The 72089-nt window shown below is 36.1% G+C and overlaps 5 protein-coding genes across 5 annotated transcripts in view; 4 read left to right on the forward strand and 1 right to left on the reverse strand.

The window, feature by feature from the left end:
- The first annotated feature begins 2230 nt into the window (after positions 1-2230).
- Positions 2231-9792, forward strand: LOC128216022 (uncharacterized). Its single transcript, XM_052922617.1, has 5 exons — positions 2231-4172; positions 6062-6363; positions 6752-6848; positions 8936-8945; positions 9669-9792. Exons 1-5 carry the CDS (start codon positions 2231-2233, stop codon positions 9790-9792), a joined length of 2475 nt encoding a protein of 824 aa, XP_052778577.1.
- A 13-nt stretch (positions 9793-9805) lies between these two features.
- Positions 9806-10301, forward strand: LOC128216023 (uncharacterized). Its single transcript, XM_052922618.1, has 2 exons — positions 9806-10238; positions 10288-10301. Exons 1-2 carry the CDS (start codon positions 9809-9811, stop codon positions 10299-10301), a joined length of 444 nt encoding a protein of 147 aa, XP_052778578.1. The 5' UTR covers positions 9806-9808.
- Positions 10209-14469, forward strand: LOC128216451 (phospholipase D1-like). Its single transcript, XM_052923020.1, has 6 exons — positions 10209-10845; positions 11059-11490; positions 11702-11820; positions 12236-12457; positions 13861-13952; positions 14307-14469. The coding sequence occupies exons 1-6, from the start codon at positions 10302-10304 to the stop codon at positions 14467-14469; spliced, it is 1572 nt and encodes a 523-aa protein (XP_052778980.1). The 5' UTR covers positions 10209-10301.
- A 2823-nt stretch (positions 14470-17292) lies between these two features.
- Positions 17293-23533, forward strand: LOC128216024 (uncharacterized). The gene is made up of 7 exons (XM_052922619.1): positions 17293-17391; positions 17612-18326; positions 18540-18971; positions 19183-19301; positions 21788-22009; positions 22924-23015; positions 23371-23533. Exons 1-7 carry the CDS (start codon positions 17293-17295, stop codon positions 23531-23533), a joined length of 1842 nt encoding a protein of 613 aa, XP_052778579.1.
- Positions 23534-54836: 31303 nt separating this feature from the next.
- Positions 54837-72089, reverse strand: part of LOC128217908 (cyclic nucleotide-gated channel rod photoreceptor subunit alpha-like) — a 20873-nt gene continuing 3620 nt past the window's right edge. The window contains exons 3-20 of the mRNA XM_052925363.1: positions 70718-70792; positions 70127-70204; positions 68509-68616; positions 67845-67995; positions 67479-67560; positions 67155-67319; positions 65294-65372; positions 64787-64905; positions 64426-64518; positions 64023-64119; positions 62515-62661; positions 62089-62198; positions 61565-61634; positions 60320-60375; positions 59699-59853; positions 59266-59324; positions 57888-57923; positions 54837-57534 (exon numbers count right to left, since the gene is read on the reverse strand). Of these exons, the coding sequence (XP_052781323.1) occupies positions 56893-57534; positions 57888-57923; positions 59266-59324; positions 59699-59853; positions 60320-60375; positions 61565-61634; positions 62089-62198; positions 62515-62661; positions 64023-64119; positions 64426-64518; positions 64787-64905; positions 65294-65372; positions 67155-67319; positions 67479-67560; positions 67845-67995; positions 68509-68616; positions 70127-70204; positions 70718-70792 (2322 nt within the window). The 3' untranslated portion in view covers positions 54837-56892. The remainder of the gene's footprint in view (positions 57535-57887; positions 57924-59265; positions 59325-59698; positions 59854-60319; positions 60376-61564; positions 61635-62088; positions 62199-62514; positions 62662-64022; positions 64120-64425; positions 64519-64786; positions 64906-65293; positions 65373-67154; positions 67320-67478; positions 67561-67844; positions 67996-68508; positions 68617-70126; positions 70205-70717; positions 70793-72089) is intronic.

Here is a 72089-nt window from a genome sequence, read left to right on the forward strand (position 1 = left end):
ACGTAGTGAACACGTCTTTAATTTTCGACTTGATGTATATTGAGCTTCAAGATGCCGCGCATCAGCTAGATAGGTCCAAAATGGCAATGCTATGTTGACAGAAGCTGATCGGAATATGTTTAATGAAACACTTGTGTAATTATACACACTTGTGTGATTAAACAATGATATTGGCTCATTACAAGGTAAATTATGTGAAACTTTTGTGTTTCTATTTTGCAATGCAGTGTTTAATATTGAAGTGTTACAGTTGAAGAAAATATTTTACTATGGTATGAATCAGATCAACATGGCATAAAGGGAACCAAATTATGCACTGGTCAGTCAATTGTAACCACGCCCCCCCCCCCCTCCAGATCTTGGGAATAGCGGGAACTTTGACTTTCAGTACAGCCAACACCGGCTAAACCACATGTCATGCGGGGACGAACAGTTGGTAAAATCCCCGCCAAGGTCCCTGCACCCCAAGGACCCTAGTTAAGGCCAATTACCCGCTATATTTCAAGCAGACAAAACCACTCATGCACCCGGCAATGCGGGGCCACCTGAAAAGCAAAAACACGAGCCATTTCACCGGCTACTCCAGGTGTATCCCCGGACCTGGGGTGGCCGTGGTTACAATTGACTGGTGCATTAATATCACAATTTTAAAGAAAATCTGAAATACCCTACCGTACTGTAATATATGTTTTATGCAGAAAGATGACAACTGTGACGCAGAATGCAAGTTGTTTAGAGTTATTATCATTATTTTTCTCATCAATATTTGCAACAATTATTAAAATCTAAAATGGCATGAAGCAAAACGCTGTTATTGTTTTTTGGATTTTCACTAAGTTTGTATTTCCGTGTTTTACTGCAACTTACTTTTAGAGGTTGGTGACCTTTCACCAGATATTTCAGTCATTAATTGTATTGCGTTAAATTCAGCCAATATGATCACAAGGTGATGATGTTATTCAATTAATTATTTTTAATTCTTCTTTTTAGCACTAACAGTCCATTATAAAACTCTAGTTTGATGCCTTAAATCCCATTTGACATCGGAAATTCCACGCACATGTGTTGATTCGTCCGCCATCTTGGATAAACCGGGTCATTTTGGGTCATACCATTAACACATCATATTTTGATGATTCTACAGTATGATATATATTTTAAAATATTTGATAGTTTAAAGTATTGAATAAATTCTGTTTAACAACAATGTACTTCAGTATTCAGTTCGAAACATTTTGTCATTTACGGATTTATTTTTCAAGTCAGCTGATCATTCGGAGCTCCTCCACCATTTTTTCGATACAGTAAAATGGCCGAGGAGGTCTGAATGCAATTTGATATTAAGGCAAAGAACTATTTCCACGTAGAGGTCGATATTGGCGAAATGATTTATCAATGTAAATATTTTATTTGAGTACCAATTGTCAATAAATTATACATGACGTACTTCTATCACTATTCGTCCAGATATTTTAGAAAAAAACACACTATGTAACAGCCAATTAAAATCAGCTGTGTATTCAAAACAATGATACAAACTATTAACTGCGCTGACTGTGGTGATTTGGCTGGTAGTTGAATCAGCTGATGTGCCTCCTTAGGACGGGCCCTGAGGGGCACCGTCCAAAAACTAATCTTGTTAAAGACATTGCATTAATACTTTATACAAAGGTACTCAACTATCCATCTTACTTGAATAATCATATTAGATAACTCTTGTATGCATATAATGAAAATAATGGCCTTTTTATATTTGAATTAGAAATTCTGATTACGGCTTTGCATGGCACCAAATTCCAGTCAATATATCAGCAACTACTGCATGTATAGTAATGAATCCTTAGACAGTTGTTTCCAAATATCGTACCTACTTAATTTTAGTTAGTTAACTCTAGTTTGCATACAATCTAAATTATTCTTCACCTTCTGGTTAAACATGCAAAAGTCGATAACTTGGCAACTACTTGATCCAACCTTACTTAACTTGAATCGACCATGCATCGGTTCTCAGAATAATTGCCTTTTGTAATACGAAGGAGTTCTGGTAAAAAATTGTGAAATAGCACGCCCTCTCTGTGACTGCTTTTGTTTTGTAATCTCTGCTACTGACTTGGCTACTCATGTAGCTGGCTTTAAATTGTGTTCATCAATGTCTATTATGTGTCTCCAACATTTTACTTGCGTTTCTTAAAATGATGGATTCTTTTTTTCTTGCAGACCCTTCAAAACTATGGCAGCCGCCACTCAAGCAAGCCTTCTTGACAAGAAAGCTGACTTCAATATTCTAGAGAAGTTGAAACATCTTAGAGATAATAAACGATTTTGTGATGTCGTTCTTGAAGTAAGAGGTGTAAAGTTTATGGCTCATAAGAATGTCCTAGCATCTTGGAGTCCTACATTTGCTTCCAAATTGTTCATTAAAGACAGAAACATTTGCAGGGACCACATCATGGTCTCTTATGACAATAGCGAAGTGTTCTCAGACTTGCTAGATTTCATGTACACTGGGTATGTAGCTCCAAGAGAAACAAACATTCCACAACTTCTTCATCTAGCTGTGAGTTTTCAGATTGAAACACTGAAGAATTACTGTGAAGAATTTCTACGCTGCAATCTCCACCTCGGAAACTTTGTAAGCACATACTTCTTGAGTCGAAAATTTAAGCTAGAGACGCTGGAAGAATACATTGTTGGATTTCTGCAGCTGAATCTCTCTGACACTGTCAAGCAGAGGGAGTTCCTTTCCATGAATGCAAAGAAGTTCAACACTTTCTTGTCAGAAGGATGGATGAAGAAAATCAAGCCGGAGATCAAACTCTCCTTGATAATAAGCTGGGTTGGTTCTGATATCATAGAAAGAGAAAAGTTTCTATTGATGTTGCTAGGGCACATTGACTGGTCTACTGTGGCCGATGATTTTCTTCTGGCGATCTATTGCACAGAGAATTTCTTCACATCTCACAAGTTCAGACTGTACTTAATGCTTCACACTTTGAACAGTGCTGGTATTGCACTTGGACCTCACACAGATGTCTTTCCAGGTTTGAGACGCTCATATTCGTGTTGCCTGAAAGATTTAGTTCATCCTAGTCAACTGAAGAATTACTCTGAAACATTTCACCCAGTTACCATAACTGCAAAAGAAAGGCCGGTCTTTAAAAATGCCTCAGTTAACACAACATTGCCTGCCATCCCGTGCCAACTTCTGGATGCTTCTGTAAATACTGATGTGAACAATTCTCACTTATTAGATTCAGAACAAACAGTGTATGAACCTATGAATAAAATGGTACAGGAAGAGGAACAAACTGTTAGAAAACTCACCGAGCCAAAGAATGATCAGTTTGAGACCTTCGAAGAGTTCATCGAGGCCGAGATCCCATTGAAAGAAATCAAATTGAATGTAACTCATCAAACAACTTTTATTAATACAAATGTTGAAACACCTGCAAAAAAGAAATCACCAGAGAAGAAAGTGAAACAAACTACTACTGATAAAAGTAAACTTCCAAACCTTGCTGAAACAAGTTGCACTATGGCCAAAGCAGTGACAGTGCACTCACCGATGCAGTTGAGAAGTTCGAGAAAGACTATTACACCTAAAAAACAGGTAATACTAATTGACGATTTTGAAAAATGTCAATCTCAAGATGCAAAGTACAAACCTTGTGCCCAGGTCTTTAAGCAAGCAGAATCCTATGATAGATATGAAGAGAAGGATATGCATGAACTTGCTAGTGACTTGGTTGTTAAAAGTATTAACATCGAAAGGAAAACAACACCAAGAAACAAAAGGAAACTAGTCAATGATTTAAAACAGGAGTCAAATAATGTTATATCATGTGAGTTTGATAATCGTGCTTGTATAACAGAGGTTCACGAAAGACCAGCGAAGCAGATGAAGACAGCCCATGAAACATCATTCGAGCTAAAATGCGATCTGTGTGTTTTTGAAACAAAAGAGGTTCGAACATACAATACACACATGAAGCAGCATTTTCCTGGTCCCATTTTCCACTGTGACTACCCACGATGCACCTACAGTTCCGAGGAGATACACACGATGTTGACTCACAGGATATCACACACAGATGACCGACTGTTAACGTGTGACTGTGGAATGCGGTTCAGGACAAACACCACATTGATAGCACACAAAAAGACACATCTTGGTAAGTTTTAGTTTTGCTTATTGGCAGAAGTAATTGTTCACTCAAAATATTAGCTCAATTAACTAATAAACATTTATGCTGATTCAAACTATAGTATTTATAAGTGCTTTTTTTCAAAAATAATGTTGATTAATATCCGTTATAACAAGGAAAACATATTTTTACGTGATATCAAATTATATGATTGATAATGACTTTAGGTTTAAGAAATTATTCTAGTTCATTTCTAACTTGACTATTTGAAGAATAAGGAGGCTTTACTACTTTACTACACAATGTCGGCGTCCGGTTAACGTTTAAGGGCAGGTTAGCGTTTTCGCGTATAACTATTATACCCATCATTCAAATCACTAAATATTTCAAACTGATGTTCAGGACCATCAGACGATGAAGTTACATAGGTCCATTTTATCCTAAAAACAAATTATGATTAACCTTCGCACCTAAGGTTAAAATTGTTTTAGGGCAAATTGGGTCAGGTTAAATTTATCGGCAAGTTGGGATTTTTACTAATAACTTCTATACCCTTCATTCAGTTGACATAATACTTCATACACTTATTGACAACCGTCTTACAAATAGGTAACACAACACAACATTTCATCCTTAATACAAATTATGGCCCCTGATTAATTTAATAGCAACTTAGGCTAAAGTTTTAGCGCAAGTTGGAATATGCATTTATTACTTTTTTACGATAATTTAATTGACTTTATACTTCACACAGTTGGCTACCGCCAACACACAATTAGTTTACATAACTTAATATTAACCCTAAATACAAATCATGGCCCTTGTTTGATTTTTTCTCATGTCTTTTTATTGCTTTTGACAAAAACATTTTTTATTTTTAGCCAAAGTGAAACCTGTTTTTGAGGATGACATATGCCATTTTTTGAGCGGGCCGGCATGATGGCGGCATTTAACTAGAGTATCAAATATTTTAATTCAGTTTGACATATGATGACCAAACTTGGTATATAGGTTGAGTGTATGGAGGCCATACATGGAATTGCATTTGGGGTTCCTAAGGTCAAGATCACTGTTACTAAAAATAAAATAAATGATTGGAACTGAATAACTTTAGTAAGGTTTGAAAATATGATTGCAACCAAACTTGAAATATTTATAGAAATCTTTCATTAGAATATGTTTCGGGCTCTGAGAGTCATTATCAAGGTCATGGTAACTGTATCTAAAAATAGAAATACAGTTAGTACTGAATAACTTATGTTAGGGTAGAATATTGCGACTAAACTTAGTATATAGGAATTGTTTATGGAGACCTTTCATGGGATTGCGTCTGAGGCCCTTAGATTCATGGTCAAGGTCACTGTTTCTTTAAATAGATAACCATTTGGTACTGAATAAATTTAGTTGACATATTGTAGCCGAACTAGGTATGTAGGAAGAGTTTATGGAAGATTTCCATGGGATTGTTTTTGGGTAAACTTAAGGTTATAAAATGGCCAAATTGCCACTGTTAGAAAGAAGGTAAAACAGGAATCTCATTACAAAGACTGAAGTTCTTCTTTCAATCATTGAAAACCTGGTTTTATCCCATTGCTTCTTTACTTTTGACAGGCTCATATAACATCATAATTGTACTTATTTCAATGACAAAGCGGCATTTAGTCGAGAGCACTTTCCTACGACAGCTCTTGTTTGTTATATATTCCTATTTTTGGGATAATCTCGTCAAACCTTTTAACACAATCTTACTAGAAAATGTGTTCAAAAGAAAAATAATAACCTTAGAACATTTTGACAACCACGGTAATCGCTTCAAAAATGTGATCTCTAAAATGTAGTTTAGAAAATTTTCAATAAACATTTTTCATTTATTTTTTACTCTTAACACAAAAAATGCACTGTTTTGATGTTTACAGGTATCCAGATCGCATGTGTGGAACCTTTAAACTCGACAGCCAGACCAGAAAAACATACAGGTAGCAGCCAGCCCCTAGTGAGCCACCACCGCCATCCAATAACATTTGTGCCTCAAATGGCAAAACCAACGGCGGTGGTGGTGCCAAGAAAACGGTCCTTACCTCCGGATGTTTTACCACCCCGGAGGCGAAGAAGGACCGTTCCGGGGCTGGCTGCCCCATCCAGGGATATGTCCCCCTGGACACTGATGAGAAAAACTACCAGAAGCTTTTTCCCAAAAAGGCCTTTGAGACCCCAATATGTAAGTAAATCGTTGTTCAAATTTTATGTAATGTTTTTTTTGTTGATAGTATGTAACTTTACAAGTTTATGCGACTGCCTCACAACAAGCCGTTTAGTTTTGCAGTCCCATTGCCATTGATTTTGAGTAACTATTAATCTTCTGCTAACGCCTCGGTCCAAATACACCTTCGGGGGCTGTCACTAGCAGGTACTTATGATGTCATATGACCCTTAGATGTGTGAAATATTTCTTAAATGTGACATTATTTGATGTTGACAAAAAATGGTCAAATGGTTAAATAACACTTGGTTACAGTACCATATGTTTTAGACAATGTTCAACTTACTTCCATGATGATTTTTTCTTAACATTACCATGGTAATACAAGATATTTCATGTTTTTAAGGATGGCCTGCCAATATTCCAGCTGGTTGAGGACAGCGTAGACATCCCTGTCATCCCAGTGGAACCGATTGCTATGCGGACAAGAAGCGCCACCAAAAGTAAGGTGTTACTGATTTTTTAAACTAGGTTTTAGAATAAAGTACATCGTTTTTCAGTTGGATGGCTTTGTCAAACTCACCTATGGTAATAACTAGCATTAATAGAAGCATTCTAACCAAACTTGTTAGTTATGAAGAGTGTATTAGGAGACATTTCATGTGATTGCATTTTAGGCCTTAGGATCAAGGTTAAGTTCTTTGTTACTAATTTAGAAATCCGGCTGGTACTGGGTGACTTAAGTTAGGGTTTGACATATTGTGACAAATCTTGGCACTTATGAAGATTGGGATTGCGTATGGGGCCCCCTATGATCAAGCTCACTGATACTTAAAGCAGCGCGTAGCATTTGTTCAGTTTGATAGACTTTGTATGTAAGAGTATATGCAGATCTTTCACGTGATAATAGACGCGCTTGGGACCCCTTGTTTTAAGGTCAAGGTCACTGTAACTGAAAAAGAGAAATGGCTGAAACTGAATATCATGATGTGGGGTTACATATTATGACCAATCTTTTATAAAGAGCTTATGCCGAGACCTTTCATTGAATTGTATTTGTGACCCCTTGAGTTCAAGTTCACTGAAACTTGAATAAGATAAACATTGAAGCTGAATAAATTTTTAGTTTGTGTTGAGATACTGTGAAAAACATTATGTATAGGACTTTATATAATATAAAGTTCCATGGGATTACATTTTGGGCCCCTTGGGTTAAAGTCACGGCACTGATACTAAATATAGAAACACAATTGATACCCAATACTTAAAATTGAGACAATTGTCACCAAACATGGTATATGGGAAAAGTTTAGGGAGATCTTTCCTGGGATCAGCTTATATGTTATTCTCACAACAATGACAACGGATCCACTCATAAGCATGTCCGTTTTTAAAAGCAAAGTAAGTTGAGTTACTTTTATAGCCTACATGCATCGTTTGTTTCATCAGCCTCGTTTATCGCATCATCGACATCATATCTGGCTTTAATAATTAAGTTTAAACGTTATTTATTTTACGAGTGAGAGCTATGACAGCTTATACTAAGTCACTCTCGTTGGCACGATGTTACGCGAGAGTGTGGTCTTGTGATGTGGGGGAATCGGGAGTACCCGGAGAAAACCCACTTGTCCGGCTTGGTGACAACTAACCAAACTCACATGCGCCAAGGCCGGGAATTGAACCCAGGTGAAAAGCGAGTGCGCTAACACTGCGCTTACCAGACAACCAGCTTTAATAATTGTCGTGTTATGTCCCTATTTAATATAATAAAACAGAAAGCATTGACAAGAGTATTAGACCATTTGAAATATGAAATAAAACATTTCATTAGAAAATAATGCATGTCTTAATTTTCCTCTCTTGAGCATGGGATCCCACTGTATAAACAGTTCCCATATTAGTTCACTTTGGAAACTGTTAGGCCAGAGTTTTTTATGCCCCCTTTTGAAAAAAGTGGGGTATATTGTTTTGCACATGTCGGTCGGTCGGTCGGTCGGTCGGTCTGTCTGTCTGTCGGTCGGTCGGAATACCAAATGGTTTCCGATCAATAACTTGAGAACGCTTTGACCGAGGGACCTCATACTTGGTATGTGTATTGGTCATCACCAGCAGATGAACCCTATTGATTTTGAGGTCAGTGGGTCAAAGGTCAAGGTCAGTGTGACCTTTACATGAAAAACGGTTTCCGATCAATAACTTGAGAACGCTTTGACCCAGGAACCTCATACTTGGTAGGTGTATTGGTCATGACCAGCAGATGAACCCTATTGATTTTGAGGTCAGTGGGTCAAAGGTCAAGGTCAGTGTGACCTTAACATGAAAAACGGTTTCCGATCAATAACTTGAGAACGCTTTGACCCAGGGACCTCATACTAGGTAGGCTTATTGGTCATGACCAGCAGATGAACCCTATTGATTTTGAGGTCAGTGGGTCAAAGGTCAAGGTCAGTGTGACTGTAAGCTGAAAAAAGGTTTTCTGATTGTCCATATTTTTTATTTTTCATTTTATGGGAGCGCCGTGCCTTAATATTGCAAAACCAAAAAAAGAAGATTCAAATTCCTAACTTTATTTTTATTATGGCCATTATAGGAGTGAGCTGGTCGGTCGGTCGGTCGGTCGGTCGGTCAGTCGGTCAGTTTTCATGGTTTTCCGGACGATAACTCATGAAAGGCTAGACATATTTGAAACATTTTTGGTACACAGGTGTAACATCAGAAGATACAGGTCAAGATCGATATTGGGGCTGGTGGGGCCAAGGTCAAGGTCACTGTTACTAAAAATAGAAAAACGGTTTCCGGACGATAACTCATGAAAGGCTTGACAGATTTGAAAAAATTTTGGTACACAGGTGTAACATCAGAAGATACAGGTCAAGTTCGATATTGGGGCTGGTGGGGCCAAGGTCACTGTTACTAAAAATAGAAAAACGGTTTCCGGAAGATAACTCATGAAAGGCTTGTTGTTTTTTAAATTGTCAACTTTCGATCATGACCCTTGTATCAATTTTATTGGGATAATGCCTCAAGTCTTACATTGCAATATTTTGGAAATAATCAAGTCAATTTTCTTCTTCGTGTAAAACTTCTTGCTAGATAAATCTCTTTGCCTGAACTATTATGATTACCGGTAATTTACGCTGGTCAATGGAGAAGAAACGATGAGTGTTGCCATCTGATTGCAGTGCAGGAAATGTGTTTTATTTTTAAATAATTATAAAACATGAAGGTAGTCATAAATTACCTTAGACAAATAAAAAATGTTAATATACATATGTTCTGAAAAGATAATCAACTAGAATATTCATGATATTGTCTCTTTCCAGGATGACAGAGCTTTACTCCATTGCCAAAACCAACCCCAGCAGATATTGGATTTCCACAGAATGGATCGGCCCCCAGACACAGGAAGATCAGGCCTCTCCCCCGCCAACCATCCACAATAGCTGAGTCTCCGGAATCAAACATGGCCGACAGTGGTATATATGATGAAGCAGGGAACCAGGTTAAGGAACGTATTGGTGATAGTTTCCAGTCAAATAACAATTCCCAAGAGGAAAAAGCTGTTGGAAATACAAAGAGATTAAGTAATGGTCAAGCAGGAAAGTGTGCAAGTGCAGAAGATTTAAGTGTGACAAAAAATGTTCCATATTCTAGCAATCGTTACTCTTCTTGCTCTGAAAGGGAGTATGGCTCTGCTGATGTGTTGACAGATAATGACAGTCTGGAGACTGTGGACAAGATTGGATATCACAACATTGTGGCTGAGGTCACTGTGCACAGTCATGGGGCTCAGGATACAGGAGAGGTAGCCGACCATAGTCCTGTTGATCAGGACATAAGAGAGGGAGCCGGCCACAGTCAAGACACAGGGAATACACCTCACTCACAAGTGTGTTATGTGATTAATTCGGATGGTGATGATGAAATATCTGAAAACAATAGTCTTCCATTTATAGATGATGGGTGCTGTCAATGTAGAATGTGGTGTGATAAAGCTTGAAAAAGAACACAGTGATGATATGAAATCAGTTGATGTAGATGAAATACAGATCAGTGAAGATATGCCTGATAGCTTCAGGGAACATTCTACTGACTTGGAGAAGATTGAAGAACAAATCATTTCTTGTGATAATGTTAATAATGATAAAGTCTCTAGTCATACAAATGGTATTCAAAAGAGAAAAGCAGAAGTCTGTAACCAGGAAGAAGTAAAAGCTGTTCATGTTGATGAAGTCAGTGCTGAAATGCCATCAGATCTTCAAGCCTCTTTTACCGATCAGAATAAGAACCAGACGAAGGCTTCGGTTCGCTTCCGTGAAGACGGTACAGGGGAGATAGAGGAGGAGCATAATTTAGCTCCTGTCACAGCTGGGAAACTTCATGCAACCCCCAGTAGAAAGGATGCTGCCTCCCGCAGGAAAACCTGGGCCTCCCGGAAACTCAGAAAAACATTCAAACTGAAGGATAAGAATGAGGATGAGGACCAGCCTGATGGGAAAGGTGGGTTTCTATTATATTTCAATTCAACATCAGCAAGTATTGTCCTGCTATGCACTAAAACTGCCCAACCATCCTTCTTTTACAGCGGAACAAAGCTGATATAAGTCATTCAGTATTTGGTGTATGACATGATTAATAGCATATTTTGGAATAAGGTTATAGCAAGCATGTAGATCTATTTTACATTTTTCTACCATGCATCCTTGTTCACAGACAAGAGTGAGAAGTCTGACTTGGATGATGAGAGTTCAGGACACAAGTTCCGTAACAAGTGGCGTATGGTTCTCAACAACAAGAAGCTGGAGCACGGAGGCAAGCGCCCGGAGGACGAGGAGCCCATCCCGCCTGAAAGCCCTTATGAGCGGGGTGTGCAGTCTCCACATCAGTCTCTGTCAGCCAGGATTGTGAGCAAAATATCATTTCGTGCATCAAGGCAGGACAGTGATGATGACTTCCAGCATTTCCTGTATCCATGGAAACGACTGTTTCGCCATGATGATTCAGCAGTGATGGTAAAGTCAGTGATGAAAACCTCAGTGGCTGATGACTACGAGGGCCTTGAAGGCTTGTCAAAGTTGTGGATTGGGAAAGACTACATAAACTTCATCCACAAAGATCCTGTTGATGTCCATAATCCTTTTGAAGGTTTGTATTGTTTATTTATTTTTTCTTCAATTAGTCTGTGAAATAGCTCATTCCTTGCTTCTTTCATTTTATTAATGTGCTGGAAATATCTGTGTATCTCTGGCTTGTAATCCATCACCTTGTTTCCTGTTTTTTTCCTTAAGAGTTTTAAATAACATGAAAACTCTAGTTCAGTTTCTTGATATATAGAAGATGAATGTGTGTATTTCAGATTTCATTGAGCGTGACAAGACACCTCGTATGCCATGGCACGATGTTGGGGGCGTGGTGTACGGCAAGGCTGCCCGAGATATTGCGAGACATTTTATCCTCCGTTGGAACTTCTGCAAGGTGAATATGTAATAAGATGTAACATTTCATTAACAGGAAAACTCGTAATAATAGATTTATTCTTGCTTTTGCCTAAAAAGCCAATGTAATAGTGCATGAAGAAAATAATTTCACCTTAGTGCAATAACTCAATATTTGCTTCTATTTCTATATGCAGTTATTCAGTTATTGCACTTAGGGGACACAATATACATAATTGATAAATAATATTACTTAAAGTTAACTAGGTCGAATATGATTTTGCTATGTGTACAATGTAGCTTAATAATATGATATTGACATGACTTGAAACATTTATAAAAGCAGTAAATACAAAAGCAAGAGTAAGTTGGAAAAACCAGTAAATAAGAGATACAAAAAGAGAAATATCAAGTTTTAACCATGGTTAAAGCAATGGTTTCATGTATGGTTTCAGACTGAGAATTTCAAGTCGAATAAAGAGTTCCCAATCTTGATGCCCAAGACATATGCCAAGTGTGAGGTGTCCCCGGCCATCAAGGATATCACCTACAGCTGTACCACCCAAATTCTTCGTAGCGTTTGTGGCTGGTCGGCGGGCATAAACCGAACTGAGCAGTCCATACACCAAGCATACCTGGACTGCATCAAGCGGGCAAAACACTACATTTACATCGAGGTTAGACAAAAAACAATACATTTAGATCAAGGTGCAGTGGTTAATATTTTTTTCAATTTTGTAATTATTGATGAAAGTAGGAACAAGTGTGAGGTCATGGCCATGTAAACTGGTTAAAGCCCCCAGTAGACCCGTGTTCCACTGGACTCATGTGTCTCTGACTGTTCTGAGGCAGTTATCTTCTCGTTTTTTGTGTCGCCTTAAAAGACGACATATAGGGGTTACTTTTGTTGGCGTCGGCGGCGGCGGCGTCCGCGTCCCATTTTCGCTTGTCCGGGGTATATCTCCTAAACTATTAGTGGTATCAACTTGAAACTTCATATGTACATAGACCTAATTGAGGGCAAGTGCAGTGCACAAGAACTGTTACTCTTGCTTCCATATTTTTAGAGTTTTGCCCTTTGTTATTTTTCATGCTTAAAGTTTTGTCCGGGGCATATCTTGTAGAATATAAGAGTTATCAACTTGAAACTTCATATGTAGATAGATCTCATGGAGGGCAAGTGCAGTGTTTAATAACAGTAACTCTTGCTTTCATAGTTTTAAAATTATTGCCCTTTGTTAATTTTCATGCTTAAAGTTTTGTCCGGGGCATATCTTGAAGAATATAAGAGGTATCAACTTGAAACTTCATAGCTAGACAGATCTCATTGAGGGCAAGTGCAGTGCACAATAACAGTAACTCTTGCTTTCTTAGTTTTAAAGTTATTGCCCTTTGTTAATTTTCATGCTTAAAGTTTTGTCCGGGGCATACCTTGAAGAATATAAGAGATATCAACTTGAAACTTCATAGCTAGATAGATCTCATTGAGGGCAAGTGCAGTGCACAAGAACCGTTACTCTTGCTGCCATATTTTTAGAGTTATTGCCCTTTAATAATTTTCTTGCTTAGGTTTTGTCCGTGGCATATCTCGTAAACTATAGGAGGTTTCAACCTGAAACTTATTCCTTCGGTATATCGGATTGAGGGTTCAAATGCCACCTACACTTGAAAGTTAAATGGCAACATCATTGTCTATAAATGAATAAAATGCCAATCTAACAGCTATAATGTCGACAGTAAATAATTCGTCAGGCGACACACCTTAGACTCGCGGAGTTCTAGTTTTTATGAGTGTATGTAGTGTTTATATCATGTAGTGTTTATATCCTTGTGTATCTAGTTCATTGTTGTTTGAGCCCTTGCCTTTTTCCTCTAAACAGGGTTTATTTTCGAATTTTCGACTACTGGGCTAGTTCCTGTAGTTTTCATTGTATTATTGTCATTTCAAAGTCTTTTTTTATTATACCCCTGAGTATAATTATTTTTAGAACATCTTTTTTGAGCTTTTAATACTAAACCATTACAACTGCTCTTATTATTCTTCTTCAGGTTCAGTAATCCTGTTATACGTGTATTTCAGAACCAGTTTTTCATCAGCCAGATAGGGGACCACTCAATGGTCCAGAACGAGATCAGTGAGGCACTCCTAGAAAGAATAGTTCGCGCCCACAAGTATGCTCTCTTGGTCTTCACTATGTTTTTGTTATGAATCTGTGTGGCTGTGAAAAATAAGGCTCTCGGTGTTGTTATCATGTTGAAACAAAATTTTAATTAAATTAAAATAAGGAAAATGTATGAGTGTGTTCATTGGACTCTACATTTTTCTAATTTGCCAAATTACTAAATGAAATTGAGGACTTTCTGAGAAGAAGAAAAGGTATTATTTGGGCCCTGGCTAATGAAAATGCAAAAATGACTCAAGTTTGCAAAAATGTAGTATAGCCTTTAATGATGTTTGGTGTTTTCCGAAATGCCAGCACCTTTAAAATCTGCAGTGTAACTGTGGCTGTTTGTTTATCCTCCCAGGCTGCAGGAGACGTTCCGTGTGTATGTGGTGCTCCCTCTGCTGCAGGCGTTCGAGGGTGAGATAGGAGCAACGGGTGGTTACTCTATCCAGGCTGTCCTACACTGGAACTACATGTCAATCTCCAAGGGTGATAACTCACTCTGGCAGCAGCTTGTAAAATGAGGTGAAATAATTTTTACCTCACATTATAGAACGAATAATTATACCCCCGACAAACAAAGTTTGAAGGGGGTATATTGGAGTCACCCGGTCGGTCGGTCTGTCGGTATGTCGGTAGGTCCGTTGCAATTTACCTTGTCCGGAGCATAACTTAAAAACTGCTGGATGGAATTGGATTAAACTTCATACAATGATAAAGCATAATGAGAGGAAGTGCAGTGTACAATAACCATAACTCTATTCTTGCTTATTACTGAGTTATTGCCCTTATTTACTTTTTTTGTCCGGAGTATAACTTGAAAAGTACTGGATGGAATTCATTGAAACTTCATACAATAGTAAAGCACAATGAGAGGAGGTGCAGTGTTCAAGAACCATAACTCTACTTTAGCTTATTACTGAGTTATTGCCCTTTATTTGTTTTTTTTGCTGTCAATTTCTTTTCCAGACATTAACTTGCAAACAACTAGATGGAATTTATTAAAACTTCATAAAATGGTAAAGCACAATGAGAGGAAGTGCAGTGCACAAGAACCATAACTCTATTTCAGCTTATTACAGAGTAACTGTCCTTTGTTACTTTTTTCTTGTCCGGAGCATAACTTGAAAACTATGGGATGGATTTTAATAAAACTTCATACAGTGATAGATCATAATAAGAGGGAGTGCAGTGTACAGGAACCGCAATTCTATTTCAACTAATTACAGAGTTACTGCCCTTTGTTACTTTTTTCTTGTCCGGAGCATAACTTGACAACTATTGGATGGAATTTAATATAACTTCATACAGTGATTGATCATAATGAGAGGGAGTGCAGTGTACAGGAACCGCAATTCTATTTCAGCTAATTACAGAGTTACTGCCCTTTTTTACTTTTTCTTGTCTGCAGCATAACTTGAAAACTATTGGATGGAATTTAATAAAACTTCATACAGTGATAGATCATAATGAGAGGGAGTGCAGTGTACAGGAACAGCAATTCATATCTGGCTTTAATAATTAAGTTTAAACGTTATTTATTTTACAACGAGTGAGAGCTATGACAGCTTATACTAAGTCACTCTCATTGGCACGATGTTAGGCGAGAGTGTGGTCTTGTGATGTGGGGGAATCAGGAGTACCCGGAAAAAACCCACTTGTCCGGCTTGGTGACAACTAACCAAACTCACATGCGCCAAGGCCGGGAATTGAACCCAGGTGAAAAGCGAGTGCGCTAACCACTGCGCTTACCAGACAACCAGCTTTAATAATTGTCGTGTTATGTCCCTATTTAATATAATAAAACAGAAAGCATTGACAAGAGTATTAGACCATTTGAAATATGAAATAAAACATTTCATTAGAAAATAATGCATGTCTTAATTTTCCTCTATTGAGCATGGGATCCCACTGTATAAACAGTTCCCATATTAGTTCACTTTGGAAACTGTTAGGCCAGAGTTTTTATGCCCCCACAAAGTGGCGGCATATAGGGTTGCCCTTGTCCGTACGTACGTACGTACATACGTACGTACGTCCCGAAGATTGTTTCCGATCTAATTCTTGAAAACCGTTTGTCCAATCCTCACCAAACTTTAAACACATGTTTGTGACCATCATATCTTGATCAAGTTCGATAGTCATGGAAATCGCTTTAGTCATTTAGGAGTTACGGCCCTTTTTTGCCAAAAATTCCCGAAGATTGTTTCCGATCTAATTCTTGAAAACCGTTTGTCCAATCCTCACCAAACTTTAAACACATGTTTGTGACCATAATATCTTGATCAAGTTCGATAGTCATGGAAATCGCTTTAGTCATTTAGGAGTTACGGCCCTTTTTTGCCAAAAATACTTCAAAAATATATGTTTCCAATCTAATTCTTGTTTTATTTTTCGTTTTATGGGAGCGCCGTACCTTAATATTGCAAAACCAAAAAAAGAAGATTCAAATTCCTAACTTTATTTTTATTATGGCCATTATAGGAGTGAGCTGGTCGGTCGGTCGGTCGGTCAGTTTTCATGGTTTTCCGGACGATAACTCATGAAAGGCTAGACAGATTTGAAACATTTTTGGTACACAGGTGTAACATCAGAAGATACAGGTCAAGTTCGATATTGGGGCTGGTGGGGCCAAGGTCAAGGTCACTGTTACTAAAAATAGAAAAACGGTTTCCGGACGATAACTCATGAAAGGCTTGACAGATTTGAAAATTTTTTGGTACACAGTTGTAACATCAGAAGATACAGGTCAAGTTCGATATTGGGGCTGGTGGGGCCAAGGTAAAGGTCACTGTTACTAAAAATTGAAAAACGGTTTCCGGACGATAACTCATGAAAGGCTTGTTGTTTTTTAAATTGTCAACTTTCGATCATGACCCTTGTATCAATTTTATTGGGATAGTGCCTCAAGTCTTACATGGCAATATTTTGGAAATAATCAAGTCAATTTTCTTCTTCGTGTAAAACTACTTGCTAGATAAATCTCTTTGCCTGAACTATTATGATTACCGGTAATTTACGCTGGTCAATGGAGAAGAAACGATGAGTGTTGCCATCTGATTGCAGTGCAGGAAATGTGTTTTATTTTTAAATAATTATAAAACATGAAGGTAGTCATAAATTACCTTAGACAAATAAAAAATGTTAATATACATATGTTCTGAAAAGATAATCAACTAGAATATTCACGACATTGTCTCTTTTCAGGATGACAGAGCTTTACTCCATTGCCAAAACCAACCCCAGCAGATATTGGATTTCCACAGAATGGATCGGCCCCCAGACACAGGAAGATCAGGCCTCTCCCCCGCCAACCATCCACAATAGCTGAGTCTCCGGAATCAAACATGGCCGACAGTGGTATATATGATGAAGCAGGGAACCAGGTTAAGGAAAGTATTGGTGATAGTTTCCAGTCAAATAACAATTCCCAAGAGGAAAAAGCTGTTGGAAATACAAAGAGATTAAGTAATGGTCAAGCAGGAAAGTGTGCAAGCGCAGAAGATTTAAGTGTGACAAAAAATGTTCCATATTCTAGCAATCGTTACTCTTCTTGCTCTGAAAGGGAGTAATTGGCTCTGCTGATGTGTTGACAGATAATGACAGTCTGGAGACTGTGGACAAGATTGGGTATCACAACATTGTGGCTGAGGTCACTGTGCACAGTCATGGGGCTCAGGATACAGGAGAGGTAGCCGACATAGTCATGTTGATCAGGACATAAGAGAGGGAGCCGGCCACAGTCAAGATACAGGGAATACACCTCACTCACAAGTGTGTAATGTGATTAATTCGGATGGTGATGATGAAATATCTGAAAACAATAGTCTTCCATTTATAGATGATGGTGCTGTCAATGTAGAATGTGGTGTGATAAAGCTTGAAAAAGAACACAGTGATGATATGAAGTCAGTTGATGTAGATGAAATACAGATCAGTGAAGATATGCCTGATAGCTTCAGGGAACATTCTACTGACTGGGAGAAGATTGAAGAACAAATCATTTCTTGTGATAATGTTAATAATGATAAAGTCTCTAGTCATACAAATGGTATTCAAAAGAGAAAAGCAGAAGTCTGTAACCAGGAAGAAGTAAAAGCTGTTCATGTTGATGAAGTCAGTGCTGAAATGCCATCAGATCTTCAAGCCTCTTTTACCGATCAGAATAAGAACCAGACGAAGGCTTCGGTTCGCTTCCGTGAAGACGGTACAGGGGAGATAGAGGAGGAGCATATAGCTCCTGTCACAGCTGGGAAACTTCATGCAACCCCCAGTAGAAAGGATGCTGCCTCCCGCAGGAAAACCTGGGCCTCCCGGAAACTCAGAAAAATATTCAAACTGAAGGATAAGAATGAGGATGAGGACCAGCCTGATGGGAAAGGTGGGTTTCTATTATATTTCAATTCAACATCAGCAAGTATTGTCCTGCTATGCACTAAAACTGCCCAACCATCCTTCTCTTACAGCGGAACAAAGCTGATATAAGTCATTCAGTATTTGGTGTATGACATGATTAATAGCATATTTTGGAATAAGGTTATAGCAAGCATGTAGATCTATTTTACATTTTTCTACCATGCATCCTTGTTCACAGACAAGAGTGAGAAGTCTGACTCGGATGATGAGAGTTCAGGACACAAGTTCCGTAACAAGTGGCCTATGGTTCTCAACAACAAGAAGCTGGAGCATGGAGGCAAGCGCCCGGAGGACGAGGAGCCCATCCCGCCTGAAAGCCCTTATGAGCGGGGTGTGCAGTCCCCACATCAGTCTCTGTCAGCCAGGATTGTGAGCAAAATATCATTTCGTGCATCACGGCAGGACAGTGATGATGACTTCCAGCATTTCCTGTATCCATGGAAACGACTGTTTCGCCGTGATGATTCAGCAGTGATGGTAAAGTCAGTGATGAAAACCTCAGTGGCTGATGACTACGAGGGTCTTGAAGGCTCGTCAAAGTTGTGGATTGGGAAAGACTACATAAACTTCATCCACAAAGATCCTGTTGATGTCCATAATCCTTTTGAAGGTTTGTATTGTTTATTTATTTTTTCTTCAATTAGTCTGTGAAATAGCTCATTGCTTGCTTCTTTCATTTAATTAATGTGCTGGAAATATCTGTGTATCTCTGGCTTGTAATCCATCACCTTGTTTCCTGTTTTTTTCCTTAAGAGTTTTAAATAACATGAAAACTCTAGTTCAGTTTCTTGATATATAGAAGATGAATGTGTGTATTTCAGATTTCATTGAGCGTGACAAGACACCTCGTATGCCATGGCACGATGTTGGGGGCGTGGTGTACGGCAAGGTTGCCCGAGATATTGCGAGACATTTTATCCTCCGTTGGAACTTCTGCAAGGTGAATATGTAATAAGATGTAACATTTCATTAACAGGAAAACTCGTAATAATAGATTTATTCTTGCTTTTGCCTAAAAAGCCAATCTAAATAGTGCATGAAGAAAATAATTTCACCTTAGGCCAAAAAAAAAAAATGTCTAGTTTCTGGTCACATGCCTCAAAAAAAACAGGGTCGGTAGGTAGGTGTAATATAAATATGGATGGAAGAAACCGTAATACTGGGTATTTAAACATCACAGAGACAAAATATCATTTTATTAGATTCAGTGATTTATGCAATGCATAAAACTATGTCTGTGATAACCTTTAGCTGTATATTTTTTTTATGTTTAATATGAAAATTTTGAGTCAGATATTTTTATCTAAATATTTTTTTTCACAGGTTTTATAAAAAATGATGTCTTTGTTCTGATCATATTTACACACACACACACACACACACACACACACACACACGCACGCACACATACGCACACACACGCACACACACACACACACACATATATATGAAAATAATAATAAAATGACATGTGTTTATATGAATAAATCTATAAACATTTTCACCTGTTCATTATTCATTCAAGACTTCCCCATGTCCCAACCCCATAGACCAATTTATCAAGGTATATATATATATATATGCATTCATAGCCAATACAGTGAAAACTTAGATCTGTAACATACTATGTTAAGCAAACGGATTTGACCCTGATCAGACAGCTCATTGAGATGTCTTATCAGGGTCTACTCTGTGTGCAAAGGCATGCCAAAGGGTTTCTGAGGTAAAGGGTAAACATCACAGAGACAAAATATCAATTTATTAGATTCAGTGATTTATGCAATGCATAAAACTATGTCTGTGATAACCTTTTTGTTGTATATTTTTTATGCTATGAAAATTTTGAGTCGAATATTTAACTGAATATTTGTTTCACAGGTTTTTATAAAAAATGATGTCTGTGTTCTGATCATATTTATACACACACATATATATGAAAACAATAATAAAATTACATGTGTTTATATGAATAAATCTATCATCTGGTGTTGCAGTTACACATTGCAGTTTCAGTGATTTGACAGGATAGAACCCCTTTAGGTCACCAATTGTTAGTTCTGGATCAATCTCGAATAATTCAGAATCTGGCCGTACATCGGTCTGTAAAAAAATAAATATATGCAGAGCTTCACATAAATCTTTTATATTTATCCAGCAAACCCTATCTTCTATGTGAGCAGGACTAGTATTGCCTCAAAAAGCTGGGTGTTACAAGATAGGATTTGATGGATACACAAAGAAAATATTTATCATGAAAACACAAAATATGTTTTATATCTGGAGCTCTTTTTATCTAAATGACCACAGTTCCTACTTTATTTATTAAAAGCAAACTGATCAAATAACCCAGATAAGAGATCGCCCCTTCATTCTTCTATCTGCTTTAATTATAGTATCGGGCACCTAACTAAGTGTAATGTCAATGGTTCTTCATACAGAAAATTAATTTTAATCCTTTAAAACATTAAAAACGAGGTCCAAAAATGAAACGTTTTAATATGACGTTCGGTATTTGAGAGAGACGAAGTATTTAAATCCATTCACTCAGCATAATGATTCACGCTTCGTCGGCATTATTTTGCCTTAATTCGTCCAATTCAAATAAACCTTGTATATATGTGTATAGATAGTGTTTTGAATTACGAAAATGTCGGTGCCAAAACTGTCATTCTCGGTCGAGGCATTATTTGTTTTACGATGACCCTTTTACGATATCTAAACAACCATACAACTTACCGAACATTTAGCTTCAAGTCGGACATTTTCTCGCTCGCCATGTAAATCGATGAAAAGACTTTTTATTGTTGTTTGCGAATGGGCAACTTTAATGACACTACAACCGTCGAAGTGCAAACATTTGTCTATTTTTCTGGCTATCAAATGCGTAACAGACGTCGTTTGCGCAGGGCCAGCCATCTTCGACACGGCCGTATAAAAAACACGTCACGAATATAATATTACTGTCGGATAGCGCGGTTTACTCTTCGGCGCCGGGACCGGGAATCCCGGCTCACTTTACGCTAATTATAAAAAACGGTCTTTACGCTATAAAAAAAAAACGGTCGGGGGGTAAAAAGTAGGGTCGGTCGGGTGACCAGAAACAAGACATTTTTTTTTATTTGGCCTTTAGTGCAAGAACTCAATATTTTCTTCTATTTCTATATGCAGTTATTCAGTTATTGCACTTAGGGGACACAATATACATAATTGATAAATAATATTACTTAAAGTTAACTAGGTCGAATATGATTTTGCTATGTGTGTAATGTAGCTTAATAATATGATATTGACATGACTTGAAACATTTATAAAAGCAGTAAATACAAAAGCAAGAGTAAGTTGGAAAAACCAGTAAATAAGAGATACAAAAAGAGAAATATCAAGTTTTAACCATGGTTAAAGCAATGGTTTCATGTATGGTTTCAGACTGAGAATTTCAAGTCGAATAAAGAGTTCCCAATCTTGATGCCCAAGACATATGCCAAGTGTGAGGTGTCCCCGGCCATCAAGGATATCACCTACAGCTGTACCACCCAAATTCTTCGTAGCGTTTGTGGCTGGTCGACGGGCATAAACCGAACTGAGCAGTCCATACACCAAGCATACCTGGACTGCATCAAGCGGGCAAAACACTACATTTACATCGAGGTTAGACAAAAAACAATACATTTAGATCAAGGTGCAGTGGTTAATATTTTTTTTCAATTTTGTAATTATTGATGAAAGTAGGAACAAGTGTGAAGTCATGGCCATGTAAACTGGCTAAACCCCCCAGTAGTCTTGTGTTCCACTGGACTCATGTGTCTCTGACTGTTCTGAGGCGGTTATCTTCTCGTTTTTTTTTTATGAGTGTATGGTCTGACTGTGGTGTTTGTATTTGTGTATGTAGTGTTTATACCGTGTCCGGGCTGTAACTTTCCCTTGTATGGACAGATTTTAAAATCACTTGCTACATGTGTTCCACATACGAAGACGACGTGTCTTGTGCAAGACCCATGTCCCTTCCTCTAAGGTGAAAGATACAGTGTTTATTCACAAGGGAATTCTGAATATAAGGACATAACAGTGTAGGTTGTCAAGTATGGGTGGTTTTTTTTTTATGTTCAGAGGCAATTTAAAATAACTTGCCATATGTATTTGACACGTAAAGGCAAGATCAACTTTTCATGTACTGACCTTGTTCATTGGTCAATGTCACATTCGGGGGCATTCGTCACATACTGTGACAGCTCTTGTTTTTTATGAGTGTATGGTCTGACTGTGGTGTTTGTATTTGTGTATGTAGTGTTTATACCATGTAGTGTTTATATCCTTGTGTATCTAGTTCATTGTTGTTTGAGCCCTTGCCTTTTTCCTCTAAACAGGGTTTATTTTCGAATTTTCGACTACTGGGCTAGTTCCTGTAGTTTTCATTGTATTATTGTCATTTCAAAGTCTTTTTTTATTATACCCCTGAGTATGTATTTTTAGAACATCCTTTTTGAGCTTTTAATACTAAACCATTACAACTGCTCTTATTATTCTTCTTCAGGTTCAGTAATCCTGTTATACGTGTATTTCAGAACCAGTTTTTCATCAGCCAGATAGGGGACCACTCGATGGTCGGGAACGAGATCAGTGAGGCACTCCTAGAAAGAATAGTTCGCGCCCACAAGTATGCTCTCTTGGTCTTCACTATGTTTTTGTTATGAATCTGTGTGGCTGTGAAAAATAAGGCGCTCGGTGTTGTTATCATGTTGAAACAAAATTTTAATTAAATTAAAATAAGGAAAATGTATGAGTGTTCATCGGACTGTACATTTTTCTAATTTGCCAAATTACTAAATGAAATTGAGGACTCTCTGAGAAGAAGAAAAGGTATTATTTGGGCCCTGCTGGCTAATGAAAATGCAAAAATGACTCAAGTTTGCAAAAATGTAGTATAGCCTTTAATGATGTTTGGTGTTTTCCGAAATGCCAGCACCTTTAAAATCTGCAGTGTAACTGTAGCTGTTTGTTTATCCTCCCAGGCTGCAGGAGACGTTCTGTGCGTATGTGGTGCTCCCTCTGCTGCAGGCGTTCAAGGGTGAGATAGGAGCAACGGGTGGTTACTTTATCCAGGCTGTCCTACACTGGAACTACATGTCAATCTCCAAGGGTGATAACTCACTTTGGCAGCAGCTCGCAAAATGAGGTGAAATAACTTTTACCTCACATTATAGAACGAATAATTATACCCCGACAAACAAAGTTTGAAGGGGGTATATTGGAGTCACCCTGTGGTCGGTCGGTCAGTCGGTTTGTCAGTCGGTCCTTTGCAATTTACCTGATCCGGAGCATAACTTAAAAACTACTTGATGGAATTGGATTAAACTTCATACAATGATAAAGCATATTGAGAGGAAGTGCAGTGTACAATAACCATAACTCTATTCTTGCTTATTACTGAGTTATACAGGAACCGCAATTCTATTTCAACTAATAACAGAGTTACTGCCCTTTGTTACTTTTTTCTTGTCACTTCAGACAGTGATTGATCATAATACGAGGGAGTTCAATGTACAGGAACCGCAATTCTATTTCAGCTAATTACAGAGTTACTGCCCTTTTTAGCTCACCTGTCACATAGTGACAAGGTGAGCTTTTGTGATCACAATTTGTCCGGCATCCGTCGTCCGTCCGTCCATCCGTCGTCCGTCCGTAAACTTTTACTTTAAACGACATCTCCTCATAAACCGCTTAGCCAATTTCATCCAAACTTCACAGGAATGTTCCTTGGGTGGTCCCCTTTGAAAATTGTTCAAAGAATTGAATTCCATGCAGAACTCTGGTTGCCATGGCAATGGAAAGGAAAAACTTTAAAAATCTTCTTCTCCCAAACCACAAGGCTTAGGCGGTTGATATATGGTAGGTAGGATCACCAAATGGTCCTCTACCAAGATTGTTCAAATTATTGCCCTTGGGTCAAAATTGGCCCCGCCCCGGGGGGTCATGGGTTTTTCTATATGTTTATTGTGAAAACTTAAAAAATCTTCTCCTCTGAACTTACTTGGCCTAGAGCTTAGGTATTTGTCATGATTCATCGTCTAGTGAACCTCTACAAAGTTTGTTCAAATTATGGCCCTGGGGTCAAAATTGGCCCCGCCCCGGGGGGTCATGGGTACGCTCTATATGTTTATAGTTAAAACTTCAAAAATCTTCTCCTCTGAACTTACTTGGACTAGAGCTTAGATATTTGGCATGATTCATCGTCTAGTGGACCTTTACAAAGATTGTTCAAATTATGGCCTTGGGGTCAAAATTGGCCCCACCCCGGGGGGTTAGGGTATTCTCTATATGTTTATATTGAAAACTTCAAAAATCTTCTCCTTTGAACTTACTTGGACTAGAGCTTAGATATTTGGCATGATTCATCGTCAAGTGGACCTCTACAAAGATTGTTCAAATTATGGCCTTGGGGTCAAAATTGGCCCCGCCCCGGGGGGTCATGGGTATACTTGATATGTTTATAGTTAAAACTTCAAAAATCTTCTCCTCTTAACTTACTTGGACTAGAGCTTAGATATTTGGCATGATTCATCGTCTAGTGGACCTCTACAAAGATTGTTTAAATTATGGCCCTGTGGTCAAAATTGGCCCCACCCCTGGGTGGTCATGGGTTTTCTCTATATGTTTATATTAAAAAAAATCAAAAATCTCCTCTGAACTTACATTGCTTAGAGCTTAGATATTTGGCTTGATTCATCGTCTAGTGGACCTCTACAAAGATTGTTCAAATTATGGCCTTGGGGTCAAAATTGGCACCGCCCAGGGGGGTTAGGGTATTCTCTATATGTTTATAGTTAAAACTTCAAAAATCTTCTCCTCTGAACTTACTTGGACTAGAGCTTAGATATTTGGGATGATTCATCGTCTAGTGGACCTCTACAAAGATTGTTCAAATTATGGCCTTGGGGTCAAAATTGGCCCCACCCCCTTTGGGGGTCATGGGTTTTCTCTATATGTTTATAGTGAAAACTTCAAAAATCATCTCCTCTGAACTTACCTGGCTTAGAGCTTAGATATATGGCATGATTAATCGTCTAGTGGACCTCTACAAAGTGTGTTCAAATTATGGCCCTGGGGTCAAAATTGGCCCCGCCCCGGGGGGTCATGGGTTTTTTCTATATGTTTATAGTGAAAACTTAAAAAATCTTCTCCTCTGAACTTACTTGGCCTAGAGCTTAGATATTTGTCATGATTCATCGTCTAGTGGACCTCTACAAAGATTGTTCAAATTATGGCCCTGGGGTCAAAATTGGCCCCGCCCCGGGGGGTCATGGGTATGCTCTATATGTTTATAGTTAAAACTTAAAAAATCTTCTCCTCTGAACTTGCTTGGACTAGAGCTTAGATATTTGGCATGATTCATCGTCTAGTGGACCTCTACAAAGATTGTTCAAATTATGGCCTTGGGGTCAAAATTGGCCCCACCCCCTTTGGGGGTCATGGGTTTTCTCTATATGTTTATAGTGAAAACTTCAAAAATCATCTCCTCTGAACTTACGTGGCTTAGAGCTTAGATATTTGGCATGATTCATCGTCTAGTGGACCTCTACAAAGTGTGTTCAAATTATGGCCCTGGGGTCAAAATTGGCCACACCCCGGGGCTGATGGGTTTTCTCTATATGTGTTATAGTGAAAACTTAAAAAATCTTCTCCGAACTCACAAAGACAAGTAACGTCTTAATTTAAACGGGATAACATATTTAGTACACATACCAATTTTCAATATGGGCCACATACAACAATTAATAACAAATATACATATATAGATACACACGTAAAATCAAGTAGTGACAAGAGCTTAGATATTTGGCATGATATATCTAGTTGACTTGTACCAATATTGTTCAATCTTTGGCCCTGGGGTCAAAAAATGGCCCCACCCGGGCTGTCATGGGTTTCCTTATATATGTATATGATGAAAACTTATAAAATCTTCTTCTCCGAAACCAAAAGGCGAAGGCCTTAGATATTTGGTATGAAGCATTGTTTATCGGACCACTATTAAGATTGTTCAAACTTTAGCCCTGGGGTCAAAATTGGCCACGCCCCGTGTTCATAGGCTTAGGTTTTCAATATTTTTATATAGTCTTGTATAATAAAACTTTAAAAATCCTCTTCTCCAAAATATAAGACCTAGAGCTTTCATATTTGGTATATAGTGTTACCTAGTGGACCTACACCAAAGGTATTCAAATTATTGTCCCGGGGTCAAATTGGCCTTGCTCAGGGGTCATTTGTTTTTACATTGTCTTGTCACTTAAACATCTTTTCCTCTGAAAGTAAAGGCCAGAATGACTCCATACTTGATATGTAGCATCCTTACATGGTCCTCTCTCAACTTTGTTCAAATGGTTTTGTTTGGCCCCTTTTAGGGGTCACCATAGCAAAAAATAGAAAAACCTTTAAACAACTTGATCTTATTAACTGCTTGATGGATCTTCAAGTCTGAAGCATCCTAGCATGGGCCTCTGTCAGGTCTTTTCAAATAATTTTGTTTGGCCCCTTTTAAGGGCCACCAGAGCTAAAATTAGTAAAAAAAACTTAACATTTTCTTCCCATGAACCCCTTGATAGATCTTCAGCAAATTTGGTTTGAAGTGTCCTTGCATGGACCTCTCTTAAATTTGTTCACATAATTTTGTTTGGCCCGGTTGCCATGGCAACCTAAAGGAAAATGTCAACAATTGGTTATAATCATCTTCTCCTAAACCGCTTTGACAATTTTGATGAAACCTCATAGGAATGATCCTTGGTTGGTGCTTTTTCAAAATTGTTCAAAGAAATTAATACCATGTAGAACTCTGGTTGACATGGCAACCTAAAGGAAAAGTGTCAACAATTGGTTACAATCATCTTCTTCTCCTAAACCGCTTGGACAATTTTGATGAAACTTCATAGGAATGATCCTTGGTTGGTGCTTTTTCAAAATTGTTCAAAAAAATTAATTCCATGCAGAACTCTGGTTGCCATGCCAACCTGAAGGAAAATATAGGCTGTCGTGTCCGCGCTGTGACTTACTCTTATATGGACAGATTTTAAAATGACTTGCCATATGTTTTCGACATACCAAGACAACGTGTCGTGTGCAAGACCCATGTCCCTACCTCTAAGGTGAAAGATACACTAAGTGTTTATTCACAAAGGAATGCTGAATATGAGGACATAAAGAGTGTTGGCTGTCATTTAGTATGATTGTTTTTTTTCCATGCTCAGAGGCAATTTAATATAACTTGCAATATGTATTTGACACATAAAGGCAAGATCAACTTTTTATGTACTTGTTCATAGATCAATGTCACATTGGGGGGCATTTGTCACATACTTTGACAGCTCTTGTTCAATATTCTTTGAGAAACAAGCTATATTAATAACAAAGGTTAAGCTCTTTTACTCAGGTGAGCGATTTAGGGCCATCATGGCCCTCTTGTTTACTTTTTCTTGTCCGCAGCATAACTTGAAAACTATTGGATGGAATTTAATAAAACTTCATACAGTGATAGATCATAATGAGAGGGAGTGCAGTGTACAGGAACAGCAATTCTATTTCAGCTAATTGCAGAGTTACTGCCCTTTGTTACTTTTTCTTGTCCGGAGCATAACTTGAAAAGTATTGGATGGAATTTAATAAAACTTCATACAGTGATAGATCACAATGAGAGGGAGTGCAGTGTACAGGAACCGCAATTCTATTTCAGCTAATTACAGAGTTACTGCCCTTTGTTACTTTTTCTTGTCCGGAGCATTACTTGAAAACTATTGGATGGAATTTAATAAAACTTCATACACTGGTGCATTATTGTGGCTACTTGAAAATGACATCTTTGTTTGACTTTATTGTTACTGCCCTTTGTTACTTTTTCTTGTCTGGAGCATTACTTGAAAACTATTGGATGGGAATTTAATAAAACTTCATACACTGGTGCATTATTCTGGCTACTTGAAAATGACATCTTTGTTTGACTTTATTGTACAAATCTATTATACAACAGGCAGTATGGAGTACAAAGCAAGTGTGCAAAACTTCAAAACATACATTCTATAAATGTTTCCGAAAAAAAGAAAAAAATACGAAAAATTCATCTTATTTTTATTTTGTTTTCTCGGCGCTCATTTTTCGACATCTTTTTCTTTATTTTATTCCCTCCTCCTGGCGTTTATTTTTGAAAAAATTCCCGTAAAACGAAAAACAAACAAACTGGCCTTATTCATGAAAAAGAAAAAAACCCAGATTAGATACAAATGTCTGGCATGTTAACTACTAACTATATAAGCTCACAAGCGCCCTAGTTTCCCGGGGAATCAAACCAAATTTCTTCACAGAATAACTGTGACCTTGCTGTAAAGCCATGTGCTTAAGCCACTTAGATGAAAATGAAATGATCACCATTATTATGCCCCCTTTTGAAAAAAGTGGGGTATATTGTTTTGCACATGTCGGTCGGTCTGTCTGTCTGTCTGTCTGTCTGTCTGTCGGTCGGTCGGAATACCAAATGGTTTCCGATCAATAACTTGAGAACGCTTTGACCGAGGGACCTCATACTTGGTATGTGTATTGGTCATCACCAGCAGATGAACCCTATTGATTTTGAGGTCAGTGGGTCAAAGGTCAAGGTCAGTGTGACCTTTACATGAAAAACGGTTTCCGATCAATAACTTGAGAACGCTTTGACCCAGGAACCTCATACTTGGTATGTGTATTGGTCATCACCAGCAGATGAACCCTATTGATTTTGAGGTCAGTGGGTCAAAGGTCAAGGTCAGTGTGACCTTTACATGAAAAACGGTTTCCGATCAATAACTTGAGAACGCTTTGACCCAGGAACCTCATACTTGGTAGGTGTATTGGTCATGACCAGCAGATGAACCCTATTGATTTTGAGGTCAGGGGGTCAAAGGTCAAGGTCAGTGTGACCTTAACATGAAAAACGGTTTCACCAAATGGTTTCCGATCAATAACTTGAGAACGCTTTGACCGAGGGACCTCATACTTGGTATGTGTATTGGTCATCACCAGCAGATGAACCCTATTGATTTTGAGGTCAGTGGGTCAAAGGTCAAGGTCAGTGTGACCTTTACATGAAAAACGGTTTCCGATCAATAACTTGAGAACGCTTTGACCCAGGAACCTCATACTTGGTATGTGTATTGGTCATCACCAGCAGATGAACCCTATTGATTTTGAGGTCAGTGGGTCAAAGGTCAAGGTCAGTGTGACCTTTACATGAAAAACGGTTTCCGATCAATAACTTGAGAACGCTTTGACCCAGGAACCTCATACTTGGTAGGTGTATTGGTCATGACCAGCAGATGAACCCTATTGATTTTGAGGTCAGTGGGTCAAAGGTCAAGGTCAGTGTGACCTTAACATGAAAAACGGTTTCCGATCAATAACTTGAGAACGCTTTGACCCAGGGACCTCATACTAGGTAGGCTTATTGGTCATGACCAGCAGATGAACCCTATTGATTTTGAGGTCAGTGGGTCAAAGGTCAAGGTCAGTGTGACTGTAAGCTGAAAAAAGGTTTTCTGATTGTCCATATTTTATTTTCTTATATAGTAGACAGTAGAAATTTATATGTCACTAAATGCATGAGTTGAAGTATCAGTTTTCAGTGAACATCTAGTTTAATTATGCCCCCCTTCGAAGCAGAGGGGTTATATAATTGCTTTGCACATGTCGGTCGGTCTGTTGGAAGACCAAAGCTTGTCCGAGTGATAACTCAACAATTCCCGGACCTATGGTCATCAAACTTGACATGAAGATTAGGTATGACCAGTAGATGACCTGCCTCATATGCATCCAATGACAAATCAGCTGTCATTTCAGTCCATGCATATTTCATTCAATTGTCCAAATATTTCTGGCAACTTGGCGCTCAGGGGGCATAATGTTTGACAAACATCTCTTGTTTAATTGGGTTTTAAGTGTCATTGTATAAGGTTGAATTGTTTATCTCTTCCAGGAACTTTGCCATTTCAACGTCCCTCCATCCATCCATCCGTGTAAAAGGACCCACGTTCCTACCTCTATACTGCATCGATCACTCCTGGGCTGCTTACGTCAACGATTAGTGGGGACAGCATGTTTGTAGTTTAAGATAGACTTTCCTGAATGTATGCATAATTATGTGTAATTGCATTATGAATTTAAATGATAAACCTACAGTGCCAATGCCAAAAAAGTTGAGTAATCTTGAGTCAGATCTTATTTTAAATAGTTAAGTACATATTTTCAGCATTACAATTTTGACGTCTTGTCTATACATTTTCAGCATTACAATTTTGACGTCTTGTCTATACCAGTAAATATATCCACTTATTTCATTTGAAATCACAGAATGACCAATCAAAATTATTTTGGCATTCCTTTTACCATCGATTTATCCTGTTTTGAACCAAATCATATGTTTTGGTCAGATGTTGTTCAAACTTGGTTTGAATGTCCCCCTTCGTAAAATCCTCATACAAGAGGCCATATGTCTTGTCCTATATCAATGAAACTTAATCAGAATAATTTCTTTCATAACACATATCATGCCTATGAATGTTGGTCACATGGGATCAAAAACTTTGTCACAAGGTGAAATTATAGGAAATCCTTGAAATACACAAGAGACTGATTGTATTCGGTCCAATATTTATGAAAGTTTTTTCAGAATGTTTTCTTTCATCAATTTTATTATTAATTTGAAACTCTGTCAGGTGTTTTTTTTTAAAACTATGTCACTATTTCAAAAACTTTTCTTAAAACAAACAATCCAGAGGTTATATTTTTGGAGCTTAGAAAAAAAGTCATATTACATGTTTACGTATATAGGAATATTATCGGGTCAAGGTTTTCCATTTCATGAACTTTTCCTTATTAGGTGGGAGGATATCAATTCCACTTGCTTGTTTAGTTATCTATATGAATTAAGGTGTTAACCTGCAGACATGTGAACCTTTTCATGTGTTTTTTTTCAACATAAACATAGCACATTTTCAATTGATATACAAATTAATTGAACAAATAAAGGGAGTTTTTTCCATATTAGTTCTGTTTAGATAATTGAAATATATTCGAAATTAGGGTCATTTTTTTGTTTGTTAAAATTTGCATTTTTTAATTGTAATTGTTACAGTTTGGCTTCTCATTTCTGTCCTTTTCAAAAGTCTGTCACTTTCTTCATATCATGAGTCTGATTAATTTAACAACCAAACATGTTTTCAAAAAGGCGCCATTTGTTTACACTGTTGACATTGTTAAATTCGCCAGGCAAGTGAAGTGAAAAAAGTAAGAAACTTTTTGAATGGCTCAAATGTCAAAAATATATTAGGGGGATATTTTATTAAACTTTCATTTTGGGAAACAATGGCAATTATGATTAATATGTAAACGCCATTGATGGAATTGTATAGTTAAAATTACATTGAACTAAAAATAGTAATGGAAAACTATTTCATAAAACATAATTTTACGTTATTTGATGACTTGAGACCTTTTTAACTTTTATTAACATAACGATGGGCACATATGCAATTGTATGTGAATTTCAAATCTTAAATATAAAGCTTTGGGTCGATAACCATTTTCATTTATCTTTAGCTATGCTAATCAGAGCAACAGTGATAGTAAAAATAGTTATGAAACTAACTAAGTAGACACTTAACTGCCATTGTAGCGCAGAAATACTCTGGAATATTCTTAACAATAAACGTTCGACAATTTGGAATATTTTAATTTCACCAATTGGCTCTTTGATAAATAGATCAATATTTTTTTTTGAAAAATAATTTGTACGCCCCGGAATGGAGGCATACAGGAGTCGCACTGTCTGCCCTTAAACCTATCCCTTACTAATGTTTCTCAACTTAACTTTTTCTTTTTTGAATTTTGATTCTTTCTCAAAGTTACATGGATACAAATAGCCTGTATTGCAGATTTTGAAAGGCCAGTTACAGTAACAGGGCCGCTTTAGGTTGTGTGTGCAGTAGTAAAGCTTGTAATTGTCTACAGCCGGTCATGTTTGCTTTAGTTAAGTTCTATGAAAACAGATGCTCTGTGTGTACAAAATAGGCTCTATGTATGCAGAAGTCTTGAATGTAAAGTTAAACGTATGTCTGCAGAGGCCATGTGTATAATCATTAAGCTTTATGCCTGCAAAGACCATGTGTATAATCATTAAGCTCTATGTCTGCAGAGGCCATGTGTAAAATCATTAAGCTCTATGTCTGCAGAGGCCATGTGTATAATCATTAAGCTCTATGTCTGCAGAGGCCATGTGTATTATCATTAAGCTCTATGTCTGCAGAGGCCATGTGTTTAATCATTAAGCTCTATGTCTGCAGAGGCCATGTGTATATTCATTAAGCTCTATGTCTGCAGAGGCCATGTGTATAATCATTAAGCTCTATGCCTGCAGAGGCCATGTGTATAATCATTAAGCTCTATGCCAGCAGAGGCCATGTGTATAATCATTAAGCTCTAGGTCTGCAGAGGCCATGTGTATATTCATTAAGCTCTATGTCTGCAGAGGCCATGTGTATAATCATTAAGCTCTATGCCTGCAGAGGCCATGTGTATATTCATTAAGCTCTATGCCTGCAGAGGCCATGTGTATTATCATTATGCTCTATGTCTGCAGAGGCCATGTTTATAATCATTAAGCTCTATGCCTTCAGAGGCCATGTGTATTATCATTCTGCTCTATGTCTGCAGAGGCCATGTGTATAATCATTCTGCTCTATGTCTGCAGAGGCCATGTGTATAATCATTAAGCTCTATGTCTGCAGAGGCTCTATGTAAGTAATAGTTTAGCTCTATGTCTGCAGAGGCTCTATGTTAGTAATAGTTTAGCTCTATGTCTGCAGTGGGCTATGTGTGTACTAGGAAAGTTTTTGCCTGAAGAGGCATTGTGTATTAGCATTTTATTTAAAGAGTTCTTTGGTTGCAGAGGCTCTGTGTGTAATATTTAAGCTCTGTCTGCAGAGGTCATGTGTGAAATAGTTAAGTACTATGTCTGCAGAGGTCATTTGTGTAATATTTAAGCTCTATGTCTGCAGAGGTCATGTGTGTAATAGTAAAGCTATTTGTCTGCAGATGCCATATGTGTAAAAGTTAAGTTATATGTCTGCAGAGGTCATGTGTGTAATAGTCAAGCTATTTGACTGCAGAGGTCATGTGTGTAATAGTCAAGCTATTTGACTGCAGAGGTCATGTGTGTAACAGTCAAGCTCATGCGTGCAGAGGTCAGAAGCTCTGTTTACATAAAGATTAACCGTTACAGCCCTGCAACGGTCCGTGGATCTCTTGAAATTCATGACAAATATATAACTAAAGAACACTATATAAAATAATAACATGTATACTGTAACCAACTTGACCATTCCTATAAATATTCAATCTTTCACAAACTGGCTAGATATTGATGTTTGTAGCTTTCTGCGTCATTTTTCTCTTCGAATATGGCATTCAATTTTTCGAAGGACTATATGGTGGTGTCTGTCTTATGGGTCCAATTATCATTTTGAAGCAATATAGTGAGACCCCCACGTCCAATGTCCTACTTTTGAGGCCCATATAGTGATTTTTGTGTTTGAGGTCTTTTCATGTACCTCATGAGGTTAAATGTTACGTTGTCGTTTTTGTCCTTCTCAAGTACTACACACTGTTATACTGGAAATGGTTCAAATGTTTCTTAGGCAGCGTCTACAAGGGCCATAAATAGTCCTAATAAAGTCATAATACTATATTATTATTTTATATTCTTTTTCTTTAACAACAATAGTGGGGCCCATATAGTGGGGCCCATATAGTATAACCCTTATGATATATAAAGTCCCTATTAAGTTAATAATAATAATAATAATAATGATAATAATAATAATAATAATAATATAATAATAATAATAATAAAGATAATCATGTCATACAAATCATTATTTATAGTTGATTTTCATCACATTATTTGTGTAGATTCAGTTCATTGTCCAAACATGTGACATTTAGGTTTCACAAATCTCTGTCCTCAAAAGAAGAGCATAATGACAATAAATAAGCATAATACATTTTCATATACATCGACATATACATGGACGGTAATTGGCATTATCTGTTGGGTGTAAAATAGGAAGAATTTAGACTTTCCTGAAAGTGATGATTAGCTCTTTCCATCCCTTCCTCATCAGCAGACGTATGGGAGAACTCATGAAAATGAGGATTAGCTCCTCCCATCCCTTCCTCATCAGCAGACGTATGGGAGAACTTCCTCATGAAAATGAGGATTAGCTCCACCCATCCCTTCCTCATCAGCAGACGTATGGGAGAACTTCCTCATGAAAGTGAGTATTAGCTCCACCCATCCCTTCCTCATCAGCGGACGTATGAGAGGAAATTCCTCATGAAAGTGAGGATTTTGCTCCTCCCATCCCTTCCTTGTCAGTAGACGTATGGGAGAACTTCCTCATGAAAATGAGGATTAGCTCCTCCCATCCCTTCCTCATAAGCAGATGGATGGGAGAACATCCTCATGAAAGTGAGTATTAGCTCCTCCCATCCCCTCATCATCAGCAGATGTATTGGAGAACTTCCTCATGAAAATGAGGAATAGCTCCTCCCATCCCCTCATCATCAGCAGACGTATTGGAGAACTTCTTCATGAAAATGAGGAATAGCTCTTCCCATCCCCTCATCATCAGCAGACGTATAGGCTGCAACGGTCCGTAGATCAATTGAAATACACATTCATACACAAATATACCTTTATGTAGCTAAAAGGGAAATAAATAAAACAACTTATACCATAACATACACGGGCAAACTCGAACATTTCCCATACAACATTCCTAGACTGGCTGGATATTGATGAATTTACCTTTTTTGGTAATTGTTTCTTTGAATGTGGCATGGCCCAAGAAGGTTCTTTATTCCTGAGTCCCATATCGTGGTGTTCGTGTTCCGGTTCCAATAACTATCTTGCAGCTGAGTTAAGTAAGACCTCTTTGTAAAATGTCTTACTTCTGATATCCATTTAGTGTTTTTGGCTGATAGTGTCGGGTTCATTTATTGCATATTTAATTTCCCCTTTTAGATTCATTGCTTCCTTCCGGCTGATCGGTAACTGGTGATAACCATATATAAAAAATATTAATTTTGTAAACAAAATACAAGAAAAGATTACGTTGCAATAGAACCGTGAGAACATTTCTGTTAGACCTCTTACTATCTATTAAAAAACATACGATGTTTGTGTGACTAAGCCGCAATATATAACAACACATTAATAACATACATACAAAGGCCAGCTAAACCATTTACTACAGAATATACCACAGACCTGCCGGATATGGATTTCTTTACTTTTCTAGGTCATTCTTTCTTTGATTATGGCATTAGGCACTCGGAGCTCCTCTTTTTTTAATGTTTATCTTACGGGTCCAAAAAACACTTGCGGCAGTTATGTGAAACCCCTATGTATTATGTCCTACGTCTGAGGCTCATATAGGATTGTAATCCCCTTTAATAAATTATTAGACAAAATGTTGTTAAGTTGTCGTTTTAAGCAGTTTTAAGTTTGAGCAGGCAGCCATAGTAATACTATATTAAGCCCATATATTATATAATAGTAATAATAATAATAATAATATAATTAATATCAATACTATTACTAATACTAATACTAATACTCAAATAACAATAATAATTAACAATAACAATAACAGTAACAAAAACAATAACAATAACAATAATAATAATAATAATAATAAAAACAATAATAATACTAATATTCGGTTCTGGTCAAAACCATGTGACATTTTAGTTTCTTTATTCACACGAATCGTTGTCATCAAAATGTGAGCGTTATAACTAGAAATAAAGAGAATACATGTTCATCCCTCCTTCATAATCAGCTGTCATATAGGTAGCAACGGTCAGTGGATCTGTTGAAATACAAAACATTTATGTAGCTATAAAAAGGGCAATAAATAAAACAAACTTATAACATATTTACAAGGGCCAACTTGGCCATTTCCTGTACAACCTTCCTAGACTGGCAGAATATTGATGACCTTTTTTGGTCATTTTCCATTCGAATGTGGCAATGCCCACAGATGTTCTTCTTTCCTAAACACTCGCCGCTGTTAAATGAGACCCCTTCTTCGCTGGCTCATATAGTGATGTTTTGGTCCCGAGTCCAAATCATTTGTATTCCCCTTTTAACCATTAATTAGACTTACTGTTGACTATTTAAGGAACAGTGACCTTGACCCTTAGAGTCACAAACGCAATCCCATAAAATATCTCAATAACTCTTCATACACACCAAATTTCGTCAAAATATGGCAACCCAAACTCAAATTATTCAGTACCAACCAGTTTTCTTTTTCTTTTAACAGTAACCTTAACATTGACCCTAGGGTTTTAAAATGCAATCAAATGAAAGGTCTTCATAAATACAAAGTTTGGTCAAAATGCTAATTCTAACTAAAGTTAAGAGTTTGCTGAGTTTGAAGAGGCCAACTCACCTGAAAACAATTTACTTTATTCTAAGAACCAGGTTTCACTTTGTGAAAACCTGGTAAATAATCTATAACAACCAGTACTCTTGGTGCAATTCTTGTTCGCCAGCTTTTTGTTCCGCAGGGAGTGGATCCTCTGCTGATGCCACAATGACATCGGGCTCATCCATAGGTGAGTTTGACGAGGCCATCCCAACTGAAAAACGATGCACTATATTCTTCAACCTAGGTTAAAAAATTAGTAACATCTTACTGTTGGTGGCGCTGCTCGTTCGCCTGGAAATTGGTTCAGGGATGTCAGGGACCTCATCTGGCATTAGCTTAAATACTGGCAGTCCATCATTAAAAACATGAAATATCTTGTATTACCATGGTAATGTTAATGAAATAAAAATCATGATGGAAGTAAGTTGAACATTGTCTAAAACATACGGTACTGTAACCAAGTGTTATTTAACCATTTGACCATTTTTTGTCAACATCAAATAATGTCACATTTAAGAAATATTTCACACATCTAAGGGTCATATGACATCATAAGTACCTGCAAGTGACAGCCCCCGAAGGTGTATTTGGACCGAGGCGTTAGCAAAAGATTAATAGTTACTCAAAATCAATGGCAATGGGACTGCAAAACTAAACGGCTTGTTGTGAGGCAGTCGCATAAACTTGTAAGTTACATACTATCAATCAAAAAAACATTACATAAAATTTGAACAACGATTTACTTACATATTGCGGTCTCAAAGGCCTTTTCGGGAAAAAGCTTCGAGTGGTTTGGCGCATTAATGTCCAGGGGGACATATCCCTGGATGGGGCAGCCAGCCCCGGAACGGTCCTTCTTCGCCTCCGGGGTGGTAAAACATCCGGAGATAAGGACCGTTTTCTTGGTAGTCCATCCTTAAAAAACATGAAATATCTTGTATTACCATGGTAATGTTAAGAAAATAAAAATTATGATAGAAGTAAGTGGAATATTGTCTAAAATACACGGTATTAAAAACAAAGTGTTATTGAACCTGATTTGGTTATTGTATTGTTTGTAAAAATTTCAGAACAACAAAATTATTTTCACATAATATATAATAATTCCATCTGTTGAATGAAAACAAAGAAATACTAAATTGTGCATCCTGCTAACAATACTGATGGTGGTTTTAAATTTAAGTTTTAATTCTAAAGATGATGCTCTTTTCTAACAGTTTGATCAAGTTCATGCTAATTTTTTATAGCTGATTTAAGACAGTAAAAGGCTGATATAGAATCACATTTGAGTCTGTTTTTTTGAGTCTGTTTTTTTATGAAATCCTTTACAAGGGCCATTTTTAAGAAGCCATGGGAAAACATTCCTTGATGGTTTTGTATTCTCAACACCTCAGAGGAATTTAGGCTTACACCGAAAAAAGAATTTACATTAATATTACAAAGATATACATATAGGTATTTTAGTTTTCCATATGGTTCACACCAGTGACATTTTAGTTACCTCGTACATAAGTAACCCGTTTCTCTAGGTTCTTGGAGAGCAATGACCAGATATTTGTGGAAAACATTTTCATATTTTGCAAACATGCACGGTAATTGGTATAAAAAATATTAGAAATATTGAACTTCCTCATAACAGTAAGCTCCTTCTTCTTCACCTCCATCGTCAGCAGGCGCATGCTCTATGTCTTCAGGGTTCATGTGATATAGTCTATTTATTTGTCTCCAGAGGTCCCTGCTTGTAACGGTACAGTTAATGTCTACGTCTCCATGACCTCTTTCTTCAGAATCCGTATGCTTTATGTCTTCAGGGGCCGTGTATTATAGTCAATTTGTTTGTCTCCAGGGGTTCCTTTTTGTACAGTTAATATCTATGGCTGCAGAGATCCTCCACGACCTCCTTCTTCAGCATCCGTATGCTTGATGTCTTTAAGGGCCCTGTGTTATAGTCTCTATTTGTCTGCTGGTGTCCCTGCGTGTATCTCTACGTATGCAGAGCTCCTCTCACCTTCTTCATCAGCAGACGTATGGGCTGGAACGGTCTGTGGACCTGATGAAATACCTAACATGTATGTAACTAAAGGGCAATACTTAAAAACAAACTAATAACATACATGTAACAGCCCACTTGACCATAAGCTAAACATATTTCACAGACTGACTGGATAATGAGTTTTCATTTTTAGGTCATTTTCTCTTTGATTTTGTCAGAGCCCACGCAGATCCCCAATTTCTTAGGCCCAAATTATTGAAGTGTTTGTTTATAGGTCCTACAACACTTTTCGCAGTTAAGTGAAACCCTATGTATAATATCATACTTTGAAGGCTCACATAGCCTTTAGTCCATTTCATTTCTGCCAGATTGAATTCCTCTAAAAACATTTATTAGTCATAAGATGTTAAGTTGTGGTTTTTGTCCTTCTCAAGTAACATTCACTGTATAATGGTAATAATATAAACGTTCCTAAGTTTTAAGGTCCTACAACATTGTCATAATCATGTACTCTTGTATATTAACAATAACAATAACAATAACAATAAGATTTAGTTCTGGATATCATGCTCTAAACATGTGACACTTTAGTTTCACATGAATTTTTGTCATAAAAAGGTGAGCGTTATGACCAGAAATAAGAGAGTACATGTTCATTCCTCCTTCATAATCAGCTGTCATATAGGGTGCAACAGTCAGTGGATCTGTTGAAATACAAGACATTCATGTAGCTAAACTGCAATAAATAAAACAAACGTATAACATATTTACAAGGGCCAACTTGGCCATTTCCCGTACAACCTTCCTAGACTGGCAGGATATTGATGACCTTTTTCCGTTCGAATGTGGCAATGCCCACGGATGGTCTTCTTTCCTAAACACTCGCCACAGTTAAGTGAGACCCCTACTTTCGTTCCGCAAGGAGTGGATCCTCTGCTGATGCCACAATGGCATGGGGCTCATCCATAGGTGAGTTTGACGAAGCCCATCCAACTGAAAAATGATGTACTTTATTCTAAATCCTAGGTTAAAAATTCAACTGTTGGTGGCGCTTCTTGTCCGCATAGCAATTGGTTCCACTGGGATGACGGCTAGGCTGTCCTCTACCAGCTCAAATATTGGCAGTCCATCCTTAAAAACATAAAATATCTTGTATTACCATGGTAACATTTAAGAAAATAAAAATCATTATGGAAGTAAGTGGAATATTGTCTAAAATACACGATATTAAAAACAGGCCTAACCTTTTTAGGTCTATCTTTTCGAATGTGGCAAGGCTTACCAAGGTTCTCAAATTCTTAGGCCCATATGGTATTGTTGTATCTTCCGATTCACACAATAATCGTGCAGTAGTAAAGTGCAACATCTATATATAATATCCTACTTCTGAGGTTCATATGGTGTTGTTTATCTTACGGGTACAAAACGTTTTGTTGCAGCAGTTATACGTGCAACCCCTATATTAATTGTCTTACTTCTGAGGCACATAAGGTTTATTCATTTTACTGGTACAAAACATATAAAGCAACATTTAAGTATGACCGCTGTGAATAATTTCCTAATTTTCTGAGGCCCGTATTGTGATGTTAATCTTAAAATTCCAAAACGTAACTAGCAGATAATTTGAGGCCCATGTGGTGGTGTTATCTTCGGGTTCAACAATGATCTTGCAGCGGATATTTGTAACCTCGGAAAAATGTCCTACTTTCCGAAGCCCAATAATTTTGTTTTGTTGTGGTATTTATCTTACAAGTCCAATAATTGTCTTGCAGCAGTTTGACCTCTTCGTATAAGTGATATCTCTAGGAAAACTGTCCTATTTTTGAGGCCCATGCGGTGTTGTTTATCTTACGGGTCTTAACATGATCTTGTTCAGTTGTTGTTTATGTTCTTCTAAAGTAACACACACTTACTTCTCTATAGTATAAAATGTTTAGTGAGCAGCAGCTGTAGGGGCAAGACACATTTTATAGAACAGAACAGAACAGATTTTATTTCAACTTATGCATAAAGCATCTCGTTACAGTATTCGTACAAAGAAAAGACAAATGTCATAATATGTGATCAACGTGCATTTTATATCAAGCCCTTATAATAATAATAATAATAATAATAATAATAATAATAAAAATAATAATAGAATAGTGATAATAATATAGCAATTATGATAATTTGCTATAATAAGACGAATATACATTGTAGTAATATAAATGTTTCTATTATAACAAATAAAAAATAATAATGTGACACAAATCTGTATTTATAGTCGACTATCATAATTACATGGGTATTTCAGTTCCCCATATGGTTCACATCACTGACTTTTTAGTTTCCTTATACATAAGTTACCTATTTCTCTCAGTTCTTGGAGAGCAATGACCAGATATTGGTGGAAAACATTTTCATATTTTGCATACATGCACGGTAATTGGCATTATCAGTTGGGTATGAAATAGAAATATTGAACTTCCTCATGAGAGTGAGGATAATCTCCTTCTTCACCTCCATCATCATCAGCCGAATGCTCCATGTCTTCAGGGTTCATGTGTTATAGTCCATTTATTTGTCTCCAGGGGTCCCTGCTGGTAACAGTTAATGTCTACGTCTGCAGAGATCCTCCATGACCTCCTTCAGCAGCCGCATGGTCTCTGTCTTCCGGGGGACTGTGTTATAGTCCATTTATTTGTCTCCAGGGGTCCCTGCTGGTAACAGTTAATGTCTACGTCGGCAGAGATCCTCCACGACCTCCTTCTTCAGCATCCGTATGCTTTATGTGTTCATGGGCCCTGTGTTATAGTCCATCTATTTGTCTGCTGGTGTCCCTGCGTGTATCTCTATGTATGCAGAGCTCCTCTCACACCTCCTTCTTCATCAGCAGACGTATGGGCTGGAACGGTCTTTGGATCTGTTGAAATACCTAACATGTATGTAACTAAAGGGCAATACATAAAAACAAACTAATAACATACATTTAACAGCCCACTTGACCATAAGCTAAACATATTTCACAGACTGGCTGGGTATTGAGTTTCATTTCTAGGTCATTTTCTCTTTGATTTCGTCATAGCCCACGGAGGTCCCCAATATCTTAGTCCCAAATAATTGAAGTGTTTTTTATAGGTCCTACAAAACACTTTTCGCAGTTTAGTGAAACCCTACGTATAATGTCGTACTTTGGAGGCTCACATTAGCCGGAGTCCATTTCATTTCTGAGAGATTGAATTCCTCTTTAAACATGTATTAATCAAAATGATGTTAAGTTGTGTTTTTTTGTCCTTCTCAAGTAATATTCACTTTATAATGGTATTGATATAAATGTTCCTATAGAAGCAGTTTTAAGGGCATACAACATTGTCCTAATAGTGCCATAATCATATACTCTTGTTTGGAGTTATTTCCCTTTACAACAAGGCCCAGATTTATGCAACATAATGTCACATGTCAATCACAGTTTATTGATAAAATTTTGGCAGTACACATTTACATCTGTTGCATACATGAACGGTAATTGGCACTATCATTCGGGTTTACAAAAGGAAGATTGAACTACTCCATGAAAGTGAGGATGACCTAACACACTTCCTTCACCATCAGTGACAGTTTGGACTGCAATGGTCCGTGAATCAGATCAAATACAAATGACATGAATGTAACTTAAGGACACTATATAAAACAAACGTATAATATAATTACAATAGATAAGCTCGCCTTTTCCCTAACAAATTCCCCAGACGGGCTGCATATTGATGAATTAACCTTTCTGTGTCATTTTAACTTGTGAAAAAGTCCAACCGAAGTTCTCTTTTTCTGAGTCCCATATGGTGAAGATTGTTGTAAGTTTGAAAAACTAGGTTCCATCACATTCCATGATTCTCATAGAAAGCTGGATTGGTTTACTTCAACCTATGCTCTGATATCTTTGACAGCTTTTCTTTTTTCCCCCTAGTGTTGATATTTCTTATTGGTTCCCGTTTTAATTGATTCAGTTTTGTTGGGAGAATATTTGTTCTTCATTTAACCTTTTTTATTAAAAAATATCCTGCTGTTGCTTAACCATCTTTGGCTGCAATCATTTGGTCTCTGACTTCTTTTCCATTTAAATTGTCCATAGTAGATACCAGTAGCTAACTTGGGACAACCCAGAATCCCCTTGGCCGTATATTGACGATGATGGCTTGACCAGTTCCTTGTCACCAGCAATGACCAAATCAGCTGCTGGTCTCAGTTTTTTTTTGTGAGAATATTTTGCAATATGCACACAAGTTACTTGAGAAATCACGTTGACGGCATAAAGGCCAGGATGACCCCCATCTACTCCGTTATGTCCCTATCATTCGCATCATTGGCCGATTAAGGCCTCTTTTCTCCTTCTTTCAGTAGTATAATTAATCTAGCTTCCCTGGGATGACCTTCCCAAACTCACTTGTCACATTAAGTCGCATCATTGGCGTAAGGCTTCTTTTCTTCGAAAATATTTCGTAATGTTATTAAACTGTTAGAATTTGTTTTCAAAACTGTTAATATGTATATGCATATGTACAGATATATAACATTAAGGAAAACATTCAAACACACATATATATATGTAAATAAGTCAGACAATCGCATCCTTCCCATGAAGAAAAACACATGTCAAACAATAATAACCAGTGTATAGATCAATGGCTTGTGCCTTGGAAACCGGCGTTTGCACACAGATTGCGGATCATCTGTTGGAGCGGATGTTTACTTATGTGGCTGTCGCAGTACCAATTTGACTGTGTAGGAGATGGGAGCGGGCGCAAGCATAAAGCGGTACATTTGCCGCTCACTGATCTGAAAAATCGCCATGTGGCAATAAATTAAAAAACAAGTTAATAGCGAGTAATTTAAAAACATTTCCTTGCCAGTTACATAAAATTGAACAGCTTAATGGTCCACTTGTTTATTAAGTGATAGACACAACATATTCTTAACAACTCTTAAGCATATTTTTTTTTCATTTCAATTAGCAAGTTAATCTTACCTTAAACAAAGGTTTTTTTCGAACAAACAAAGAGGACTGGGCATCAAGCACAGAATTGCTCTTATTTTCTTAAGCTTGTGCCATCTTCTCACCTCTCCAGGGCTTTTAAGCCAATCTTGTTCGTTTTTTATGTATCCTCCAAGTATTGCAGATATCTGGTATAACCATTGTACATGTATTTGGGACTAAGGGCCAACACACGAATTGCTGTGTTTACCTGCCTGCTGGGATGGAAAAGTGTTTTCCAAGCCTTTGAGACTAACCTTTTTGGGTTGTCCTCTCCGAGGATACAAAATGTCCACATAGTTTTCTCCTGTTTTGGTGTTATGTCTGCCTTCTTTGTCATTTTTCCGCGACCTTGCTGGGCTAACATTTTTCTGGCACCAAGCATATTCTGCAGCCCTGGTTATGAAAGCTAGCAAATTTGCGGACACTGCGAAAATAGTGTCGAATTGCAACAACGAATTCGTACAGAGAATTTGGTTTGTATTCTTTGACCTTATATTTTGTTCCTCCTCATTTTGAAAGACTGTCTTAAATGATCCTTTTCAAGTTCTTACGGTCGTAGTTGAGGCAAAAGTTACCCCAAATTAGTGTCTTCGTCAAGTTGTGTGGCACAAACTAATTCATCTGTGGCACAAACTAATTCATCATCAGTAATTATCTGAAAATGTATGTCGATTCAAATCCTCTATTTTTTTACAATGTATATCCAAAACTCCATTTAACATTCTAGCGGTATCATTTTCATCAGTTTATTTCCTGTATTTCTTCGAATTAATTGGTTGTTTTGTCAAAAGGTGCTTGTCCATATAAAGTGTTATTTTGTAAACTACATATAAACATAAAGCACGATTGTCTCAACATTTCAGATAAAGGATTGTTTAGTAAAATCTCAGTGTGATGCTTTCACATTATCACTGTAAATTTTGCCGCCTTGTTCACAGAATTGCCTATGTTATGCATCTATATAAATCACACACCTGCTCCCTATTTATTACACTATAATACGGTGGTCCAATGTTTTATCATGATATCATATCATGATTTATAATGTCAATGAACTAAAATGAACTCTATTTAACTTGTACAACAAAAAACACATTTCTAGCTGATGTATATTATTTCTGTTCAATGAAGGGATAAATAAAACAACTATATTATCTTACAACTTATATGAAATACACAAATCCTTTCTGCAATAAGTTAACTCTTTTTAAAGCAAATGAGTATCACTTCTTTTAGGTATTTCTATTAATAAGAAGTCTTAATTCTAACAAATTATAACCTAAATATACTTTAAAAGCACATATAGACATTCCAGATATAGAGCTTTTAAACTATTCACAGGGCATGTTTAGACTTAGAGTTTAACTATTATATATATGACCTCTGCAGACTTAGACCTTAAAAGTTTAACATTTGCAACCATTTTTTTCTTCACATTTTACACATAGACTCTTCAGTCTATAACGCACATGTCCTCCCCAGAAAGAGCTTTACTTAGGTCCTCTCAAGGATTAAAAACTTCACTTAGGTCCTCTTAAGGATTAAGAGCTTCACTTAGGGCCTCTCAAGGATTAAGAGCTTCACTTAGGGCCTCTCAAGGATTAAGAGCTTCACTTAGGGCCTCTCAAGGATTAAGAGCTTCACTTAGGTCCTCTCAAGGATTAAGAGCTTCACTTTAAGGTCCTCTCAAGGATTAAGAGCTTCACTTAGGTCCTCTCAGGGATTAAGAGCTTCACTTAGCTCCTCTCAAGGATTAAGAGCTTCACTTAGCTCCTCTCAAGGATTAAGAGCTTCACTTAGCTCCTCTCAAGGATTAAGAGCTTCACTTAGGTCCTCTCAAGGATTAAGAGCTTCACTTAGCTCCTCTCAGGGATTAAGAGCTTCACTTAGGTCCTCTCAAGGATTAAGAGCTTCACTTAGGTCCTCTCAAGGATTAAGAGCTTCACTTAGGTCCTCTCCAGGATTAAGAGCTTCACTTAGGGCCTCTCAAGGATTAAGAGCTTCACTTAGGGCCTCTCAAGGATTAAGAGCTTCACTTAGGGCCTCTCAAGGATTAAGAGCTTCACTTAGGGCCTCTCAAGGATTAAGAGCTTCACTTAGGGCCTCTCAAGGATTAAGAGCTTCACTTAGGGCCTCTCAAGGATTAAGAGCTTTACGTAGGGCCTCTCAAGGATTAAGAGCTTTACTTAGGGCCTCTCTTGGAAGAGCTTTACTTGGGTACACTCCAGGATTGAGAGCTTTTCTTAGGTCCTCTCCATTATTAAGAGCTTTACTTAGGTCCTCTCCAGGATTAAGAACTTTACATAGGTCATAGATCTCCAGGATTGAGAGCTTTACTTAGGTCCTCTCCATTATTAAGAGCTTTACTTAGGTCCTCTCTTGGAAGAGCTTTACTTGGGTCCTCTCCAGGATTAAGAGCTTTACTTTGGTCCTCTCCATGATTAAGAGCTTGACTTAGGGCCTCCCAAGGATTAAAAGCTTTACGTAGGGCCTCTCAAGGAAGAACTTTACTTTGGGCCTCTCCAGGAAAAGCTTTACTTAGGTCCTCTCTAGCTGTTTTCAGCCAGTCGGAATATGATATTTATAAACAAAACAGTACATTTATTTTTTCTCAGTATTTTGGGTAATTTAATGATGGTTCCAAAAAAACTTCTTAACATATATAGAAATCATTATTTAAACTTGTATATAAAAATTAATGCCATTCTGGTGCTCTTTCATTAATTGTTATCATTGATTGACTTTTTTTGTAAGGGTATTCTTGAAAGAATGTTGATAATAATGATGATCATGTTGTAGAAATGTTTCTAAAGTTTTTTTTTTTTTGCATGAACAAAGAATTGATACAGTTTTTAAATGATGTCATTATGTTCGTGCATTTATGTATATTTGTAAATATGTGTATATATAGTGTATCATAATTGTAAATAATCAATTGTAAACGACATTTTGCTCTATGGGGATATCGATCTATCTGTCTCTTTACAAAAGGTATAAATTTCCAAAAAAGTTTGAACGTATTTATATGTCATAATATTGTTCAAGTATAATATGTTGTTAAATAATATTATGTTTAAATTAATTTAAATACCAACTTGTTGCTTTTTGGCTTACATAATGTTATCAATTTTCAATAATCAGTAACGAAACAAAAGAATGGCACATTATTATTATTGATACATATATTTTATTTCTATTGGACTTTAGTTTATTATAGACACTCTAAAACTTTGTTTATTGTTGAAATTAATCTTTTATTGAAATACCATAGAACATAAGATAGCAATGTTCAAATACTGAAATATGAATTGAGATTAGTAGACATATTAAAACATTGAGTGGCGATTGTGTTACTGTTTTATAATGTTTTCTGTTAAGATATTTCTGTGTTTGATTGTGAATACCATGCATTTTATTATGTATTGGAAGTATGGTGATATATATGATGTAAGATGTACACACTACTTACTTTGTATGTATTATAATGGCACATATTGAAAATGCCTTCAATAATCTTTAAAAATGAATCATTTGTATACCATCTTTTATTGAACATTGGAAGTAATCATGTTTAATATTTATAATTTGATTGCATTGATGCACACTTATTACTTTCATGTACCAGGGTATTTGTTTTATGTTTTTACTATGCTTTTTCTTGACTGTAATATAACACAATACCTTTGCATTGTGAGAGGCATTCTTGTTTCTAATTTCTATTCTTGTTTCTAATTTCTATTCTTGTTTCTAATTTCTAATACGGATCAGAATGCAATTTTGATTATTCTGTTACAAATGTTTTGATTTTGTAATGTAATTTTATGACTACAATTGAGTTTTTGTTATAAAAAGCCATATTTTGCTCTTTTTAATGGCAAACTACTATATAACATAATATTATTGTATTATTACACGACTAGATTTTCAAAATTATTAAATGAGCATATTTCAACCACCACAAAAAATCTCATTTAATGTTTAATTGATAGCCTGCCTTTGGAATAAATAATATTTTTTCTTGGAGACATTGTCTTACATAATGATTTGTTAAAACAGTTGGCATATTTTGTATATAAGTAATGAAGACGGCTTTTATTGTTAGCCAATATCTAGAAAGAACCTTTAAATAATATATTTATGTATATACAGAGAACAAAATTGTTTGATATGACACCAAATACATATGCGAATGAAGGTGACATTGTCTTACACAAAGAGTTGTAACACAATATTATTTTACACTATTGTCAATCTTAAGCAATTCATTAGAGACCAATTTTAAGAACTGAGTAAACGAGTTTTATTTATTTTATTAAACAAAATTGCTGATATTATTCCTTATTTTGTGTTGTTTTATTTTGTCAATTAAATTGAACTTTAAAAATAAAAACGGTATTGTAAATATGTAATGGAGATGTTGTTATTCCTTATTAACCAGGTTTTCGCATAGTGAAACCTGGTTATTAGAATGGCAAACGTCGTTGTTCGGGCGGGCAGGCGCCCGGGCGGCGTCAAACTCACCTATGAAACTGATTAACTTTAGTAAGGGTTGACATATCTTGACCAAACTTGGTCTATAGAAAGAGTTTATAGGTACCTTTCATGGGATTGCATTTGGGGTCCCTGGGGTCAAGTTCAAGGTCACTGTTACTAAAAATAGAAAAACAGTTGAAACTGAATAACTTTAGCTAGGGATGACATATCTTGACTAAACTTGGTCTATAGGAAGATTTTATGGATACCTTTCTTGGGATTGCATTTGGGCTCCCTAGGTTCAAGGTCAGGATCACTGTTACTAAAAATAGAAAAACGGTTGAAACTGAATAACTTTAGTAAGGGATGACATATCTTGACTAAACTTGGTCAATAGGAAGAGTTTATGGTGACCTTTCATGGGATTGTGTTGGGGGTCCCTAGGGTCAAGGTCACTGTTACTAAAAATAGAAAAACGGTTGAAACTGAATAACTTTAGTTAGGGTTGACATATCTTGACAAACCTTGGTCAATAGGAAGAGTTTATGGATACCTTTCATGGGATTGCGTTTGGGGTCCCTAGGGTCAAGGTCAAGGTCACTGTTACTAAAAATAGAATTACGGTTGAAACTGAATAACTTTAGTTAGGGATGACATATCTTGACTAACTTGGTCTATAGGAAGAGTTTATGGAGACCTTTCATGGGATTGCGTTTGGGGTCCCTAGGTTCAAGGTCAAGGTTACTTACTAAAAATAGAAAAACAGTTGAAACTGAATAACTTTAGTAAGGGTTGACATATCTTGACTAAACTTGGTCTATAGAAAGAGTTTATGGGAACCTTTCATGGGATTGCCATTGGGGTCCCTAGGTTCAAGGTCAAGGTCACTGTTACTAAAAATAGAAAAACGGTTGACACTAAATAACTTTAGTTAGGGATGACATATCTTGACAAAACTTGGTGTACAGGAAGAGTTTATAGATACCTTTCATGGGATTGCGTTTGGGGTCCCTAGGGTCAAGGTCAAGGTCACTGTTACTGAATTGAAAAAAAGTTGAAACTGAATAACTTAAGTTAAGGTTGACATATTGACCAAACTTGGTCTATAGGAAGAGTTTATGGATACCTTTCATGGGATTGCATTGGGGGTCCCTAGGGTCAAGGTCACTGTTATTTAAAATAGAAAAACGGTTGAAACTGAATAATTTTAGTTAGGGTTGACATATCGTGACCAAACTTGGTCTATAGTAAGAGTTTATGGATGTTTCATGGGATTGCATTTTGGGGTCCCTAGATTCAAGGTCAAGGTCACTGTTACTAAAAATAGAAAAACAGTTGAAACTGAATAATTTTAGACAGGGTTTACATATCTTGACCAAACCAGGTATAAAGGAAGAGTTTATTGATACTTTTCATCGGATTACGTTTGGGGTCTCCAGACTCAAGGTTAAGGTCACTGTTACTTAAAATAGAAAAACAGTTGAAACTGAATAACTTAAGTTAGGGATGACATATCGTGACTAAACTTTGTGTACAGGAAGAGTTTATAGATACCTTTCATGGGATGGCGTTTGGGGTCCCTAGGGTCAAGGTCAAGGTCACTGTTACTAAAAATAGAAAAACAGTTGAAATTGAATAACTTTACTTAAGGTTGACATATTGACCAAACTTGGTCTATAGGAAGAGTTTATGGAACCCTTTCATGGGATTGCATTTGGGGTCCCTAGGGTCAAGGTCACTGTTGCTTAAAATAGAAAAATGGTTGAAACTGAATAATTTTAGTTAGGGTTGACATATCTTGACCAAACTTGGCCTATGGTAAGAGTTTATGGAACCCTTTCATGGGATTGCATTTGGGGTCCCTAGGGTCAAGGTCACTGTTGCTTAAAATAGAAAAATGTTGAAACTGAATAACTTAATTTAGGGTTGACATATCCTGACACAACTTGGTATAAAGGAAGAGTTTATGGATACCTTTAAATTGATTGCATTTGAGGTCCCTAGGGTCAAGGTCACTGTTGCTAAAAATAGAAAAACAGGCACAGGCTGAAGTTCTGTCAATCATTAAAAACCTGGTTTCGTCGCATTGCGGTGTTTCTTGGGCTATACTACCCGCCCCAGCGTCGGCGTCCGGTTAAAGTTTTAGGGCAAGTTGGGATTTTAACTTATAAGTCCAATACCCTACATTCAATCGACTTAATACTTCACACAGTTGTTCAGGACCATCACACAATGAGGTTAGATAACTCCATATTATCCTAAATACAAGTTATGGCCCCTGATTAACTTAGGTTAAAGTTTAAGGGCAGGTTAAAGTTTTAGGGCAAGTTGGGATTTTCACTTAAAACTCCAATACCATTCATTCAATTGACTTAATACTTCACAAAGATGTTCAGAGCCATCACATAATGAGGTTAGATAACTCCATATTATCTTTTATAAAAAATATGGCCCCTGATTGACTATGGAACTTAGGTTAAAGTTTAAGGGCAGGTTGGGATATTGTTTAATAACTTCTATACCCTTCATTCAATTGACTTAATACTTCACACAATTGTTCAGGACCATCACCCAATGAGGTTACATAACTCCATATTCTTAATATAAGTTATGGCCCCTGATTGACTTAGGTTAAAGTTTTAGGCAAGTAAAAATTAAGGGCAAGTTGGGATTTTAATAAAAAAAATCTATACCGTTCATTAAATGCACTTAATAAAATTCAAAATTATTTACGACCATCTTACAACAAGAAACATTACTCCGTTTTAAGCCTAAATACAAATTATGGCCCTTGATTTTTTTTTATATATATTTTTTTAAATTCCTTTGAAAGGCATATTTGTATATTCTTAACCACATTTTCATAATGGGAAATCAAGTTATTTGAATGACTTGCGTCATTGTTTGGGCATCAAAGTCACCTTATGTATCGAATAATTTTAGTTAGGTTTGACATAAAGAGACCAAACTTGGTATTATTTCATCGTTATTGTATTCTAAGTCAAAGCGACGTAGTCGAGCGCTGTCTTACGACGGCTCTTGTTTTTTAAAATGATGTTTAAAGGTGAGAGGAAAATGGTGGTCTAAGATCAAGATGATTTGCATTCATTCTTTGTAATGGTTGTGTTGCAACGTCTGTCTGGTTGAAAACGTTTGCTCCTACATATATGCGTCAATTTTGTGACAGCTACTGTATAATTGTTTGAATCCATGGAGATGCGCATATTTTAATGTATTTAAGTACAAATCAACTTTCAATTATGGATGCCTGTAAACCGATATAATTTTATGTTTAAGACAGACATTTTATGTTATGCTGACTATTAAAGTACAAACAATAGTTTTGGACTGTGAAATAATTTTAGAAAAAGGTTAATTAACTACCAATGTCAAAGTCACTGTTACCAAAACAGAAAGTAGAGCAGACTTAAACCTTTCTATGGTATGAAATATTTTAAGTTTTGTGTGTCCTATATTGGCCCATCAAAGTGTATAGGAATGGTTTATGGAGACCTTTTATAGGATTGCGTGAACATGGTCACTGTTACTAAAAAAAGGATGGTTAGTAAATATTTATTTCAGACAAATTTGATTTATTGTGACGAAACTTGGTATGTAGGAAGAGTGTATCGAACATGGTCACTGTTACTGTATCGACACCTTTTAAAGCCCCTAAGTGTCAAGGTCAAGGTCACTTTTACTACAAAAAACTAACGTCAAACTAACATATGGTACCAAAACTTCAAGTAAGGTTTGACAAACATTGACTAAACATGGTAGGAAGAGTTTATAGACTACTTGGGATTGCGTCTTGGCATCTGGGTAGGGCAGCCGCAAACTTACCTAGAGGGTATCGAATTTTAAGTAAGGTTTGAAATATAGTAACCAAATTTGGAATATAGTAAACTTTTATGGGGACCTTTAATGGGATTTTACCCTGGGACCTTTAGGTCAAGGTCAAGGTCACTGTTACTTCAAATAGAAAAACAGTTGCAACTGAATCTCACAACGAAGGCTTAATTTCTTCAGTCATTCAAAACCTGGTTTCGTCGGATTATAACGTTTCTTGTTATATCAATTGTGTTAGTGTTTCCAAATACTTAGAATATTTGGATTGTGAAATATTGATTAAGTTGTATATATAGTATGGAGTAGGGAATAGTGTTCAAGTGATTCAATTTGAACTCATTGACAAAATATCTGACCGAAATCTTCGTTTTGTTTAAAAAAAAAAACACTATTAAAATATTCATTTTCTTTCGCGGAAAGGAAAATAAACGTTAATGCACCTATCTATATATGCTCCGATGGAGCCGGAGGTATTCCAATCATAAACTCTATTTAAAAAAATAACAATTTGGCGATTTTCTATTTAAGGGTGGTGATCACATCGGGCCTGTCCAAAACCTTCTGTCGGAAATCACTCACTGTCTAAAATCGTCTGCATACTTCTCCCATTGCACCAAGCAAAGTATTGATTAACGCTTACAACTAATATACAACGTCTGCATATTATCTTATAATACGAAAATCATTTCTTTACAATATGCTTTATGTGACATGGTTACACATAATTATTGTTATTTATTGGCAAATGTGTACCACACGAGTAGTGATTTATTATGCAGACGTACTCCCAAAACGGAAGCGAACCAAGCCAGAAGTACCAGCTGCATTATGCGCATCTAGATTATAATAACCTTGAACATAAAACAGTCCTGATCATACAATAATTTATAAAAAGGTTTTGCTTAATGAAAGAAGTCATTACAACTCTAATACAGGTAGGATTTGGTGTTCTAAATGATATGACGTACATCATAAACAGTGAACCATTTCCTAAAACATTCTATTTTGATATCGGAAAGCGAAATTGTTAAATAAACTCTTGGTTTTACATGCTGTAAATAAATTCTTCTTTTATATGTTCATAACCTTGGTTTAATGGTCTAATTGTGTACAAACCCAGTCTTTATTTTCTATATTTTTAAATGAATGCACTTACATGAATTCCAATGTTGATTGATCATTTACATTTGAAAATACGGAAAATTTCATGATTAAAACATAACACCTCTATGGTCGGTCTGATAGTAAATGTTTTGTAATATGTACATGGAATATTTCAATTATAGACATTCATTTCTTAAATCACTTTGTATAGTAAACTTATATGAAACAACTCACACTTGTACCGGTAGTAGCTAATATTCAGCATGTAACGTCGTCAACAACAACACGAAATGTTGTACATCTGACTATTGTGTTGTTTTGTTTTTTTGAAAATCTGCGAAGTTTGCGCTGACATTTTTCCTTAGCTTTTATTTGATAGGATTTTTAAACTCTACATTAAATTTTACAGTGTGTGTATACCACGTGACAAATTGCGTCATAAATGCTACGTCGGAAGGCAGCATTTTGCTTCGAATGAATACTTTAAACAAAGATAGCTTCACCTTTTCTTCACCATTTTAAATGAATCATAGCACAGTCTACGCCGCTTACGGAGCTCCGCTTCGGTGTTTTACCAGAGATTGATAGAGTCTAGTTTCTTAAAACACTTCGACACACCTTTTCACAAAACGGCATTTTGACGGAGCACTGTTAAAATATTATTTTATAAACAGGTTTGTCGAAGTGTTTGATGAAACTACCCACTTTTTCAAACTCCGGTAATAAAACGAAGGCGTGGCTTTTTAAGCGGCACAAACTGCCCTTTGTTTCATTTAAAATGATTTAGTAAAAGAAAAGTTATCTTTGTTTTAAGTCTTCATTTTAAGCAAAGTGTTGCCTTTTGACGTAGAATATATGACGTAATCTATTACATGGTACACACACACACTGATTCAAATCACGCAACGATAACTAGCAGAAACCGAACTGTAGTTGAAACACGAACATGAAGACACACATCCATGATAGACTCCATTCCTCATTGCTGCTGTAAATTTGATGGAATTAAAAGCTTTTAGCCTATCGCTTGATATAATGCTTTCACTATATCGATAAATCGGTCTAACATCCGATAAGTACTTTTTGTTTACGTGGTACAAAATTTTTGTCTAGAAATGTAATTGTTTAAATGACGACAAGAGGAATCACTCTGTTATCGACTTCATAAAATACGGCTTCTCTAAACAGCATTCGGAACACCTCGGCCATTTGTATCGAAAACAACCTCGGATGTATGCTGGTACATCATTCGAAGAAGTTTGTAACATTTTGCATTATATCATTAATTAAATGTAGTGTTTTTGCTTGTCTTTGTAGTTCAAGTTTAATTTATTGTCAGTGAAGCGTATTATTGCAAACATAATTAAGATTCCCAAGAGTAAAGTCATTAAGTTTAACTGCCAAATTAAAATTACTACGCGATCTGCATACATGTAGTTAAATGTACCGATTTCGGACATTGTCAGCCGTCCATATACATATACAAGGTTGTTTTCGATAAAAATGGCCGTATGCTCTAAACATGTTGTAATAATCAATATGTACTCTTTATTTCCACTTTTCAGTAATTATACATATAAGGTCATTGGCATGTTAAATGAGTAGATAAAATAAATATAAATTTGTGAACAAAACAAAATAGAATGGTATGCAATAAAACATGTAAACACAATAGCAAGAAATCAACAGAAAACGAATTTCTATAACATCAATTTCGAAAACAGTTACAAACCCCTAAGTCACCCATAATCAAGGCTTATCGAAGCTCGAAATATAAACCATGAACCAGGTTACATTTACATAAGTTGGGGTATTTTCGATGCAACTGTCATCTTTGCACTTAACCAATGATATACAAAGATATAGTTATAACATATTTTACACATTCATTTTGTCAATATCCTATCTTTAAAAGTACTAATCAACTGCAGAAGAATTTTGAAAATGTAAGTATAAGAATTGACCGCGTCATTCCGTGTCTTCATGCTGAAGAAACCCAGTAAGGTATATGAGAAAAAACGAGCTTTATGGAATTGGCAGACGTACTCTCCTGCGTTCATACAGCATGAACACATACAAAAGTGTGATCCTTATATAAACACATACGACGAGATAGTTGGTCGGTAAAGATAAAATGCGTTACAGGATCTGTGAATAATTAATACTGTTACATACTTGTGACTTCATATTTAGATGTGAAAACTGACTACATTAAAACTTGTGTCTTACATGAGGATGATTCAATGTTTTTTATCTAATCGGTTAACAAGCAAAATAACACAAAGCCAATATTCACAAATTAGATCACTGCTCATGCTGATCATCCTCGGCACCCCATCGTATCATAACCTATATAATACCCTGGGCAAATCAGCTGTAAATATGTCGTACTCATGAATAATTAATAAGGTGACATCCAGCCGCTTGATTGGCCGCATGAGATACTCCGCATGCGGTGCGGAAATGGCTGAGATGTTACGGATGTAATCTCGGTTCGAAATAATCCAATGAGATCACGGCTTACAAATCGTTTAGGCGGGATGTTGTTAAATATGCCGATTGCTTTTCACAAATGAGATTCTTTCTATTTTGTTATCGGCTATTTTATTGGTCGGAAAATGCTTATGAATAGATTTACGAAGTTTCCCTAGCAAATTTGCCCAGGGAACCATATAGGTTATGATACGCTGGGGTGCCGAGGATAATGCTGACGTGACGTGTCGAATTGTCTAATTTCCGACTTCAGATGACTAATCGTTTCAAAAGTTACAATGTCATCATATGTACCATTTTCAGTAAAGACATTCTCAAAACATATTTTAAGAGCATAGATAAATTAAAATGTCTTAGTTAAAAAGAAATAGAGACATAACCGTATAATTATGTTAGCACCAGAACTGTTTACAAACAGAAAAAACAGGTGTGTAGATTATAGTGAGCACCATACAATCATTAAACTAGTCGTCTCCAAGTTTAAAGAGTCTCGCTAAGGTTTATGTGAAATGCACTTTTTTGTATGACGAAATCAAGTGTGGCAAGTCATTAGGAATGTTAAAATACCAAAAGCTTTAACCCTTCAGCAAATGCTGATATTTGCTAAATCGTTTTCAAGACCACAATTTTTATAAGCGTTAATAAGGTGTTTTCAAATGCATAACCGGGAAAACTAATTATTGGTCCCAAAACATGAGCGAGTCCCTTAAAGTAGTTTTACAAGCTATCCTTTGCAATGGAATACATTTAATTGTATCGTACTACTTAGAGTTTTACAATAATCAGACGTCATATCGTTAGGTTATACAAGACAACGGGATGCAAATGTTAACTGATAACTTCATAATAACGAATGTAAAAGGAACCAATATAATTATGTAGAAGCATCACATATCGATCTTCAGTCCGTTCATATGCATGAATTATTTCAGAAATTGAAATCACAATAATCAGAAAGAAAAAAACAAACTCATATGCTTAATGGAAACGTTAAACGAATTTCTTTCACTCCACTTATTTCTGGATCACCATAAACATGTTCATATGATGACTGGTCTGAAGCAGTGAGGTATGCGTCCGACAAATCTATAGGCATTCACTTCCTTTTAACACAAAGTTCACGTTCATCTTGATCAGACATAACGTCTTTGTCTCGTACTAAACCTGGTCTATTTTGGTAAAGTTCAGATCTGTTTGATGTTGATGCTGTCCTTTCATGTGTAGAACCATTGTGCCTTTCAATTGCAGGAGCCCTGTTTTGGAAAGGCAAATTAGTCATTGATAATGAAGTATAGTGGGGATAAGCCTCGTGACCTTGTTTTTGTTTGGGCGAAGACGGTCTTTCAAAATACACAGGCTCTCGTGATGTATTTGGCTCCGACGAGCAGACGTGTTTCAGAGTTTGGCACTTTTCTGACAGAATATTTCTAGGAAATTCTGTTTCACTGTTTCTTTTTAGGTTAAACGTTCGCCATGCATGGTGTCTTATGCTTTGTGGACGATGTTCACTAGTTTCAGCCGAACAATTTTGGCAGGATTCAGAATTATTATGATTTATAAATTGGCCATTCGTTTGCTGTTCATTTGGGTGTCTATGTCCGAATGTTTGAGAGCGTTTCGGCAATTCTTCGTTCCTTAGCCGAAATAATAGGTCTTTGGATTTCAGCCGAGCAATTTTGTTTCTCAGCTTCAAAATTACCGTATCCCTAAACTTTATTTCGTTGATTAGAGATTCATTCTACAACGAGAAAAACAATATTATAAAAGATTGATTAGCGTCGGTAGCCTAGCCATTTACAAAGGATCTCTGAATTTAAACATGTATTAAGCAACAAAAGTTCAAATGATCACTACAAAAATGCAAATACTTACATACGAACAGAAATGTAAGTGTTCTATCTTATTAGTTGTACTCACATGTTTGTATAAAGATTTGTTATATTTGTGTCTCTCCCGGTAAATTATGCTCTGTACATTGCATGTTCTTTTGTTTTAAAATAACCTCATTCTTAATATGTACTTCCTTGTTTCATACACGCATTTGTAACTGAAGCCAATATTTAGATAATCAAACAGGATCATTCTACGTACCTGCTTCTGCAATGCAGCGGTCCTTTCCTTTGTGGCCTAAAATGTATACTTATTTTGTCAGAAGCAAAATATATACGGCATCCTATGAACAATTGATTGAATTTTATGTTGTTGGTACTCCGATATAATTTAAAAGGCTATATAGGTAAAGAATTTGCACATTTATACAGAATCCAGTCATACCAATAAAGCATTGAAGTCTACAGGGACAGGCCCAATAGCTTTAACATAACAAAAATCCTCTCTCAACGCACAAGAATCAAAGCAAAACAAAAACTAGACCAGTTACGAACAACTTAACAAGGAAACTAACACATTACACAACTAACAACATATCATTATTTATTATTTTCTTGACAAGTATCAAGTCCGATTTAAATTGAAACAAATAAACACAAATACAAAATGCAATAATTTAATCAGTTTTATAATGAATTTAGTTCATTTAGTATTGCACCTTCGGACATACTTTGCTTCTATTATTTCATTGTGTGCATACATTAAATGACATTTCAGGAAGAAATACTGGAAGTATCACGATGATATCTCTACAAATGCGTTCGATATGTGTGAGCAAGTAAGACCATGCAATGCGCATTTTGAAAAATAAACTCGGCGTCTCACACATGCCTTCATAACGAAATAAGTTTTTTGAAAGAAAAAAAATCAGTATTTTTAACGAATCGAGCGGTTTGAATCATACATTGTGAATACAGTAGATATATAAGTCGGAGAGAAAGCAGTGCATGTTTGCTTAAGAAGCATGGATTAAGAATCTTTCATATATCATCAAAATTGTTTTCGCCAAAGACAATCCTTATAAAGAAAGAAGTGCGGAAGAATTAAAACTTATTGAACAAATAATTATTTTGGCCGTTTTATTAATATAACTCAATTTAAAATACTTATGGCCGATGACCGAAAATCGGACAGGGCAGCTGGTATTTGAAAGAGGTGTGTGCAATAATTTGCATAATAGACCATTAAACGATCGGCACTAGGGTGTGTTTAAATTACAAGGATACTCCAAATTTTGCTTGGTAAGCTTTGCAAAAAATGGCAGAAAGCACTTAAACATACATGATGCTGGAAATTTCAATTTATTTTTTAATGAATTCCGGTGAAGGGTGACCGTGGGGACAGTAGGTACACGTTTATCTTAGAATGACTGCAATATGATACAACTCAGCTAGCGAGTGGGGAAATTAACACCAATCACCTGGCATCAACATGTACCATAATCATAAATTGCCCGGCAAAATGATAATAGTATATTAAGTTAAACATCTGAGACTTTATAGCTATATATACTGCCTGACAAATGCTCAGTGTTCGCATTATAACATATGATACTTTGAAAGACCGAAGTTCTACATACCACGCTGTCAAACTGCTTCACTTCATCCAAAACAGATTTTAACTCGCGCATGTCGTCCTCTGAAAAAGGACACGTTACACGTTAGATATAAAGATAATTACTCACAATTACTAAATGAGCGAAGAGCAGAGTCACATACATAACACATGCATCTTCAGTATGTTACTCTGCTTTTAGTTTATTTACAGTATTCTATTTTCGTTTCAGTATTTTCAGCATGTTATTTTCGGTATGTGATGTTCGTTATAGAAATTTCGACATGTTATTTTCTGAATATTATTTACTTACATTTGTTATTTTCAAGGAAAACAGTATGCAAATGGTTTACAATACTAACGCTTAACACTAATGGTTGTTATGTCACAAAATCAAGGCACAATGTACGCTTTATCAAGTATGAATTGAAAAGATTTCATAAATTGTTTCCCCTTACGTCTGCCTGCAATAAGCCTCTTGAAGTTTTCAGACTGGATTACGTCTAGAAATTTGCGAGAAGATCTACCGAAAGTGCCAATGGAGTCGGTGATAGTATCTGGAACAGATGGCTCATCAATGCTACCGGGATGCATATCTTTTGTTTTCTTATACCTGTGAAAATACATGAGAACACAATGGAAACAACAGTGACAAGGCCATCGGCAATAGGTCTGTGTTTAGTACTGTTTACAGGGGGAAAATTGAAGATTTGAATTTGCTGTACTCTTTCCGACTAAAGAAAAACACGAGAATTGGACATTGAATTATGCTTGTTTGTCTAAAGACACTATAGTTATACCAACATATCGCACACCATTTTAAAGGTAATTGACTCTTCTTTCCCTGTCACTTATTTAAAAATGGATCGTTTATATGTTGGTTAAGAAATTGGCATAAAACTGGACTCTACCGTGAAATCGGGTAAGTTTGAGTTACATACCTTGTTTCTTTTTTGTATATCAAAGACACTAAATATTTTCAGATGTGTTGTTTATCTCATTGTATGTACCCAAAATGGTTTAAAACAACATTTTAGTGACAAACAGTGATTCAGATGCCTGTGAATTTAGAGGCTTACCTTTTATATGCTATTTCTTCAAGTATTCGTTTGGCATTTGGATATTCGGTCAGAGCCTTTTAAAATAGCAAAACAATACGTGTAAATCAGTCCCATTTTGTTGCATCAAACATGGCATGTAATTAATGTTGAAACAGCTACTAATAAAATGGAACATATCTGCGAATGTTATGTGAAATGTATTTGTAAGAACTTTCGTAATTTGCTCATCAATATATAAAATATACGATATATAAGCTACACGACTATGAAAAGTTTTACAGATGTATGTGACGTCATCGGCGAAAATGTATCCTGATGCCATTTTCACAAAGCACCAATAATTTTGCCCCCAACAACGGAAAGATTTTACCTTCAGGTATTTCGATTATTTTCTTCAAACAAATATAAAGTTAATTCTAATTCTCAATCCTTTTAAACAAAACTAGGTTTCAGGTAACTGCTCATCATCATACGTAGCTTCCCAGACTTCGTAGGATTGATGTGTTATATATTTTCAGCTGAAGATTTCATGAGCAAGAAGAAACTTGTATTATAAATACAATCTAGCATTACTCACGTATCATATTTGATATTTTTGATTAACCAAATGCTTTGAGCATGGTGACAGTGATTTTGCTTTTTAGGTTTTGTCATTTTGCTTGATTCGAAATTATCACTCCACTCAGTAAAAACGCGATCTTTTAGCATCGATAACACATGTAAGCTTATATATGAAATAATTATATAGATAAAATATAACATAAACATTAAACCTATCTCAAACCGAAACCGAAAAGTGTCCAAATTAAATGGCCATATTGTGTTGCTATATCCAGCAGCTAAATGTGTGTGATGGCACGGTTCAGTCCAAAGACAGTTGTGAGAGTGATCACCTTTATGTGTTTAGCTAAAATGATTATTTACTGGGGAGATAAGGGATTTTATATGATTTATGAATACAGCATGTGTTGAGGTATTCACGTTGTTCTTTAAACGAGGTTCGGTCAAGTGATTTAAATACGAAGCAAATTTGTGACGAAGTGTAAACTAAATAAAGACCCTTTTTGAAAATATGTCAAATAAGCTGATTGTCTGTTGATGAGAAACAATGCCTCGCAAACACAAACGCCTTTTCTCTACCAGAGGACTCATTTTGCTGATGACGTCACATATCATGCACTATGGTCTGAAGATATGATGGACAAAGGTTAAAAGGCGCCTTTTTTAAATTTATTTTCTTCAAACTGACAAACATATACCTACCGACATGAGATCTCTACGAGAAAGGCGTAATAACTCTGAATAACCGACAGCCCTGACATCTGCCGTCCGTCTGAAAAATCATTGTGTACAACTATGTGTATGCAGACTTTTGATTACATTGATTGAATTACAGTTCTAAGGCCTCTCCATATTGCTCTCTCGTTTCCAGGGGAAACGGATGGTAGCCTTTTCTTTATTAACATGTTAAACATAAATTCATTGGATACTACAAATGTGCTCGCTCGGACGTTTCATAACACATCTGTATTCATTCAGACGTTTGATAATATAATTATATTTGTTCGATCAGACGTATGATAAAACATCTGTATTCATTCAGACGTTTGATAATATAATTATATTTGTTCAATCAGAGGTATGATAATACATATGTATTCATTCAGACGTCTGATAATACATCTTTGTCCGTTCGGTATTTATGTCTGGCAAAGGATTTATGGTGGTAATTGTACAATAAGTCTATATATTGCCTTGACCAAAAATAATTTCGATCATTAAAGTACCTGTTATGTCCTTCGTCTATTTTAAGCAAGCTGATTTCACCAAAGTATGAGCCTGGGGAAAGGGTTGTAAGGTACGTCCTTTTTCCGACCACATGATTTGAAACGAGTATCTATAAAGGTTTGGTTAATCAATTGTAAATTAGACGTATTATCATTGCTAAAAACTATAGACTTTATGTCAGAAATCTACACGAAAACGAAAGTCAAAAGCATTCAATTAGTTACCTATATTTGTAAAAAATATCGTATACACTGCAGACGTCAAAATGACTAATTACAATCACTACTTATATGGAGAATCAAGAACCTTTTCAGAAGGTCAAGGAATTAACATTTATTGTTCTGATTGTCAAACGCTGAAAACATTGTTGTATTGCACATTACGCAATTATGTATTAATGTAATATATCATGTTTGTGACAATACCTCAACCTTTCCATGATTGACAATAAACATCTCCTTTCCAACCTCGCCCGTGCGACAAATGTAATCCCCGGGACTGTACACTTGGGGCCTCAGCTTCAGAACAAGCTCTCGAAGTAAACCTTCTTCACACTCTTCGAAAATCTTTACCTGTAAAAGAAAGTTTAGTTCTTGTAACCTGTTCGCTCATTCGCAAACAATTGGAAAGTTTGGTTGTGAATTATAAATGTTTGTGGTTGTCAGTTGCCGACCAGTCGATACGCGATTATAATAACTTTTCAAGATCATTTCGCGAGATTCTTCGGTAGTCTATTTACGAATGGAATCATCTTCTTTTAGAATACAACATAATACGAGTACTGGTAAACAGTTTGGTTGATTGGTAACTGGCGCCAAGTCAACTGTGAATAGGTTTTTATGCCATTGGAATTTTCGAATTTGTGTGCAAAAACTGATATTAATTAGACAATAGTGATCAATAGAACCATCCACCAAACATTCAGAATTTCATTGTGTTTGTTCTTTTGTCCAGTCTTTAGCAAGTGTAACATATTCATCCTGTTTTATGTGTTGTAGTGTAATTTGGAGTTAAAGTGACACTCTTATTCAAAATCAATACATACACGTGTATAACAAACATAATTTTTGAGTGACAAAATACTAACTAAATAATGCATTTATGGAAATATCAATTACTGATAACAAATTGTAACCGTGTATATAATAGCTGAAAACACAAAAATATTAAATGATTGGTGAGTGCTAAAAGATTTACTATGATCTATTATCGTTTCATAAGGTAGAAATACCATGTTTTCTGCACTTTTATTTCAAATAAAACTCGGTTCCCTCCATAAGAACCATTGTTTTTGACATTTATTCAGCCGTTTTGATATATTAAAACAATTGTTTTAATTGTGGTAAATATTTTTTGGAGTAAGACTGCATCTTAAAATATATTTTTTTATTTAGCCTATCTCTTTAAATGGAAATAATATGGACAAATAGTGACTTAAAATGATGTTTGATTGAATGAGAATAATCAACAAAAAGTAACAAAATATGTTGTTTGGAAAGTGTCAAGAATATTGGCACCTTCTTGTTACATATTTTGTTATGATTTTCTTTAAATGACACACTTTTGAGCTTTAATTATATTATTAAACGTTTTAAAAGTTCCTTTTTCTGGTCTTTTAAACAAAAATTGCATCGTGGCTATTCATTAACATAACTCACAGCACTGAAAAAGATGTCTTCAAATAACTATTAATTCGAATATGATATATGGAATTGTCTTTTTTTAATATATAGGTTTTTGTGCAAAATGGTTCGGAATTATCTTCTTTTCAATTTAAACCTTTCACATATTCAAATGAAATGTAATTCTATGATAAGGTTTTGGAAGTCGTATTATATACGTGAATAATATTGTGGTTTCCTCTCCTTTTGACGTCTGAAACAATTTATCAACTCGGACAAGTAGCCCGTTCTGTATACTTAAGATAACTGACCTTCTTTAGCGTTTCTAGATGAACATTGATCGCTATCTCTGTTCTAAGGCGATCAGGAAGCATGTGAAGCAAAGAAGGTTCATCGATGGACTGTGCTCTGAAAACAGTTTTGAACAAATATTAACATTATAAAACAGTATAGAGGGTACTTGAGAGTTTGTGAATGTAGAAAATTAAGATTGATATCATTTATACTGGTATGGTTGATGGAAGTGATGCTCATTGTTGACGGCATTGTTTTGTTTTAAGTTGTTGTGTGCTGTATGATAAGTACTTGGTTCGAAATTAAGTGAGCTCTTTCACAACACCGCAAACGATCGCAACGTGTCGATTACAATACAACCATTTAGAGTATTTTGTGGATACATGGATTGGTAAGCTTGAGAACTACTTGTTATATTACCTGTTCCACGTGTAGTCCGCCCATTTCTTAACCCTGCTCTGCAGTTTCTCATCTACGTTACGGTGCTGCATGTATGACTTGATCTGGTCCATTCTGAAAGCGAACATATCGTTGAAGTTTCCAATGTTCTGTTCAAATCTTCAATACATGGGTACTGAAAGTTGGTCCTTTTGATCATCATTAACTGGTTCAAGGAGTTCGTGATCATGTCTAATCATTACTTGTCGGTAATATGTGTATTCAGCATGATTCTGAGCATAATCTAATATATTATCTTAATAAAGCTGAAGTTACTTATAGGATTTTATCTTAAATGGTTACAAAAGAGACAAACATTAAGGAGCAATTTAAAAGTTGAAACCTGGACTGAAATTCTGTTCTTGTAGCATTCATATTGCTTATAACGTCGCCTACGTTTCCAACAACTGCCGCAAACACAAACATGCCAACCAAAAACGTGACGCCAGTGAAGACGAACTCCTGTAATAAAAGAAATAATGTGACGTCGTTGGCGAAAAGGGGTCCTGTTGAGGTATTCATGTTATCGATGATTATTCTTAACCAAGTGATAGGATTAAATAACAAATAATATAACAGCTTACACAACTGAACTACAAACAGTTTTCACAAATATTTCAAAACACTTTCTTAAAAAGGTCATATCCCTTTTTCCCAGTTCTATGGAGTTCCTTCATGTTTTTTTTTGTTATTTTTATTTTGTAATATGATCATAAATCATAAATACAATGCAACAAAGACAGATTATGCAATGATTTATCTTTATTTACAAATATCTTGTAATGTTTTACAATGAGTAATACCCGGTCTGTCTCCTGTATATGAAGTTTTTTTTTATAATAATTCATACCAGGTCTGTCTCCGGAGGTGGTCTTTCTCCGATGGTTGTAAGGGTCATCAAAGACCAGTAGGTGACCCTAATATATTTCCTAAAAATCAACAAATGATATTAATAAATAATGCATTATACATAGTTTACACTTTTGGGCTATATGACAATCTGATAACGATGATAAGACATGGTTTAAACCTTCTTAAGGCGATCTTTGTCAGACGTCTGTCTTTTAATGACTTTAACGTAAATGTACCCTGTAAGACTCGTGTTCCAGTGAACTCGAGTTCCACGGACCGTTCAAAGGCGGTTATATTCCGATCATTTATCGGTAAAGCCATTTTGATGCATGTGTGTCTGTTTATTATGTTTGTATTTGTGTATGCGGTATTTGTGTCTCTATTTCATTGTCGTTTTGGACTTGTCTTGTGCCCCTTATATTTTTGAAAAATCGATTGTTGGGCTCGTCCCTGTAGTTTTCATTGCATTGATGTGATCATATTGTTTAAATCAATGATGCCATGAAAACAACTGGAACAAGCCCAGTAGTCAAACATTTATATATAAACTTGTTTAAAGAAAATGGTATTCATTGAACAAGAGGCTCGTTTTATCATTTTGTCATTAAATGAAGGGAACCACCGTGGAACCTTAAGTCATGTTTGGTTTGAACAGGATAGTTGTGAAGTTTTAAGGTAGGGTCAGTTAATATTTCATACTTTGTGATTTAAAATTGTTATAAATACTAGGTGTTAGCTTATACTATGGATTGATATTTAATCCGGGATATGCTGCATAAGTGTATATATGCAAAACAAACATAAACTCACATTCTGTCCATGTTGTAAAAACTGAGGAGAAAGCTTGAAATTCCCAGAAGCGTTTATTAAGCATGGATAAACGATACAAATGATACCGTTTCCAATATTTATACGTTCCCTTATACAATGTATGTTTTATAGCTCAAGTTTCAAAATTTTCTATAAGGATAACTTAAAGAAGGACGAAACATGAGTGTCATGACCTTTACCATTGGTTACTGACATCTTGCTACATCAATTAGAGAAAAGATATACACTGATTACAGTCCTATGAGAATGTAAATAATTATTATAATGATATGAAACTTTTCAATACCCGACATTCATACACAATTAGTTGCATTAGTTTTGAATTTTGAACAATGACCCTTTAGTGTGACCTTGAATTTTGAACAATGACCCTTTAGTGTGACCTTGAATTTTGAACAATGACCCTTTAGTGTGACCTTGAATTTTGAACAATGACCCTTTAGTGTACCCTTGAATTTTGAACAATGACCCTTTAGTGTGACCTTGACCTTTGACCTACAGCCATGGGTAGTGTTGGGAATCGGTTGCAATTTTACTATCGATGATCGGTTCCACTCAAGTAACCGATTATCGATAGTACAATCGGTTTTTAAAATACTAGATAGTACCTGAGTTGTAGTTTTATTCGTGTACAGTATTAAACTCTTAATCATTATATGCATATACCTTATGTCTATAATTGAAGTTATTAAGTGTTGTTGTATAAAAAGTAGTTCATTTTCTTGCTCATTGAGGCTTTCATCAGCCATTTTGTTAAAGATAACATCTGAACACTTACTAATATTTATTTTTTTCGATAATCGATTATAACTAAATACTATCGATTGTCGCCGATTTCAGGCCCAACCAATCGATTTTCGATTATAATCGATCATCGGAACATCACTAAGTAGCATATACGAGGTCATTGTTAAGGTAACTAATTCGTATACGTAAATCATGTTCGAACAAAAAACTAAGATTTAAGCAATATTGATGGTTTACATTTTGATTACAAATAACACCAAAGTGTTTTCCGTAAAACACACCTTGAAAATACGCCATATTCAGTTCCATTAGGATAAACCCAGTGATTGGTCCCCAGTCCTTCAAACTCCGAGACAAGGTAGTAAAAACAACCAATCCAGTGGATGACCACCCACAGGTTCAACGACAGTTTGAAAGTCCGGACGAGGTTGGGATTTCGCGTTCGACTGAAAACGTGTTAAGCTTTCTTTGTAAAATCATGCGACAATTTTATAATTCCGTTTTTTATAATGTTGGAATAGTGAAAACAAAAAGGTGGTATTACAGAAAATACCCAAAAGAATGCATGACCATAATTGTAAAGATACACATTAAAAAATATATACCTGTCTGTAAGGTCAAAGAACCTGACCATCGTTCGGTACTTCAGCAGTCTGGACGCTCTTACTAACAGGATATGCAGTTTTCCTTATGTAAAAATAAACAAACAATATTCATATGATGGACATTACCTTTGAATATCAAAGAAAACGTTTTTTTTTTAATTCACAGCTTATGGAAAATTATCAAGTGAAAAATGAGCGTTTACAAACATGAAATAATAATTGTGTAAACAAAGCAACAGGTAATCTAACAAATGTGTTCAGAGGATTTGGTATCATTATGAAACTTAAGCATTTAACTTAATATGTACATTTATTTGTCGATTTGAAAAGTCCATTGATACGAAAACAAACGCAATTTACACCTACCTGGTATAAACGAGTCCATATCAAAAAATAAAAAGTTACAGGACACACTGATGAAACTGTACAAATAACCCACAGGAAGAACGGAAATGACGTCAATCATGAACTTCCGGCTGTTTATGTACTGGTTCCTTATTTGGTCAGGATTCAAGACCTTAAAGAAGAACGATATTGATTCCTCAAGTTTCAACACAATTTTAATATTATAAAAAATAAACATAGTTTACAATAACTTGCCATGTACATTCTGTTTAAGAGTGACCATTAAACAAAAGCAGGCTTATGAACAGATATATTTTAAAGTAGAAATGAATTAATTCATGGTAAAGGAGGACTTCCCCAAAATATATTAAGCACAAAACGTTTTATGTATCACGTTTTACTTAGCCAAGTACTTGCTTACACTTGATTATATAAACCTGGCTGTATTCGATAACCACCTTAGGTTTCACTTAATTTATAACTGGAATCTAATTGTTTGATTGGAACGTGGAATGAGGCGTGTCTAAGGGGGGGGTATAAGTACTATATGGAAAACGCCCCATAGCATTGTTTATTATTATTATATTTAATTTCATTTTCTTTAAATGTCTCATAACAATAAATTGGATTTGTCCTATATGAATGATGATATTTACTGAGGTTTGAGTTTCTGATATAAACTCACCAAACAGCCGTCCTCATAGAACGAAATGCGAAAATTTACGACTATGTCGACGAGGAATAAGACGTCTCCTATCGTGTCTAATAGTGAAAAGACTGATTTCTCGGTAGCCTGAAAGAGTATATGAATATGAAAACAATGTCTCGATTATGTAGACAAATTTCATTATTTAGTTCAGTGGCGCAAAGATCGAATCCCACCTCACAAACATACAAACCCACACTCAAGAAACAATCACTGTATTTTCATATATATTTATTATTTTAATGTTTGCAACTGCCTTGGCACAGCCAGTTTTACAGGTGGAAGAGATGAACCTTATCGTTCGAAAACTCAATCTTACACTTTTCCAAACGGTTAACACAAAATCTTTAGGATAAAAATAATAACATTGTATAACACTTAAGTTGCCTATGCTTTCGTCAAAGAAATCTGACAATGATGACAGAATGTGATGTTTGTCTGCGGACGTTGAGCACTTGAAACTACTCTGTCAGTTTATATAGAATGGTTTACTTAATTTTTCATTGTTTTGCCTGATGAGGGTTGTATATTATGCAATGTTGTAGTTATTGATGCATGTTGGGACAAGTGTGATGTTGTGGCAATACAAACTAGTTTAAGCCTAAAGTAGTTCCGTGTTCAAGTGAACTCGTGTTTTACTGACCGTTCCAAGGTGGTAACCCCACCATTTATTGATTATAAGTATCTTCCATGGCCGAGAGTGTAAGATAGGTTCATTCCGACCCGAGTGTAAGGTGTTTTGCGGAAACGAGGTTTACCGAGTTTCAGCAAAACACCCTGCGCGAGGTTCGGGATGAACCTATCTTATACGAGCGGCTATGGTAGATGCTTTTTCTCCCACCTCAGTTAAACAAAATTAAGTAAAAATGTATTTTTTGCTGGAACTCTTTTTTGCTTAGTGAAAATCATTGCGTATGGATATGCGATAGCACGTGGTTGTCATGGATATACGCGCAGTGATCAAGTTAATGTTAACAGTCAAATCGGTCTTTTTAAATAGTTTTAAGGAGAATGAAGCATTATTTCTTTAATGGTGCCTGAAAACTGTTTTATGGTGACAATTGAAGCGTTCTAAATATTACCATAAGACAAGATTTCCTTGATGCTACTGACGACAGTCTTCAACAAGGGAGGTAATTACAATGTGGTAAAAGGAGTTCCATACGGGCATTTTATCTTCGCCCGTGGGCAAGATAAGAATATCTAGTATGGTTAAATTATTGGATCTACTTATCTGAGGTGGGAGAAAAAGTTATCTACTACGAGCATTCTACGTACAAATTGTAGCAATCTGACATTAGGTTGTATTTAATGTTTTAAGACCGATCTTGTTTTTGTACATAACTGATTGCTTTTTGCCGTTTGAATTAATGTCACTACAACCTTGTTGTATATTTTCATGGAAATGATTCGAAAACTCATGTTCCTAACATTTGTCTGAATCAAGCTCAGTACGACCACCATGCACATTATATATCAAGATAAATATAAAGAAACATAAGAATGATGATTCCTACTGCATATATTTCATATCTATAAATATTTCTTATTTACGCCTTCATAAACTTTGATTATCCTCATAACAAATCATACAAACCTGGTCCCTCATTTCCTTGAAGGCAACTCGGAGTACAATAACGGTGACATTATAAACAATTGCCATTGTTACGACTCCCTGGAAGATAACAAATCAAGTCAAGTGAAATAACGATACAATTATGTTAAATCAAGTAGTATGATCATCCATATATCACGCGATTTACCAAGGCATTTAACGTAACGTACAAACATCGAAAGTTTTGGACATATTTTATATGGCTCTCAACGCATGTTTCCGTGAACGAAATGAAACAATGTTTTCGGTTTATCGACCTTTAAACCTAGTTTCTAATCTAATTTTTGACTGGCTGGATTTTGTCTCTCCTAGAAAATGTTTTAGCCAATCTCAATTTTGTTGGGCCAGACACAAGTCCAGATACAAGCATTTAGATTTAACACACATATTGAAATGTGCATCATAGCGAACAATTACATTGTAGTTCATTTGCCATAAAAATTATGTTCTTGGGAATGTAACCGGAAACAAAACAGCCATAATTCGCCTGAAGTTATACGTTTTTCGTTGACCAACAAATCCGCTATATATGCAAAAGTAATTCGTTTTCAATGTTTATTACCGATCACTTACCATCCAGTAATAAATGAAAACTCCATCTGGATCGAGAATGATGTCTGACAGCTTTAGGTCTTCAAATCCGCTTTTCTGGAAAAGGATTGTACAATTTAAGGCAATGGTAGGTCAAGATGATATAGTCCATTAAAATTATGTTGTACATACTATGTGTACACATAAATACTCACAAGGGATGCTGAAGTCCATTTGTGGACCCATCAATAGTCACAAGAAAGACATAGTCCATATATGTACTCATACATTATCACAAGAATGATATTCTTATGATAATATATGATAATATGATAAATTCCATATGTTTACACATAAATACTCACAAGGGATGCTGAAGTCCATTTGTGGACCCATCAATAGTCACAAGAAAGACATAGTCCATATATGTACTCATACACTATCACAAGAAATGATAAATTCCATATGTGTACACATAAATACTCACACGGGATGCTGTAGTCCATTTGTGGACTCATCAATGATTACAAGAAAGGATCACGATTCGCGACATGTGGGGGATACCCACAGGCTGCATGACATCAAAGTTGTACTCGACATAAAATACTAGAAATTAACATTATCAGCGTCAGTTTTGCATTCCCCCCGATACTTTGTAAACGATTCAAATTCTTTCCGACTTGCATGCATAAATTTCTACGCGTTTGATTTCGCGTTGTATCATGGCAATGCTGTATACTTGTCTCCCACAAAAACTTGAAAACAAATTAATGAGGTTAAATTAATTAACTGTACTGTAAACAGGATAGCTTTTATTGATCGAATAACATGCATATTTTCCACATACACTTGTCATTTCTATATTTGTGTATAATAGTTTTGTATGAGTACTGAATGTTGTACATATCTGACCATTTAAACCTGAAATATTGCATGAAGGAGACAATAAGAAGATTCCAAAGAACTAATTATGCATCTGTAAATAAGGAGAAAGTACGTAATTAGATAAATTTTAACGCAATCAACCATAATCCAATTTTATGAGCAAGCCCATTGCCATTCTAGCATTTTTAATTGTATGTGTCATTTCGTCGTTCTTAATTTCAGAACTATAAATACCATTTTGATTTAAAATTCCCCTATTCGATGCCTATAAGGATTGATGCATCGGTAATCTCTCTAGAAAGCAATAAAATGCATTTAAATAATTTAGTAACGATAAATGAACTACCTGAAATGCTCAAGAGATTATCAAGTTCATTTGCATGTTCCTTTCCAGATAAAAGTGTTAAAATATATTTGCATAACTGATTTGCCAATTCCTCAATCGGACATCTGGCATAACGCGATCGTCTGGAATGAGACGTCAGTCTAATTCAAACGCAAATATTTGCTTGTAAATGGTATAACTAGA

The sequence above is a fragment of the Mya arenaria genome, chromosome 14 (assembly GCF_026914265.1).
Source record: "Mya arenaria isolate MELC-2E11 chromosome 14, ASM2691426v1".
Lineage (NCBI taxonomy): Eukaryota > Metazoa > Mollusca > Bivalvia > Myida > Myidae > Mya > Mya arenaria.

Coding starts and splice junctions, on each gene's coding strand:
- LOC128216022 (XM_052922617.1), top strand. CDS start 2,231: ATGGCAGCCGCCACTCAAGCAAGCCTTCTTGACAAGAAAGCTGACTTC. Junction 4,173..6,061: donor ACACAAAAAGACACATCTTG/GTAAGTTTTAGT, acceptor TGATGTTTACAG/GTATCCAGATCGCATGTGTG. Junction 6,364..6,751: donor GGCCTTTGAGACCCCAATAT/GTAAGTAAATCG, acceptor CATGTTTTTAAG/GATGGCCTGCCAATATTCCA.
- LOC128216451 (XM_052923020.1), top strand. CDS start 10,302: ATGATGGGTGCTGTCAATGTAGAATGTGGTGTGATAAAGCTTGAAAAA. Junction 10,846..11,058: donor GGACCAGCCTGATGGGAAAG/GTGGGTTTCTAT, acceptor CCTTGTTCACAG/ACAAGAGTGAGAAGTCTGAC. Junction 12,458..13,860: donor AACACTACATTTACATCGAG/GTTAGACAAAAA, acceptor CGTGTATTTCAG/AACCAGTTTTTCATCAGCCA.
- LOC128216024 (XM_052922619.1), top strand. CDS start 17,293: ATGGCCGACAGTGGTATATATGATGAAGCAGGGAACCAGGTTAAGGAA. Junction 18,972..19,182: donor TGTCCATAATCCTTTTGAAG/GTTTGTATTGTT, acceptor TGTGTATTTCAG/ATTTCATTGAGCGTGACAAG. Junction 22,010..22,923: donor AACACTACATTTACATCGAG/GTTAGACAAAAA, acceptor CGTGTATTTCAG/AACCAGTTTTTCATCAGCCA.
- LOC128216023 (XM_052922618.1), top strand. CDS start 9,809: ATGGCCGACAGTGGTATATATGATGAAGCAGGGAACCAGGTTAAGGAA.